This window comes from Oncorhynchus gorbuscha, linkage group LG13 (genome assembly GCF_021184085.1).
Source record: "Oncorhynchus gorbuscha isolate QuinsamMale2020 ecotype Even-year linkage group LG13, OgorEven_v1.0, whole genome shotgun sequence".
Lineage (NCBI taxonomy): Eukaryota > Metazoa > Chordata > Actinopteri > Salmoniformes > Salmonidae > Oncorhynchus > Oncorhynchus gorbuscha.
This window is the reverse complement of record NC_060185.1, coordinates 46,445,765-46,515,631: the sequence shown is the minus strand read 5'-3', so window position 1 is coordinate 46,515,631 and position 69,867 is coordinate 46,445,765. Positions and strand designations below refer to the sequence as shown.

The following is a 69,867-nucleotide window of genomic DNA, read 5'->3' as shown; positions in this document are numbered from 1 at the left end:
TGTTTTAAAAATAGAATCAACATTTTCTGTGAGTCTCTTTGATCAGTTTATTCATGCCAGCCAGCAGCTACGTCCTTACCGCAGTAGGCTACAGTACGTGCGTCCAGCAACCAGAATGTCGACGGCAAGATACTTGCATCCATCCCACTCACACACGTAGCCTAAGCATCATCGCTGTAGCCCACTCTTGAGGTGTGCTGCGTTCATGTACTAGTCGGAACTAATGTAGTATCATGTATCATAGTATAACCAGTTAGCAAACCGGAAACTCGGAAAAGTTCGACTAGCTAACTGATGGTAGTTAAACACGTGCTGCGTTTCAACCAGTTAGCAAGTCGGAAATGTCCGAGTTTCCTTGTACCGACTAGCAGTTGAACGCGGCATAAAATCGAGTAGACACAATAGCGACAGGTGACGATGGTTACAATTACAGCTATTGCGTAGACTAGACTAGAATATGATTGTACATTAGCACATTGTACTGCATTAGGATGTATGCATATGCACTAATGACTAATGTGCCATATGGGCTCCAGAGTGGTGCAGTGGTCTAAGGCACTGTATCTCAGTGCAAGATGTGTTACTACAGTCCTTGGTTCACATCCGGCTGTGATTGGGAGTCACATAGGGTGGTGCAAAATTGTCATTGTAAATCAGAATTTGTTCTTAAATGACTTGTCTAGTTAAATAAAGATCAAGTAAAATTATGTTAAGTAGGCCACTGAGTGTACAAAACATTATGAACACCAGCTAATTCCATTAAATAGACAACCAGGTGAATCCAGGTCAAAGCTATGATCCCTTATCGATGTCACTTGTTAAATCCACTCTAATCAGTGTAGCTGAAGGGGAGGAGACAGGTTAAAGAAGGATTTTCAAGCCTTGAGACAATTGAGACATGGATTGTGTATGTGTGCCATTCAGAGGGTGAATGGGCAAGACAAAATATTTCATTGCCTTTGAACCGGTATGGGAGTAGGTGCCAGGATCACTGGTTTGTGGCAAAAACAACACTGCTGTGTTTTTTAATGCTCAACAGTTTCCCTTGTGTATAAAGAATTGTCCACCACCCAAAGGACATCCAGCCAACTTGCCACAACTGTGGGAAGCATTGGAGTCAATGTGGGCCAGAATCCCTGTGGAACACTTTTGACACCTTTTATTTAACCTTTACTTAACTAGGCAAGTCAGTTAAGAACAAATTCTTATTTTCAATGACAGTGGGTTAACTTTCCTGTTCAGGTGCAGAACGACAGATTTGTACCTTGTCAGCTCGGGGTTTGAACTTGCAACCTTGCAGTTACTAGTCCAACACTCTAACCACTAGGCTACCCTGTCGCCCCACCTTAGAGTCCATTCCCTGACAAATTGAAGTTGATCTGAGGGCAAAAGTGGGGGTGCAACTCAATATTAGGAAGGTGTTCTTAATGTTTTATACACTCGGTGTAAGCAGATGAACACGACTCCCTGAGCATCGGTCGTGCATGTTGCCAGCAAAATATTGCTTTTTAAATAAGATATCACTCAAGTTGTATGAGGCTATACTGTAAATCACAACATTTGTATCAACCATAACTGATCAAATGAATTAATGTGGTAAAAATGATCAATTATATATTCGGGTTATACAGTACATGTACCTAGAAGTGAAGTGGTATGGTAAGGGCAACCTGAACCTTCACTAGGTCGGTTAACAGTCTATGGGATTTTCTCATTTGGGCAAAAGACTTTCCTCTATCCTCTCTCCCACGTCCTCAAAACTACGTGACCCGGAAAGCGATAAGTGGCTGAGTGGTCGAGGAGTGTGTCAATCATAGAGATTGAAGGAGGCCTCATCATTGTAACCTTGCCATTATGGCGTTCATGACATATCCATTTTGAAGTAATCGATTTTCATCTTCACTATTGGCTGATCCCTCCTGATGACCCGGTCGGACATAACTCCAACGGGGTCACTAGGAGGGATCAGCCAATAAAGTTGGAAATCTCACCCAGTTGACTACATTAAAATGGTGGAAGCCCTCAATTGCATATGCCCATGCTAATCCAGTAACATTGGGAAGTATTCAGACCCCTTGACTTTTTCCACATTTTGTTAGGTTACAGTCTTATTCTTAAAATCTATTCAATTGTTTTTTTCCCTCATCAATCTACACACAATACCCCATAATGTATAAAATAAAATAAACTACAATATCACGTTTACATAAGTATTCGGTCCCTTTACTCAGTACTTTGTTGAAGCACCTTTGGCAGCGATTACAGCCTTGAGTCTTCTTGGGTATGACTCTACAAGCTGGGCACACCTGTATTTGGGGAGTTTCTCCCATTCTTCATTGCAGATCCTCTCAAACTCTGTCAGATTGGATGGGGAGCATTGCTATTTTCAGGTCTCTCCAGAAATGTATGATAGGGTTTCCGGGCTCTGGCTGAGCCACTCAAGGACATTCAGAGACTTGATCCTGAAGCCACTCCTGCGTTGTCTTGGCTGTGTGCTTAGGGTTGTTGGAAGTTGAACCTTCACCCCAGTCTGAGGTCCTGAGCACTATGGAGCAGGTTTTTATTAAGGATCTCTCTGTACATTGCTCCATTCATCTTTCCATTAATCTTTGCCTCAATCATGACTAGTCTCCTTGTCCCTGCTGCTGAAAAACAACATCCCCACAGTATGATGCTGACACCACCATGCTTCACCTTAGGGATGGTGCCAGATTTCCTCCAGACGTGACGCTTGGCATTCAGGCCAAAGAGTTCAATCTTGGTTTCATCAGACCAGAGAATCTTGTTTCTCATGGTCTGCGAGTCTTTAGGTGCCTTTTAGCAAAACTCCAAGTGGGCTGTCATGTGCCCTTTACTAAGGAGTGGCTTCTGTCTGGCCACTCTACCATAAAGGCCTAATTGGTGGAGTACTGCATAGATGGTTTTCCTTTTGGAAGGTTCTTCCATCTCCACAGAGGGACTCTAGAGCTCTGTCAGAGTGACCATTGGGTTCTTGGTCACCTCCCCCGGTTGCTCAGTTTGGCAGGGCGGCCAGCTTTAGGAAGAGTCTTGGTGGTTCTAAACTTATTCCATTTAAGAATGATAGAGGCCACTCTGTTCTTGGGACCTTCAATGCTGCAGAAATGTTTGGTACCCTTTCCCAGATCTGTGCCTGGTCACAATCCTGTCTCTGAACTCCACGGACAATTCCTTCAACCTCGTGGCTTGGTTTTTGCTCTGACATGCGCTGTCAACTGTGGGACCTTATATAGACAGGTGTGTGCCTTTCCAAATCCTGTCGAATCAATTGAATTTACCACAGGTGGACTCCAATGAAGTTGTAGAAACGGCTCAATGATGATCAATGGAAACAGTATGCAGCTAAGCTCAATTTTGAGACTCATAGCAAAGGGTCTGAATACTCTAAGTAAATAAGGTATTTCTGGTTTTTGTTTTTAATATACTTGCACACATTCTAAAAACCTATTTTAGCTTTGTCATTATGGGGTATTGTGTGTAGATTACTGAGGAAATGTTTTATTTAATACATTTTAGAATAAGGCTGTAACGTAACAAAATGTGAAAAAAGTCAATGGGTTTGAATACTTTCCGAAGGCACCATACGGCCTTTGGGCCACCAGAGGCCTTTATAATTCTCTATGGTGTCAATTTGTTAGTAGGCAAGTGGAATTGTCCTCCCCTCATCAATAGCCACATTTCATCAGGATACTCAGGTGTATCCTACCATGGAAGCATTTTGAAGTCTGCCACACCCCATTTGAATCAGCTTTTGTTTTGTTGAGAGGAGAAAAATATACACAAGTTTAAAACCAATATGCTACTTATTGTTTTATCAATAAAATGTATTGCACAACAATTTGCCTAATGACACTCTTGTGGAGACAACCTGGACTCACGGGTAGACATAACATCGTAAATGTAAATCCGGGACACTCAAATGAGTATGATATGTTACATTTCATATGGTATGTATTCATTTGTAGATAATATGTTACGAATTGCAATTTGTAAAATATGTTACCAATTGCAGTTCGTACGATATGTTATTAATTTGAAAAGTCAAAGTATGTCAAAGTATGTGGACACCTGCTCATTGAACATCTCATTCGAAAATCGTGGGGATTAATATGGAGTTGGTCTTCCGTTGAAGCAATAACAGCCTCCACTCTTCTGGGAAGGCTTTCCACTAGATGTTGGAACATTGCTGCGGAGACTTGCTTCCATTCAGTCACATGAGCATTACTGCGGTCGGGCACTGACGTTGGGCGATTAGGCCTGGCTTGTAGTCGTCGTTCCAATTTATCACAAAGGTGTTCAATGCAGTTGAGATCAGGGCTTTGTGCAGGCCAGTCAAGTTCTTCCACACTGATCTCGACAAACCATTTCTGTATGGACCTCACTTTGTGCACAGGGGCATTGTCGTGCTGAAACAGGAAAATGCCTTCCCCAAACTGTTGCCACAAAGTTGGAACCACGGAATCATCTAGAATGTCATTGTATGCTGTAGCATCAAGATTCATACGTCGGACTGCCAGATGGTGAAGCGTGATTCATCACTCCAAAGAACACGTTTCCACTGCTCCAGAGTCCAATGGCGGCGAGCTTTACACCACTCCAGTCAATGCTTGGAATTGCGCATGGTTATCTTAGGCTTGTGTGTTGCTGCTCGGCCATGGAAACCCATTTCACAAAGCACCCAACGAACAGTTATTGCTCTGATGTTGCTTTCAGAGGCAGGTTGGAACTCGGTAGTGAGTTTTGCAACCGAGGACAGGCGATTTTTACACGCTTACGCGCTTCAGCACTCGGTGGTCCTGTTCTGTGACCTTGTGTGGCCTATCACTTTGCGGAGTATGCCAATGTTGCTCCTAGATATTTCAACTTCACAATAACAGCACTTACATTTGGAAAGTTGGCATCCTATGACTGCCACATTGAAAGTCACTGAACTCTTCAGTATGGGTCATTCTCCTGACAATGTTTCTATGGAGATTGCATGGTTGTGTTCCCTATTTTATACACCTGTCAGCATCGGGTGTGGCTGAAATAGCCAAATCAACTAATTTGAAGGGATGTCCACATACTTTTCGCCATGTAGTGTATCTTACAAATTACAATTTGTTGTGGCTAATGTAAGCTAAGTGGCTAAGGGTTAGCGGTTAAGGTTAGGGTTAAGGTTCTTCAAGTAAGTTTAGACATGGACCTCATCAAGCTAGTGTTATCAGTGACAGCACCAGTGGAGACTAGGACTGGAGAAAGCACCATTCACCTTGACCCAGACGCAACTCCTGTGGAATACCCACCGGGAAAGATTCCCCTTGCTCTCCACACCCGTCTGAAGAAAGAGTTGGAGAGCATGGAGCATTCTGACATCATCACCAAGGTTACAGAACTGGCAGATTTGATGGTGGAGAAACCATGCACAGGCAAGCTCAGAGTATGTCTCCACCCAGAGACTTGAACAAGGACATCAAACGCCCCCACTACCCCTTACCGACGCTACATGACATCACACACAAGCTAGCGGGAGCACACTACTTTAGTGTCATGGCTGCCAGATCAGGCTACTGGGCTATCAAACTCACAGAAGACTCATCCAAGCTCACAACGTTCAACACACCATTAAGCGAAAGATTGACGAAAACATATGAAGGCCTTGATGGAGTCGTGGCGATTGTTAATGAAATCCTCATCTATGGTTGAACCAAAGAGGGACACGACAGAAATCTCCACGCAATGCTGCAAAGGTCCCGCGAGAGGGGAGCATAGCTCAACCCTGTGAAGATTACTGTCGGCACCACCGAGGTCAGCTACTTCGGACATCGTCTCACAGTGGATGGGATCAAACCAGATCCACAGAAGATCTCAGCCGTGAAGGAGATTGAGCTACCAAAGAACCGCGCCGTGCTGGAAACAGTGCTTGGCATGGTCAGCTACTTGCCCCTAGCCTCTCAGACGCCAACGCACAGCTCCGTCAGCTGCTGAAGCACTCCAGTGAGTTACTCTGGGACAAGCAACATGACATTGATTTCCAGAAAGTGAAAGACTTGATCACGAGAGAACCAGGACCAATCCTTGCCTACTACGACCCCAACAAAGTGCTCAGACTCCAAGTGGACGCGTCAAAGTATGGACCAAGTGCATTTCTACTGCAAGAAGGAAAGCCCAATGGCTATGCTTCCAAATCTCTCACAGACTATGAAATTAACTACGCTCGAATGTAAAAGGAGCTGCACTCTATTCTGTTCGGATTTAAGTAAGCTTGGGCGATATCTAGATTGTCATACCTTCATACTGACCTTGTGCCATACCAAGATATTTGGTCATACTGGCACTGAACACAAGGGGCGCTACTATCTAACCCCACTGAGTCTCTGTAATCCGAATGTGAGCAATGCTAACAAGTACCTGCAAAATCCCATAGAGAATGCTAACGAGTGCATTGCAAACCTTTTATACAGTTGCTGAACCTTAAGTATTTGCCAGACAGACAACCCAGCTCATAATGTTTTACCAGTAACTAAAGAATGCTACTCACAGTTTGCTGCACGCACAAACAAATATTAGACAGCAAGGCTCTTGGTCCTGTGGCAGCAGGTAGCCTAGTGGTTAGAGCGATGGGCCAGTACTGAAAGGTTGCTAGATCGAATCCCTGAGCTGACAAGGTAGAAATCTGTCATTCTATTCTGTCTCTGAACAAGGCAGTTAATCCACTATTCCTAGGCCATCATTGTAAATAAGAATTTGTTCTTAACTGACTCGCCTAGTTAAATAAATAAATCTAGGAGGGGATTCTCTGCTATTACCCAGCAAAGCTTGATTTTGGAAAAAGCTAACCACTTAGCTAGATAGCTAACTAGCTACTAAATTAGCAAACCAAATGCCCAATTGCAGGGCATTTAGCACATTTGAATCAGTTATCAGTTACCTTGCAAACATTTAGTTGTGAATTCCATACAGTAACTAGATCACCATGTACTGCACAACAGTGAGTGACTCACAAGGCTCCAGTCGCTCATTGTTGTGTGCTTGTTAACAAACACCACTTGACTGGGGACTGCAGGAAAGCTTCATAATGAAAAATTGTGACAGGTGAAGAGATTTTCTTTATCTCCTAACGTATTGCAGAAGTTGACTGCAGATATTTACCTGACAGGTTTAAACGGTATTGACGGTATTGAAAAAACATTTCCAAATACCCCGGTATACCACCCAACCCTAGACGTAAGTGTTTCCATTAGTATGTCTATGGATGTCAAGCCATTGTGGAATCCGACCACAAATCCGACCACAAACCCCAAACCCTCAATCACGAGGAAACTGCTAGCAGCAGCCCCACCAAGGCTACAGAGAATGATCCTTTAAGTACGACTTCAGTCCAGGCAAAGACATGCCTGTAGCATGCTTGTAGAAGTCTCTTACCTACAAGGACAGCAGCCCCAGTGAAGGCGTGGACATGTAGATGCACACTATGTACAGGAACTTACCTGTTAGTGACACAAAACTGAGGGAGATCCGAGCAGAAACAGAAAAGGACATACAATTCACACAGCTGAGGAAAGTCATACAGGATGGATGGCCTGAGAGGAGAAAATTCCCTCAGAGCATCTTACAGTTCTGGAACTGTCAGATCAATGGAATTGTTTTCAAGGGAGAGAAAATCATCATTCCTGCCACTCTCAGAGAAGAGATGTTGGTAAAGATCCATGCTGGACACATGGGCATGGAAAAGTGCAAACAAAGATTACGGGATATTTTGTTTTAGCCTGGAATGTGCAAACAAATAGAGGACATTGTTGGAAAATGCCCAACCTGTCTTCAATGACGTCCCTCAAACACCAAAGAGCCCATGATACCTCACCGTATCCCAGACAGACCCTGGCAGGTCGTGGCAACTGTCCTGTTTACCTGGAACAATGAGTACTTTGAACTCAACAATCTTCACAGCACCACATCCACAGCTGTGATCCACAAGCTGAAAGCAGCCTTTGCCAGGCATGGCATCGTAGAGACTTTAATATTTGACAATGATCCCTGTTACAAATTCACAGGAGTTTGAATCCTTCTCAAACGCATGGGAATTCATACACATCACCACAAGCCCACATTACCCTCAAAGCCTTGCTGAAAAATCTGATTAGATTGCTAAGTCACTCATGGACAAAGCCATAGCAGACAAGAGAGACCCCTACCTCAGTCTTCTTGAGTACCGCAACACTCCAGTTGACAAATTCACGTCACCAGCCCAGCGTTGATGAGCAGCAGACTTTGCTCAATCCTTCCCAAGACCAACCAGCAGCTACAGCCCGAGGTTGTCAGCACAGGAGGTTGGTGACACCTTAATTGGGGAGGACGGGCTCATGGTAATGGCTGGAGCAGAACGAGTGGAATGATGTCAAATATATCAAACATGGTTTCCGTGTGTTTGATGCCGTTTCATTCGTTCCGTTCCAGACATTATTATGAGCCGTCCTCCCTTCAGCAGCCTCCACTGGGCGTCAGCTACAGTACAAGGAAGTGCATGCAAAATGTGCACAGAGGCTGCAACAGAAAAGGGGTACTATGACAGGTCAGCAAGACCACTGCCACCACTGCACGATGGTGAGTCAATCAGAATCCAGGAGCATGGCTACTGGAAACCAGCAGTCGTCATCCAGCCTGCTGACACTGAACGGTCGGTCGTATCACGTCCGCACCGCAGAAGGAGATACGTCTTATAAAGATCCTGTCATCCTGCATTTATTATTTTTATACAAAGTGTGCAAAACAAGACAGTTAGGGTTAGGTTTAGGGGAATGGTTAGGGGAAGGGTTCACTAACATACTAAGTAGTTGCAAAGTAGCTACAAAGTGGTAAGTAGTTGCAAAGTTGCTAAAATCCAAAAGTTGTTTTTCGGTTGCTAGACGTTCATGTTTTTGAGTTAAGTAACCTTCCGTATTATTTAACCATACCAAATGTAACATATCATATTAATTTAAGTGTCCCGGATTTACGTTTACTATGTTACGTCTAGTCTATGAAACCAGGCTGGTGGAGAAGGACCATCTCATTTCAAGCACATTTCTATTCATGCTGACTCTCCTCAATTAAATTTGACGTTTTTCAAAAGGAGGCAATAGAGGACTGAGGAGGTGAGCAAATCTAATTGATAAAAGGCCCGTGACTATGGTGTGACAAGGCGTTGAAGTACGTTCAAATTGTCTGCTGTATTTGACAGGAGAGGGCGCTGTTCGCCTAGAAAGACAATCAAATGGAAGACAATACAACTTTTTTTTTCTTAGGAATATTAAGGTTTATTAATAATATGATCTCTTAACAACATTATTTATAATTCCACTTGATAACACGTTGCTTTGAAAACTGCATATCATATTGTGAAGCCATATGCACTGAAAACATGCTAATCACAAAGGTATTTGTAAAAATGTCTCTATACATATAAATATTGTGTTATCTGGTCATGTTCTCTCCTTGTCACGTACCATTCTATATGGTTATTTCTATATGGTTATTTGCTCCAACAGATGTTAAATCTGGTTAATGAAAACTTGTAAACTTGTTTGACAGAGGATTGCTGAGACTCGTCCAATGCAGTTTAGCACACACAAATTTCTACTTTCTAATTCACCAAAAAAGAAAAGGAACAATAAACTGTCTCAATGGAGACATTGAGACATTGTTTTGTCTGAGAGGTTTTGCATTCATTTTGAAATATTTCAATTAAAGAGAGTACATGTTCGGTTTCTTTAAACATTAACCTTAATATCAGATGATAGTTTCCTATTATTTTATCTTGATTCTCATAGAGAGTGTTGAAATGTATTGCACTGTAGAAGCCTTTAATATTACATTTCAATGTATGGTATAATTACAAAAATCTTAATATATCAGAAAGAAAAAACAAGCTTAAGAAAGTAAATAATTAAACCACAAATCTCACACCATCCTCAAGCCTCAGATACATTAACACAAATCACTAATGTCCTTGTTACTATTCCTATCATCGGTAATATGAAAATAATGACATGTTTTTGTATTTACATACAAATTGCTTTTGATAAATTGGTGTGTGTTCTTTGTCAGTCTAATACTACAATCATGCCCAGGTAAATGTCGGTAAATCAAATGGGAAAGGCATTGAAAAAAGACATTTCCTTTTGGAAATTAAAATGTGTGGTATTTTTGCCCCCCCAAAATATATGAACAACAATACATAATTAATTGATATTCAGATTTAAACCAGTAAAACCATCAAATATGATAAAGACTAAAATAGAAGGGGAAAAAACGTGGCGGAAAAAAATCACAAAAACAGTCGTCACAACAGGAAAGAGGAAAAATATATTACTCTCACATCTCTTCGGACTTTAGTCATTACAATGGGATAGCGATGTGTGGGTTTGACCAGTTCTGGACTCTGTTACCGTATGTTTTGTTGTCTTTGTCACCACGGTTACTGTTCCCTTCTTTGTTGTAGTAACATTCTCCTCAGACACCTCGTGGGTGGAGAACCGCATGCTTGGCATCTGGAGCCGGTAGGTACCAGCAGTTTCATCTAAACCCTGGCACTGGAGCGAGGATCTGCTACCCTGGGGAGAACCTTCTGGTGTAATGTGGAGGATTCCTGTCGAGTGGGGTTTCAGGTTGAATTTGGGGGCCTTGAACCAGGTTGACTGCTCTCCTTCTTCCAACTCCTTTTTGCTGCTCTCAGCCTCTGCCTGCCCCCTAGACTTCCCTGATACAAAACCAATGGAGACCATGGGCGTTTGGGATTCTGAACTATCCCGATTTAGCATTTCTGTCCTGGCCGATGAGGACACCACATTGTCTTGAGTTTCCTCCTCTCCTTTTGCTGTCTTCTTCTTAAATCCCGGGAAGGACATTTTGCCTAATTTCACTTTCGTCCCCTTGGTTTCTCTGTCAGTTCCTGGGGACTCATTGACAAGCTTAGCACTCATTTCAAGGTCCTCTTCTCCACTGCCTATTATTGAATATGGCGAGGAGAACTCTATCTTTGGAAGCTTGAGCTTCCCTAACTTAACTTTATCCTCCTTGGATTCATTCTGGAATGTTGGATCTTTCTCACCATTGAGGCTGGAACTAGACCCCTCACCTTTTAGGGTTACATCAAATGAACCTGTTTTGCCCGGAGAGAAGGTGACTTTGGGCATTTTTAGCTTTGCTCCCTTTGACTTGTCATCTCCATCCACATCTCCTTCAATGCTCAAAGCAGCACTGTTTTCCTTGGATCCTGACTTTCCAAACGATGGCTTCATTTTGATCTTTGGCATTTTGATTTTTGCCTCTCCAGACTCTACACTGGTGGACATAGTGGAGTGGTCTGTTTGGGGATTCACCAAAACAAATACAGCTTTTTTAACTTTGGGCATTTTAGGGCCTTCACACTCAACATCTGGGTCCTTCAAATGTACTCTGGCTCCAGGTGAAGAAATAGCAGGTAAAGCCACCCCGAACTTGGGTATTTTCATTTTTTGTCTCGTACTTGTATCTGCCCCATGGTCCCCAGTTTGAGATGCTCCAATATCAAAGTCTGTATCTGGTATTTTGGGGGATTTGATTCCAAGATGAGGTAATGTGAATCCATTCTTGGTGCTGGCATCTGTGCCAGTGGACTCGGCAGGGCCTTGTTTACTCTTCAGCCCCACAGGCATTTGAAACTTGATACCACCTTTGTCTTCTTGTTGTCTGCTGTTGATCTGTGCTCCTCCTTGGCCTGCTACTGAAGGACCTAAGATCTCCACATTAGGGAGTTTGAATTTTGGCAATTTGGCACTAATCTCTGGACCATGAGGTTCACCCTCTTGGCTGGCTCCTTTGGATACTGAGAAGCCCACATCTGGGAGGAAGATGTTTGGCAACACAGAACCACCTGCCCCCACACCTGCCTCCACATCTGCCTCCACATCTGCACCTTTGCCAAGCTTTGTCCTCTTAATCATAGATCTACCACTGACCCCTTCATTCTCTTTCTCAGTCTTCTTTGTGGCTGCATCTAATGCTTGATCTCCAGTGTTCTTCATTTTTGGCATTCCAATTTTGAATTTGGTGCCTTTGACTTTTGGCCCCTTAACTTTGGTACCAGAAGTTTTAAGGTCTAAGTCAGGCAACTCTATTATTTTTCTGTCTTTCTTTCCTTCAACTTTGTGGAAGCCTATATCGAGCTCCAGATCTCCTTTTGGGCACTCTATGTCTATTGTTGGCATTTTGATTTTCATCTTATGGTCTCCCTTTGAATGGAAACCAGTTTTGTCTGAACTATTCTCATGAACCTCAGCTCCATGGTTGGGTTTTTCAACATGCATGTCCAAATCAAGGTCGGGAGTTGTAAACTTTGGTAAGCCAATCGAAGGCATTTGAATCGCTGCTGCCTCAGCGTTGGGCTTTTTGATTTCAGCATCAATGTCAGCAGATTTTCCCTTTGGCAATGTAATATCTATATTTGGCAGTTTGATTTCTGGCATCTTATATCTTCCCCCCTCACCTTCAATTTCCAATTCAGGTGCATTAACATCTACAATTTTTCCTTTTGGAAGTGATATGTCTACCTTTGGCATTTTCACATGTGGCATCTCAAATTTTCCTCCTTCGACTTCCATTTCTGGTGCTCTAATTTCTCCAAACGTTCCTTTCGGAAGGGATATATCTACCTTTGGCATTTTGAATGTTCCTCCCTCTGCCTGAATTTCCATCTCTGGTGCTTTAATCTCTCCAGTTTTTACTTTGGGAAGTGATATATCAATGTTTGGCATTTTCATATATGGTATCTTGAATTTTCCACCTCCTTCCATTTCCATTTCTGGTGCACTGATTTCCCCAGATTTTCCTTTTGGAAGTGATATATCAACATTTGGCATTTTCGTATGTGGCATCTTAAATTTTCCACCTCCTTCCATTTCCATTTCTGGTGCACTGATTTCTCCAGACTTTCCCTTCGTAAGTGATAAGTCTACCTTTGGCATTTTCATATGTGGCATCTTGAATTTTCCTCCATTTCCCTCAATTTCCAAATTAGGTTCATGAACAACACCCGTTTTTCCTTTTGGAAGTGATATACCAATATTTGGCATTTTAATATGTGGCATTGTGAATTTTCCTCCCTCTCCATGAATTTCCATTTCTGGTCCTTCAATTTCTCCACCTTGTCCTTTAGGAAGTGATATATCAATGTTGGGCATTTTCATATGTGGCATCTTGAATTTTCCTCCATCTCCCTCAATTTCCAAATCAGGTTCATGAACGACACCAGTTTTTCCTTTTGGAAGTGATATACCAATATTTGGCATTTTCATATGTGGCATCTTGAATTTTCGTCCTTCCATTTCCATTTCTGGTGCACTGATGTCTCCAGACTTTCCATTCAGAAGTGATAAGTCTACCTTTGGCATTTGAATTTGTGGCATCGTGAATTTTCCTCCCTCTCCATGAATTTCCATTTCTGGTCCTTCAAAGTCTCCAGTTTTTCCTTTTGGAAGTGATATACCAATATTTGGTGTTGGCATATGTGGCATCTTGAATTTTCCTCCCTCTCCACGAATTTCCATTTCTGGTCCTTCTACATCTCCACCTTTTCCTTTGGGAAGTGATATATCAATGTTTGGCATTTTCATATGTGGCATCTTGAATTTCCCACCCTCTCCTTCAATGTCCATCTCTGGTCCTTCAATTTCTCCACCTTTTCCTTTGGGAAGTGATATATCAATGTTTGGCATTTTCATATGTGGCATCTTGAATTTTCCTCCATTTCCCTCAATTTCCAAATTAGGTTCATGAACAACACCCGTTTTTCCTTTTGGAATTGATATACCAATATTTGGCATTTTAATATGTGGCATTGTGAATTTTCCTCCCTCTCCATGAATTTCCATTTCTGATCCTTCAATGTCTCCAGTTTTTCCTTTTGGAAGTGATATACCAATATTTGGTGTTGTCATATGTGGCATTTTGAATTTCCCACCCTCTCCTTCAATGTCCATCTCTGGTCCTTCAATTTTTCCACCTTTTCCTTTGGGAAGTGATATATCAATGTTTGGCATTTTCATATGTGGTATCTTGAATTTTCCTCCTCCTTCCATTTCCATTTCTGGTGCACTAATTTCCCCAGATTTTCCTTTTGGAAGTGATATATCAACATTTGGCAATTTCATATCTGGCATCTTAAATTTTCCACCTCCTTCCATTTCCATTTCTGGTGCACTGATTTCTCCAGACTTTCCCTTCGTAAGTGATAAGTCTACCTTTGGCGTTTTCATATGTGGCATCTTGAATTTTCCTCCATTTCCCTCAATTTCCAAATTAGGTTCATGAACAACACCCGTTTTTCCTTTTGGAAGTGATATACCAATATTTGGCATTTTAATATGTGGCATTGTGAATTTTCCTCCCTCTCTATGAATTTCCATTTCTGATCCTTCAATGTCTCCAGTTTTTCCTTTTGGAAGTGATATACCAATATTTGGTGTTGTCATATGTGGCATTTTGAATTTCCCACCCTCTCCTTCAATGTCCATCTCTGGTCCTTCAATTTCTCCACCTTTTCCTTTGGGAAGTGATATATCAATGTTTGGCATTTTCATATGTGGTATCTTGAATTTTCCTCCTCCTTCCATTTCCATTTCTGGTGCACTAATTTCCCCAGATTTTCCTTTTGGAAGTGATATACCAATATTTGGCATTTTAATATGTGGCATTGTGAATTTTCCTCCCTCTCCATGAATTTCCATTTCTGATCCTTCAATGTCTCCAGTTTTTCCTTTTGGAAGTGATATACCAATATTTGGTGTTGTCATATGTGGCATTTTGAATTTCCCACCCTCTCCTTCGATGTCCATCTCTGGTCCTTCAATTTCTCCACCTTTTCCTTTGGGAAGTGGTATATCAATGTTTGGCATTTTCATATGTGGCATCTTAAATCTTCCACCCCCTCCTTCAATTTCCATCCCTGGTCCTTCAATTTCTACACTTTTTCCTTTGGGAAGTGATATATCAACATTTGGCATTTTCATATGTGGCATCTTGAATTTTCGTCCTTCCATTTCCATTTCTGGTGCACTGATGTCTCCAGACTTTCCATTCAGAAGTGATAAGTCTACCTTTGGCATTTGAACTTGTGGCATCTTGAATTTTCTTCCCTCTCCATGAATTTCCATTTCTGGTCCTTCAATGTCTCCAGTTTTTCCTTTTGGAAGTGATATATCAACCTTTGGCATTTTCATATGTGGCATCTTGAATTTTCGTCCTTCCATTTCCATTTCTGGTCCTTCAATGTCTCCAGTTTTTCCTTTTGGAAGTGATATATCAATATTTGGCATTTTCATCTTGAATGTTCCTCCTTCTCCTTCCATTTCAATTTCTGGTGCACTGATGTCTCCAGACTTTTCCTTTGGAATTGATAAATCTACCTTTGGTATTTTCATATGTGGCATCTTCAATTTTCCTCCCCCTCCCGGAATTTCCATGTCTGGTCCTTCAATCCCTCCACTTCTTCCTTTGGGAAGTGATATAGCAATATTTGGCATTTTCATATGTGGCATCTTGAATTTTCCACCTTCTCCTTCAATGTCCAATACAGGTGCATTAACATCTCCACTTTTTCCTTTTGGAAGTGATATGTCAACCTTTGGCACTTTCATATGTGGCATCTTGAATTTTCCACCTTCTCCTTCAATGTCCAATACAGGTGCATTAACATCTCCACTTTTTCCTTTTGGAAGTGATATGTCAACCTTTGGCATTTTCATATGTGGCATCTTGAATTTTCTACCTTCTCCTTCAATGTCCAATACAGGTGCATTAACATCTCCACTTTTTCCTTTTGGAAGTGATATGTCTACATTTGGCATTTTCATATGTGGTATCTTACATTTCCCATCCCCTCCTTCAATTTTCATTTGTGGTCCTTCAATGTCTCCGATTTTTCCTTTCGGAAGTGATATATCAATATTTGGCATTTTCATATATGGCATCTTGAATTTTCCACCTTCTCCTTCCATTTCTGGTGCACTGATGTCTCCATGGTTTCCCTTCGGAAGTGAGAAGTCTACCTTTGGCATTTTCATATGTGGCATTTTGAAATTTCCGCCCCCTCCTTCAATTTCCATCTTTGGCCCTTCAATCCCTCCACTTTTTCCTTTGGGAAGTGATATATCAAAATTTGGCATTTCCATATGTGGCTTCTTGAATTTTCCACATTCTCCTTCAATTTCCACCGTGGATACTTCAATTTCTCCATGTTTTACTTTTGGAAGTGATATGTCTACCTTTGGCATTTTAATGCCAGGCATCTTGAATTTTCCACCCCCTCCCTCAAGTTTCACTTTGGATGCATCAATGTCACCAGTTTTTCCTATAGGATGTGATACATCTATATCAGGCATTTTGATGTTTGCCATTTTAAATTTGCCTCCCTCCCCGTCAATGTTTGTTTCATGGTTGACTTTAGGCAGAGTTACATCTAGATCAATATGGGGGGCTGATACATCAATAGTTGGCATTTTAGGGATTTTCAGGTTTCCTTCATAACCACTGATGTCAGCCTCAGATACATCTGGGATTAACATTTCTTGCTCAGATGTCTTGGCAGCTGGCAAGGATATCTCCACTGATGGCATTTTGACCTTTCCTTTAGCTTCTAGTTCAGCACTTTTCCCACTCCTGTCAAAGTCTGTCTCCTTTGAGCCAAACCCTGGCATGGAGAACTTGGGCATTTTGATTGTAACATCAGGTGCATGAAAGCCAGCTTTCCCTTCCATTCCACTATCCAATGAGGCATCTATCTCTCCCTCTGGTAGTTTACCTTTAGGAGATGACTTCTTAAACTTTGGGAATTTTAGTCTATATTTTCTATTTGTTTTGTCTGCTGGATTTTCTACACTGATCCCTGGCGTTGGAATGTCAACTTTCCCCTTGTCTGTCTTGATTTCCACATCAGGGCTGGCTATTGATACATCTTTCTTAGATATTCCAAAAGTTGGCATTTTCATTTTGGGCTTCCTTAGTTTACCTTTTATTTTTCCATCTCCGCCTATTTCCACTGATGCTGGTCTGCCCTCACCATCCACTCGTGGGGGGCTAATATCAATATCGTCCTCTGTGCCATATCCTTCTAGGTTTACATTTCCACTAGACTTTCTACCAAATTTAGGGAGAGAAAATCTTGGCATTTTGAGAGAGACATCTGGCATGTCAAAACTTGACCCAGAGGATGGCCTACCACCCTCTGCTTTTAGTAGCTCCATCTCTTCCCTATCATCTCCTTTAGCTTTTGACAGCCCAAAGTCTAAGTCAACCTTCGGTGCAGATATGTCTACCGTTGGCAGTTTAACAGTTGGTAACTTGACTCCACTCCTACCCTCTGCTTCAATTTTGGGCATTTCAAACTTCCCACCTTTGACTTCAAGGCCTTCTTTGACATCACCTTCTGGGTGCTTCATCTTTGGTAGTGAAACATCAAACTTGGGCATTTTAAACTTTCCTCCTTTACCAGAATGTCCTTCTATGTCAGTTTCTCCCTCTGCTTTTCCTTTTGGGAGTGAAATATCAATCTTTGGCATTTCAAACTTTCCACCTTTGGCTTCAAGGCCTTCCAACTTATCTTCACCCTCAGGTAACTTCATTCTTGGAAGAGAAATGTCAAGTGAGGGCATGTGAAATTTTCTCCCTTTACCACCATGCCCCTCTACCTCAATATCACTTTCCGCCTTCACCTTTGGAAGAGATATGTCTATATTAGGCATATGTATTTTACTGCCTGTCACTTCTGGACCCTCTAATTTAATTTCACCATCTTTTGACTTCATTTTTGGTAAGGACATGTCAATTGTGGGCATGTGAAACTTTCCTTTTTTCTCAGAATGTCCTTCAGTGTCTATTTCCCCTTCTGTTTTTCCTTTTGGAAGTGAAATATCAATCTTTGGCATTTCAATCTTTCCCCCTTTGGCTTTTGGACCTTCTACTTTGACTTCACCTTCAGGCAACTTCATTTTTGGAAGGGAAATGTCAATTGAGGGCATGTGAAACTTCCCCCCTTTGCCACCATGCCCCTCAATCTGAATATCTCTTTCAGTTTTCCCTTCAGGAAGAGAAATATCAATGTTAGGCATATGTATTTTACTGCCTTTGCCTTCCGGTCCTTCTAGTTTGATGTCCCACTCTGGGAGCTTCATCTTTGGTAGCGATACATCAAACTTGGGCGTATGAAACTTTCCTCCTTTTCCAGAATATCCTTCTATGTCAGTTTCTCCCACTGCTTTTACTTTTGGAAGTGAAATATAATTTTTGGGAATTTCAAACTTTCCACCTTTGGCTTCAGGGAATTCTACTTTGACTTCACCCTCAGGTAACTTCATTTTTGGAAGAGAAATGTCAAGTGAGGGCATGTGAAACTTTCTCCCTTTACCACCATGTCCCTCTACCTCAATATCACTTTCCGCCTTCACCTTTGGAAGAGAAATGTCTATATTAGGCATATGTATTTTACTGCCTGTCACTTCTGGACCCTCTAATTTAATTTCACCATCTTTTGATTTCATTTTTGGTAAGGACATGTCAATTGTGGGCATGTGAAACTTTCCTTTTTTCTCAGAATGTCCTTCAGTGTCTATTTCCCCTTCTGTTTTTCCTTTTGGAAGTGAAATATCAATCTTTGGCATTTCAATCTTTCCCCCTTTGGCTTTTGGACCTTCTACTTTGACTTCACCTTCAGGCAACTTCATTTTTGGAAGGGAAATGTCAAGTGAGGGCATGTGAAACTTTCTCCCTTTACCACCATGTCCCTCTACCTCAATATCACTTTCCGCCTTCACCTTTGGAAGAGAAATGTCTATATTAGGCATATGTATTTTACTGCCTGTCACTTCTGGACCCTCTAATTTAATTTTACCATCTTTTGATTTCATTTTTGGTAAGGACATGTCAATTGTGGGCATGTGAAACTTTCCTTTTTTCTCAGAATGTCCTTCAGTGTCTATTTCCCCTTCTGTTTTTCCTTTTGGAAGTGAAATATCAATCTTTGGCATTTCAATCTTTCCCCCTTTGGCTTTTGGACCTTCTACTTTGACTTCACCTTCAGGCAACTTCATTTTTGGAAGGGAAATGTCAATTGAGGGCATGTGAAACTTCCCCCCTTTGCCACCATGCCCCTCAACCTGAATATCTCTTTCAGTTTTCCCTTCAGGAAGAGAAATATCAATGTTAGGCATATGTATTTTACTGCCTTTGCCTTCTGGTCCTTCTAGTTTGATGTCCCACTCTGGGAGCTTCATTTTTGGTAGCGATACATCAAACTCGGGCGTATGAAACTTTCCTCCTTTTCCAGAATGTCCTTCAGTTTCAATCTCACCCTTTCCCTTGGGAAGGGTATAGTCCATTGTGGGCATATGAAACTTCCCTCCTTTGACACTCGGTCCTTCTAAACTGACATATTCTTCTAGTGACTTCCTTTTTGGAAGGGAAACGTTAAATGTAGGCATATGAAATCGTCCTCCTTTTCCAGAATGTTCTTCAATGTCAATTTCTCCCTCCATTTTTCCTTTGGGAAGTGAGATATCAGTCGATGGCATTTCAATCTTTCCCCCTTTGGCTTCGGGGCCTTCTACTTTGACTTCACCTTCAGGCAACTTCATTTTTGGAAGGGAAATGTCAACTGTGGGCATGTGAAACTTGTCCCCTTTGATTGCATGTTCCTTAGCTTCTCCTTCCATTTTTCCTTTTGGAAGAGAAATGTTCATCGTTGGCATATCAATGTTCCCCCCTTTGACTTCAGGGCCTTCTAGGCTGACTTCACCATCTGGTGTCTTCATTTTTGGAAGTGATATATCAAATGCTGGCATTTGGAACTTGCCTCCTTTTCCAGAATGTTCTTCAGTGTCAATTTCTCCCTTTCCTTTTGGAAGGGAAAGGTCAATTGTTGGCACATGAAACTTTCCTCCTTTGAGGTCTGGTCCTTCTAAAAGGATATCTGCTTCTCGCGACTTCATTTTTGGAAGGGAAATGTCAGAATCTCCTTCAACTTTGATGTCACCTTCCGTTTTTACTTTTGGTAGTGAAATGTCAATTTTAGGCTTGTGAAACTTCCCTCCTTTGACTTCAGGTCCCTCTGGCGACTTAAATTTTGGGAAAGAAATGCCAAATTTGGGCATCTTAAACTTTCCCCCTTTACTGACATGGCCTTCAACGTTAACTTCTCCCGCTGTTTTGCCTTTTGGAAGGGACACATCGATATTTGTTATCTCGACCTTTCCCCCTTTGATTTCAGGGCCTTTTACTTTCGCTTTACCCTCTGGGAACTTCACCGTCGGAGGAGAAATATCAAGCGAAGGCATGTGAAACTTTCCGCCTTTCGATGCTTCTCCTTCAACGTTGATGTCAACTTCTGTTTTTCCTGTTGGAAGTGAACAATCTATAGTGGGCATATGAAATGTGATGCCTTTCACATCAGATCCTTCTATTTTCATGTCACCCTCTGCTGACTTTATTTTTGGAAGTGAGACATCAAATGAGGACATTTGAATCTTCCCTCCTTTTTCAGACTTTCCCTCAATGTCAATTTCGCTTTTTCCTTTGGGAAGTGAAATGTCTACTTGTGGCATGTGGAACTTTCCTCCTTTTACATCGACTTCTGTTCCTGACGACCTCATTTTTGGAGGAGGGATGTCAATTGTGGGGGTTTTGAGCATTCCTTCTTTTCCTACATTTGAATCAATATTGACTTCACCCTCTGCTTTTCCTCTAGCAAGGGAAATATCAAGTGTGGGCATTTCTAACTTTCCCCCTTTCAATTCAGGTCCCTCGAAACTAGCATTTCCCAACATTTTAGAAAGAGAAACGTCACACGAGGGCATTTTGAACTTGCCTCCTTTTCCAGAATGTCCCTCAATGTTCATTTTCCCCTCTGTTTTTCCTTTAGGGAGAGATATGTCAGCATAGGGCATTTGAATTTTGCCACCCTTCACTTCAGGTCCTTCTACATTAATTTCTCTGTCTGATGACTTCATTTTTGGTTGAGAATTGTCAAATGTGGGCATCTGAAATGTACCTCCTTTTCCTAAATATCCTTCAATGTCCACCTCACCTCCCGCTTTACCTTTCGGGCGTAAAAGGTCAACTTTTGGCATGTTGAACTCTCCTTTGACTTCAGGCCCCTCTATATTCATGTCCTCCTCTGAAGACTTGAATTTTGGAAGAGAAACATCGAAAGTTGGCATTTTGAACTTGCCTCCCTTTCCAATGTGTCCTTCCACATCAACATTTGCTTTTCCTGATGTCATCTTTGGCAGTGAAATGTCAACAGCTGGTAGGCTCATTTTTCCACCCTTTTCTGGACCTTCAATATCCATATCAGATGATCCAATCTTTGGTAGTGTGATGTCAGTTTTTGGCATGGATATATTTGGCCCTTTCAAAAAGGGTCCCTCTATCTTGTCTGGCACTCTACTCCGGGTGTCCAGCTGCAGATCGATGTTGGGTGCAGAGATGTCAATAGCTGGCATTTTAATGCTAGGCAGGCCTGTTGACCCTTCAACTCCTTCAGCTAAACCTTTTTCTTTTATCTCACCATCAATTTCATCAGAGGGTCGGGCTGAGGGGAGTCCTTGTGAAAGCTCTACCTCTCGGTGCATAAACTTTGACCCCTCCTTGACTTTCACTTCTGGTTTCTGTAGGTTGACTTCTTTGTTCCCAGATGGCGAACTGAATTCCACTGAGGGTGGTGTGAATTTGACATCTGGAGGTTTCAGCTCCAGAGACCCTTCAGACAAGGCAGTGTCCGATGTTGTCTTTTTTGTTTTAGGGAAATGAATTCCGAACCTGTGGCCCTTTCCTTTGACTTTGACCTTAGCTCCAGGCACGTCTGGCCGGGAGACGTCAGCCTGTCCCTCTGGTTGCGTCATGTCAACTTCTCCTGTAGCCACCTCAGCACCCTTTGCGTTCATCCTGGGACACTTTATCATCCTCTTCTTCCTGCCAGTGGCGACCACTCCTCCATGCTGCTCAGTTCCCTCTGCCTTCCCATCCTTCCTCAGCTTGAACTTGGGGAAGGTAAACTCCACGTCGACGGGGTTGAGCTCCACTTTGGAAGGCGATCCCTCCAACTCTGCTCCAGTGCTCCCTTTCTTGTTTTCCTTCAGCCTTTTCAATCCAAAACGTCCTCCCCTCTTTTTCTTCGCTTTGAAAGGTTTGATGCTCTTGACACTCTGCAACAGACATGCAAGTATGAGTTAGGTGGACATGAACCTGATGAATCTGGAATGACCAGTTCTATATCTCAATGCCAAATTGGCAATTACAAATACGATCATAGCCGTACCATTTTCTGCATCTTGGTTTTGGGTCCTTTCAGTTCCATGCTGGTGGTGCCAGGGTGCATGGTGACATCAGCGCCGGCGATGGTCCTCTTCAGGAAAAAGGAGACTTTATAAGGCTCTGCACACTGCAAGATCTTCAGGGCATCCTCATACTTCACATTGTCAAAGTAGACTCTTGCACTGAGCAACTGATCTCCTGCAAGGAAACCAATCATCAGCCAGACAAAGGTTAATGTGCACACAGCACAAATGAGATTAAGAGAACAGGGGGGAACATGGAAGTCTTATAGTTGTGGTTTGCTTTTGACAATCAAAGGAAGGGTGTGAAAGGGCATGGCATTTTGATGTTTACATTTTATACGCACAAGATAATGTACCGTTTGCACGTCAGAACAGGTGACTGATCAATGACTTTACTTGCAATAAATTACACACTACACTTAATGGAAGTTACACAGGGAAGGGATACAGATGGGGAAAAACAAGATGATTTCAACATTTTCAGCATTTTCTTCAGTTATTTCTAAGTATGGAATGAATTTATGTTTGAATAGTTTACGGCTTAACATTCTCATTTCTATCTATTAAACTAGTCCATAACTAATTTACCTCAGCTGTGTCTCATAGCTTTATATTCATGCGACTCTAATCTCCCCGTCCAGTTACCTTGCTGGAGGCTAAGATGCTTTGCTGCAGTGGAGTCTTTAAGGACGTCCTTAATGAAGAGGCCTCGCTCCCCTCCACCTGTGACACTGTAGCCACTGGCTCCAGCCTCAGCCTCTGTCTCTACCACAACCTCCACCTCCTCAGATGCAGTCTCCTCCTGTACAGACACACCAGAGGAGAGCGTTTCCTCACAAAGTTCATTGTCATGTTGTGTTGCTACCATGCTGTTTTCATGTGTTGCTGCCATGCTTTGTTGTCTCGGGTCTCTCTTTATGTAGTGTTGTGGTATCGCTCTTGTCGTGATGTGTGTTTTGTCCTATTTTTTAATTTAATTTTTAATTTTTAATGCCATTCCCCGTCCCCACAGGAGGCCTTTTGCCTCCCGGTTGGGCGTCATTGTAAATAAGACTTTTTAACTGACTAAGAGTTTTTAACTGACTTGCCTCGTTAAATAAAGGTTCAATTAAAATAAATAATAATAAATACAATGAAGGTCTCGTCTTCAGATGTGAACAGTAGAATGGCATGCGATTCTGAGTGTTTTCTAGGCCTGTGTGAATGTTCCTGTTTCATGAGTATTAGTGGTTTCTTGGCTATTTACCACTGCTTGGGCGTCTGTTGAAGAATCCATCTCTGCTTGGGCCAAACGAGACGACTCTTTCAGGTGACTTCTCTTCAGACTCAGCACCTGTTTCAGCTCTGCATGCAGTTTCTCTTTCTGAACCTAAAAAGAAGGAAGCATTGTGTCTGTGTTGATGGCTCAGTTGATTGGACCATGGTAGTAACAATAATAGTTACTTTATATGTTCAAATCCTGCATGGGCCACATACAATATAGGTTTTTGTGTGTTAACTGTAAGATACAAGTATTTGGCAGGTAAATGACTTTGTAAGCATAGGGGATTGAAACCCAATGAGCTTGGTGTGTGTGTATATGTGTGTGCTTGCGCTAACTGAATTAGCCAATGAACGCTTTGGGATATGGAGAGAAAATACCTATTAGGGATTGACAAAATACCTTCATTATTACCACACTCTTGAGATTAGAGACATTATTTCTCCCATCACATGGGCTTTGACATACTCCATAAGCTCTGTGTTAGCTGCAGCCCTGACCTCAACCTCACTGACTGAAGTACAATGACACAATCAAAACCTGCTGAGGTCATTCCATTCCCCCGGCCGCTTCTGTCAACATAAACAACCATTCATTTAGCCAAGCTCAGCAGAGATACCACATCTTCATACAGCAGGTGGCAGGGCACAGTGGCAACAACAATTGACCTGTTGCGTTAGCACACCTCAAAAATATGCTGGGGGACTAGAGGATATGCCTGAAATGGTTCAAAAATGTTTTAATAGGATATACGAGTGACGTGAAAATATTACACAACAGTAAGTGCATGTCCATAAACACACAATATATTGTTTTGCTTTCCTTATTTATATTTAGACCCCTCCCATCTACCTAATACCGAATATCAGCTCCTCCTCTCAGACGCTATAGGATCCCTACATGTAAGCTGAACAGGTCTAAGCACTCCTTCATTCCCATGTCTATCTTAAAATGAGCTGGGTTAGTATGCCACGGACAGAATGTGAGGGTAATGTGCAATATGTATTATGTATGTGAAGTGTACAGCGTGCACGACAGGGGTAACATGCAATGTATGCATTATGCTGAGTGTGTAATGCACCGTGTCTATTTTGTATGTGTGTCGAAGACCATTTTCTTGGCTCTTTTTCTTTCCCATCCCATCCTTCCAGGACTTGAGTGTGTTAGGATATCCAAACAGTCTCCACTTACCACTCTCTCCGGGCTCTCCTGGTCCTCTGGGGAGGCACTGTGGTGAGGGTTGGCGTGGGGGGAGGTGGGAGGCCTGTCCGAAGGGGGAGACCGCCTTTTGTCTTTTACCTGGCTCAGTAGAGGAGATACCAAGTTCAACAGGTCAGTAAACAGCACTGCAGTACACCACCTCAGGTATGGCAAATAGCGTGTCTGGAACAAGTGAAAGCCAGATAGTGGCTACTCACGGCTGGTTCTCTGGCCTGGGTAGATACATGGCTTTCTTCCAATTCTCTGTCAGAGTCTGCAAACAGGAGGAGATTATGTCAATGTTGGCGTGTGACGCACTGACAAGAGGGCAGAGGTCAACAAGACTATATCACTTGACCCCACTGACACATTGGCATGATATAAGGTCATGGATACAGCACATGGACACACACATGCATATACTGTAAGATTATACCTTCTCTATTTATTTATTTATTTTCACTTGACGCAGGTATTGTGGCATGCCTATGGATTTCCAACCATTTGGTTTAGTGACCGGCCTCTCAGACTGCGGTGCATTGCTATGGCACTCTTGGAATTATTTCCATGGTTTTGCATATCCCTGCACCACCCACCCTAGCCCCTCAATAGCCCTCTACTTATAGGCAGGAGGCACTTGACTTTTCCGCTGGTCCCCAGCAATGTCATGCGTGTCCTACCCTTTTGGTTTCATGTGATGGCTTTTTGATCAGTCTTGGCATGTGTGTTTATGCGTGTGTGTGTGTGTGTGTGTGTGTGTGTGTGTATGTCAAGTGGGGGGATCCAGTACTCAGTATCAGCGTATTTCTCATGCCTCTATCGGGGGTGTCAGAGTGTCGGGTATCTCAGACGGTCACGAGAACAAATTACAGACATTCAGAGTGCTCCTGCCCAGGATGGCTAAACGTTGTGAAAGCAGGGACACCCGCCTTGGATAGTATGCTTCATGAGTACTGGACATTGCAATAATAAGGCTGTTACGCATCTGATCCATTATGATCTGTACAATGTTAATACCGGTATCAAGAAATAACTAAATGGCTCTAACTTCTCGACATAGCTAAATTAAACAAACTTTTTTGAGCTGATTTAAAAACATGAAATACTTAAGAGCTTGTATCCATGATATCCAGGTAAAGCAGAGTTCAAATTATACCATGACATTTGGGGAAGTCTCTATTCTTTTCATGCGACCTCCTACTGTATGCGTGCATGAGCTTGACATTTTTCGATGGGCCGAATCGTAAAGACGTCACTTAGCGGAAAAAAATGGTATTACCTTTTAACGTGGCATGAACACGTGAACACAACCAGTCAGCATGTTTTCAGCTGATTGTCAAACAAATCACTTCAAAAGTAGACTACCTGCGCATGTTTGTCCACTCTAAAATGATTCCAGCATCCAAACAGTGCACTGTTCACATGATACTTTTTAAAACCATGACACAGAGGTGGGGGGTGTTTGTTTCATTTGGAATAAGCTTTTACTTGAATATTTAACACTGTAGCAGTAGGCTACAAATGGCATTTTAAACAAATAGGCAAATGGTTAAAATGGAATTATTTAGAGACCCCCTGCCCACCCTGCCCCCCCCCTTCTCCCACCATAATATGTGTATGAGTGAAAGAAGCAGCTGACCAAGAGTGCTCCCTGCTCTGCACAGTGAGTGCTCCACATAGGTCAGATCACTGTCTTTACATAGAGCCAGCTCTCTCTGACCCACATCTGCATGCTTACTACTGACTGATCTATACGGCCTGGATCCCTTCCATTCAGCTTAGAGGGAGCTGCAGACTACAGTCCAACACAGCAAAACAACCTAACCTCCAATCTGGCAACCCATCTGTTTCCTTTCGCATTATGGGATCGACGTTCTGTGGTAAACGAAAAGGTTACGAGTTAACGTTGGAGAAGGACATGGTACTGTCTGCGTGCGTCTGTTCTCGTGATATGTTCAGCTGGTCAGATTTGGTGTCCTCAATGTTCTCAATGTCTTTTTAAATGCATTGGTCCTATACATTGAGACATTGCACCTAATTCGTCAAAAAAGGTTCACGGGATTAGGTTTCCCTCTATTAGATTTGATAATGAAGTAACAGACCTTGACTTGGTGGTCAGCTATTTGCTACTAGGATATGGGAAAGGACAGGACAGTTCACTACCATTCTCCCAGCATCAAACAGCCTGATCCCAGTCTCCGCAGGGTATCAGCCAGGACCCTAGTTAGAAACGGGATAAGAATGGGATCTTGTGACGTGTGGCTTTGTTTTTGGCGGATTGTGCAACAGCGACAACAATGCCAGAGTAACGATAGTGATATGAGCTATCTAATCTCCAATGAAGCAATATCTTATTCAATTCTAATTGGAATATGTTTCTATTTGTCTACACTGTGGAGAGGTAATGAAGTCAGGTTCCTGCACAACGGAACACATAGACCTACCCTTTTCTATCATAGTGTTTGATACTGGAATTGTCTTCTGGAACAAGAATATTGTTCAAGGCAAAGAACGACAAGCAAAGAGAACAAACAACAAAATCTAGAGAGGTCTCAGGGACATGCTTTCAGCAGTGGAGACCAGGCTGTTTCACTCACAGCGTGCCAACAAATACACAGTGTGGGTATAGTATGTAGTAGGAATTTGGGCCTAATATATTCACCTTATGAATATTTAAATGTCCCCACATACAGTAAACATAGCTTTGATACGAAGCGCTGTGTGTCTTGTTTGCTCTGTATATATTTTGCAGCAGTTGAATCCTAGGAGCTTCCAGGTCAGTCACTTTAGACACTGATTTGGCTAGTCATCTAGACACCATGTCCAAATACTAATGGAATTCTGCAGAGGATCAACTGTGTTTGTTTTTCTCCATCATTTGCACAGTTACAGTAATTGGGTTAGCAACTAGGCAACTAAAAGAGCGTCATCTGAAGTTGGAAAAAAATACATTTCCCTTGGACTGAGAACGTTGGAGACTCATCTACTGTAACCATCACATTGACAGTCTACCAGAAGTTATCCCATATGTACAGCCATAGTATGTAGTATTAGAACACACACTTAGCAGCTACAGACCTGCTGTGTGGAGAAAGCTAACCTGATTGGTGCTAATTCAATGAGGGTCATGAGACCCAGGACGAAGAGAAAGGACCCTTTGTGTACAAGGACCCTTTGTTAATCAATACTATTCCGGTAATAAGTTGACATGCAAATATATCTACCAAATAGCTTCAAGATATACAGAGAAAAAGTGGTAAGTTTGTGTACAACTCAGGGATAGTTAGTCTAAAGCTATTGGATTTGGAAAACAGTTTATTCAACAGTTCAATGCCGAGGCACATTATGAATCATGAAGAGACCTCCTAAAACTGCTAAATATAGATTTTAGTGTTACCAAATTCCCCCATTTGTTTTCGTCAGTTATTGATCTCTACTTTCCCATGAAGATGAACTACTTCTACTAGAGGGGACCCATGCCAGCTTGAGTTGTGGTGACAAAATCCTAAAAGTATTCCCCCAACTGTGTCCAAAACAGACCCACGTTAGACTCCACAATCTTCACTGCTTGTTGTTGTCAATGCCCTATTTAACAGGCCAATGAGGGGAAAGTCCTACTCGGCATAGCTGGCATTCCCAGAAATGTCACAGACTTTAAACCATAAAGATTATTTTTGGTTAGAAAAACCCACTCCAGGACACTTTTGAATGTCTAAAACGAAACGGAGAGTATGTAGAAATTATAATGGAACTATACGTTTTCAAATAACTGCGCTTTTTATCTGGCCCGCAAATGGCTTTTGACGAACAAATCGGTCCAGAGAAAAATCTGCGCTGCCCTCCGCTGAGTTTTGAAAGGTGACCCTAGAGCCAAAACTATTGCCCACTCCTGCTTTAACCTGATCATTTGGACCCAACTGTGCTACTGTTATACCATAAGGTACACAGATATACCTCAGATACAATATCCTATTTAAAAACCGTACATTATGAAACAAGAGACTATCTATAACTAATTGCGGTATATTCTATTCTTCACTAACAGTTGCCTTGGACTGTTAATAGGTCAGCATGTGAACAGAATCAGGTTTCAGTGTCTGTGTGACTTGTGAATAACTCAAATCAAATTTTATTGGTCACATACACATGGTTAGCAGATGTTAATGCGAGTATAGCGAAATGCTTGTGCTTCTAGTTCTGACAGTGCAGTAATATCTAACAAGTAATCTAACAATTCCCCAACAACTAACTAATACACACAAACCTAAAGGGGTGAATGAGAATATGTACATACAAGTATGTGGATGAGCGATGGCCAAGCGGCATAGGCAAGGTGCAATAGATGGTATAAAATACATGTGGCAATACATGTGATATAAGAAATGTAAGATATGTAAACATAATTAAAGTGGCATTATTTAAAGTGGCATTGTTTAAAGTGACTAGTGATCCATTTATTAAAGTGTCCAGTGATTGGGTCTCAATGTAGGCAGCAGCCTCTCTGAGTTAGTGATGGCTGTTTAGCAGTCTGATGGCCTTGAGACAGCTGCTTTTCAATCTCTTGGTCCCAGCTTTGACGCACCTGTACTGACCTCACCTTCTGGATGATAGCGGTGTGAACAGGCTGTGGCTCAGGTGGTTGTTGTCTTTGATGATCTTTTTGGCCTTCTTGTGACATTGGGTGCTGTAGGTGTCGTGGAGGGCATGTAGTTTGCCCCAGTGATGCGTTGTGCAGACCACACCACCCTCTGGAGAGCCTTGCGGTTGAGGGCGGTGCAGTTGCCATACCAGGCGGTGATACAGCCCGACAGGATGCTCTCGATTGTGCATCTGTAAAAGTTTGTGACAAACCAAATTTCTTCAGCCTCCTGAGGTTGAAGAGGCACTGTTGCGCCTTCTTCACCACACTGTCTGTGAACACCAACAACAACGAGACAGCCAACAGGGAGGAGGTGAGGGCACTTGGAGTGTGGTGTCAGGAAAACAACCTTTCAGTCAATGTAAACAAAACAAAGGAGATGATCGTAGACTTCAGCAAACAGCAGAGGGAGCACTCCCCTATCCATATCGAAGAGACAGCAGTGTAGAGGGTGGAAAGTTTTAAGTTCCTGGGCGTACACATCACAGACAAACTGAAATGGTCCACCCAGGAACTTAACATTTTCCACCTTCTCCACACACCCTTGTGAGGCCCCAGTATTGAGGGTCAGCAAAATGGAGATGTTGTTTCCTACCTTCATCACCTGGGGGTGTCCCATCAGAAAGTCCACAACCCAATTGCACAGGGCGGGGTTGAGACCCAGAGACTTCAGCTTTTTAATCCTTTATTTAACTAGGCAAGTCAGTTAAGAACAAATTCTTAATTTCAATGACAGCCTAGGAACAGTGGGTTAACTGCCTTGTTCAGGGGCAGAACAACAGCTTTTTACCTTGTCAGTTTGGGGATTCGATCTTACATCCTTTCGGTTACTAGTCCAACACTCTAAACACTAGGCTACCTGCCACCCCGAGGAGCTTGTAGGGTACTATGGTGTTGAATGCTGAGCTGTAGTCAATTAACTGCATTCTTACATAGGTATTATTTTTGTCAAGATGGGATAGGGCAATGTGCAGTGTGATGGTGATTGCGTCATCTGTGGACCTGTTGATGCGGTATGCAAACTGAAATGGGTCTAGGGTGGCCGGTTAGGTGGCAGTGATATGATCCTTGACGAGCCTCTCAAAGCACTCAATGATGACAGAAGTGTGGACTACGGGGTGGTCATTTAGTTCAGTTATCTTTGCCTTCTTGGGTACAGAAACAATGGTAGCCATCTTGAAGCATGTGGGGACAACAGACTGGGATAGGGAGCGATTCAATATGTCCGTAAACACACCAGCCAGTTGGTCTGCGCATGCTCTGAGGACGCGGCTAGGGATCCTGTCTGGGCCAGCAGTCTTGTGAGAGTTAACACATTTAAATGTTTTACTCATGTCAGCCACGGAGAAGGAGAGGGGGAGGGTGCAGTCTTTGTTTGTGAGCCGCGATGGTGGCACTGTATTATCCTTGTCAGGATTTGGCCAGGGTTGTTCCGGTTTTTGGTCACTAGATGCCCCCATTGTGCTTTTTGACCTTTTGTTTTCCCTTGATCCCCATTATTATTTGCACCTGTGCCTCGTTTCCCCTGATTGTATTTAAACCCTTAGTTTTCCTCAGTTATTTGCTCTGTGTTTGTATGTTAGCACCCAGCCCTAGTTTTCTGTGTACTCTTGTTGATCCCGGTGGACTCTCTTGTGGAATTCTGTTTTTTGTTCTTGTTTATTTATTTTTGAGTATCTTTTGAGGCTTTTTATGCTATACCTACCACCTTGTGGATTTACCTTTTTGTCTTGGAGGATTACCTTTGTTCTTGTGGAATTCCTTTTGAGGTTGTGGAGTTACATGTTTTCCTGAAGGACTTCACTTTTTTACTTCATTAAATACACTGTCTCAAGTACTGCTGTGTCTGCCTCATCTTCTGGGTTCTGCCGACTATTCGTGGCTCAGTTGGTTAAGTGACTGTTTCTCACTCCGGAGACCCGGGTACGTATCCGGGTCCTGACAGAAACACAGAGCCAATAACAAAAACAAACAAATAAAACAAAAGGTCAAAAAGCACAATGGGGGCATCTAGTGACCAAAAACCGAAACAACCCTGGCCAAATCCTGACAATCCTCAAAGCTGGCGAAGAAGGAGTTTAGTTTGTGACGTCGGTGTCCGTGACGTGGCTGTTTTTGTGGTCCGTGATTTCCTGTAGACCCCGCCACATACGTCTCGTATCTGAGCCGTTGAGTTGTGACTCCACCATGTCCCTGTACCAGCATTTTGCTTGTTTGATTGCCTTGTGGAGGGAATAACTACACTGTTTATATTCAGCCATAAATCCAGACCTCTTTCCATGGTTAAATGTGGTGGATCGCACTTTCAGTTTTGCGCGAATGCCGCCATCCAGCCACGGTTTCTGGTTAGGGTAGGTTTTAATCGTCACATTGGGTACAACATCTCCAATACACTTCTTTATAAACGCACTCACCGAGTCAGGGTATTGGTCAATGTTATTCACTGAGGCTGACCAGAACATATTCCAGTCCGCGTGATCAAAACAATCTTGAAGGGTGGCTTCCGATTGGTCAGACCAGCGTTGAATGGTTCTCATCACTGGAACGTCCTGTTTGAGTTTCTGCTTATAATACGGTATGAGCAAGATGGCGTCGTGGTCGGATTTGTCGAAGGGAGGGCGGGAGAGGGCTTTGTATGCATCACGGAAGTTAGAGTAGCAGTGTTCGAGAGTATTAGCCCTGCGTGTCGTGCAATCAATGTGCTAATAGAATTTAGTTAGCCTTGTTCTGAAATTTGCTTTGTTAAAATCCCCAGCTACAATAAATGTAGCCTCCGGATATATAGTTTACAGTTTACATAGAGTCCAGTGAAGTTCCTTGAGGGCTGTCTTGGTGTCTGCTTGAGGGGGAATGTACACAGCTGTGACTATAACTGATGAGAATTCTCTTGGTAGGTCGGGTGAGCAGAAGGACCTGAGTTCCTGTATGTTGTTATGATTACACCATGAGTCGTTAATCATAAATCATACACCCCCGCCCTTCTTCTTCCCAGAGAGGTGTTTATCTCTGTCGGTGCGATGCATGGAGAAGCCGGGTGGCTGAATCGATTCCGACAACATATCCCGAGAGAGCCATGTTTCTGTGAAACAGAGAATGTTACAATCTCTGATGTCTCTCTGGAAGGGAACCCTTGCTCGAATTTCGTCTACCTTGTTGTCAAGAAAACTGTGATGTGCACATCTACGGAGCCTGACCAGGAGGCTGATCCGTCTGCCCCTTCTGCGGTGCTGTTATTTTGGGTTGGCTACTGGGATTAGATCCATTGTCCTGGGTGGTGGTCCGAATAGAGGATCCGCTTCGGGAAAGTCGTATTCCTAGTCGTAATGTTGGGAAATTGACGTTGCTCTTATATCCAATAGCTCTTCCTGGCTGTATGTAATAAGACTTAAGATATCCTGGGGTAACAATGTAAGAAATAATACATTAAAAAAACTAAATACTGCATAGTTTCCTAAGAACTCGAAGCTGGTCTAAGCATGGAGTTAATCAGCCCCATGACTCAGGTGAGAGACATAGCATGGTAGTACCCAACCTGGATTCCTAAAGCATCATGTGCTCCCTGAACATGGATCAGACACTAGAGTCTTTGCAGAGTCTGTAGTCTCCTCAAAATTGTAAGGTGGGATCATGTAATGCACAACGTGAATACACAAAACTGAATATGGGATTGAACTGAATATGGGATTATATGTGATTGTTTTAGCCAGTCACACTTATAAAGGCCCCTCATCCATAATATGTATTTGAAGAGGACTATGGGAACTGAAGATTAGAGATAGGGAGGGCCTTCTTGTCCTTTGAAAGCTCAGATGGAAAAATCAGCCACATCCTGAGGCGGACAGGAAATGCCTCTTTATAAACCGGAAACCGAGATATTTTGTGAGGTAAATACTCAACAAGGAGGGCAAGACACAAACAACCCTCCTTCTCCCTCCTTCTATTTTCCACCATCATTTGCAAATAAATTCATTAAAAATCCTACAATGTGATTTTCTGGATTTCTTTTCTAATTTTGTCTGCCATAGTTGAAGTGTACCTATGATGAAAATTACAGGCCTCTCTCATCTTTTTAAGTGGGAGAACTTGCACATTTGGTGGCTGACTAAATACCTTTTTTTTGCCCCACTGTATCTATAACCCTCTGGCTTGTCTGTAAGGGGTCAGATACAGTCTCCCTATTTCAGACTGGATTTGGGGAGGGTTAGCTGCATGCATTACACTCTGCTACGCAGTGGCATAAACATCTATCTATAGTTTATCAACAACATTCAAAACAGGTCCCTGCAGAGACGATAACTCCAGAGCAGACTGTCCCCCCCCCTCCCACCCCCGTGGATGGTGCTGGTGTCCCATTAACACGTTTGACCCCTCAGTCCTCAGAGGAATGGCAGGGGGATCACACACACAGACATTCAACACATGCCATCAAAGGGAGGAGAGGGCTATGGGAACACACACAGTTCAAAACAGATAGGAGTTGTTACCGAACATCCTAACAAGCAGCCATGTAAGTTGCTACATTCATTGGCTGAGATAGATTCAAAAAATAAACGTAACCGTAACATTTTTAAGGTTTTTAAACCTTAAGATGCTTTTTAAATAGCTACACAAAAAGACTCCCAACGCATACATTAACATCTCTAAAATGACCAACACATTCACATTTTTCCTAGGCAAACGGTCGCTAGTGGCCTGAGAACCAGAGGGAGGAAAGATAACTTGAAAATATCTTTTAGATTATACTTTTACGTAATACTTATATGCCTGTTACTGTTATTCAAACCTAGCCTTAACTCTGGGTGGGTCTTGCCCTCTATACCGAGTTTACCATTCTACCCAACTTGCCATGGCATACCAAGCTATTGGGCTGGGGTGCAACACTCAGATCCTGTGACCGGCAGGTTGCAGAAGTTGCCCGTGTGTAAAATGAAGATGGAGTGTTTGAAACAATTGCGTGCTGCTACTACCTCGTCAATAATCTTTGCAAGCAGGAACAGCAGCAGACAGCAGCAATCCACAACGACCACGTTGAGCATATTGTATGGTAACATAGCCCTATGCTATCAACAATACCAGTGCCGTTTGTCCTTCTATACGGCCTGTGTACTTATCCAACAAATAATAGCTAGGTTATCAATACCTCGCAATGTGCAGTGTCTCCAGACTTCAGTCTATGCTGCACAACACAGTTAGACAAATGTTTTTAATAAAATAATGGGGGTGAAAGAACATTCTCAAACAACGATGCAGACAACTAGATGAACAGATATGACATGAACAAGACTGAAATATATTATCACCAGTGGACTTGATTCCATACTGCACTATGTACACACAGTTGAACAGCCATAACACCGAGGTTAAAAAAGTCCCGCCGCTCTCCTCACCTGAGATACATGCACCACCGCACCTACCCACCGCAACAATCTCACTCTTCCACATGTACTGTCCACAAACTCTCAGATCTAAGAAGTCACAATGAGTCCGATCTAAGACATTTCCACTGTAGTGAGATGGAGACTAATCCTACCTGGTTGATACCGCTGGCACAGTGTGCTACCTCCCTGGGTGAGAGATTCACCTGGTGGAAGATCTGAAATCACACACTGCTCTCTGTCAAACTCTCACTCACTCACTCTCTCCTGATCACCCTGTTTACCAGCCAGCCTGTCCCTTCACTGAAACCTCAGTTGGGAAATCTGGACAAGCCCCATGGCATCTCTAGGTGGGACGTAACGAGAGTAATGATTGGACGAGGGCAAGGGGATTCCCCCATATTAGGAAGGTGAGGGGAAGGACTGTCAAGATAGGGGGGAGGAGGAAGGGGCCAAAAACTTTGACCGGATTCAGTCAGATTGTCATGAGCTTTCTTCTGCTGCATATTTGAGAAAAAGACTGGAGACCACTCTTCTTTAGCGACATGTAAACTACCGACCTGGCTGGCTGCTGGTGACATTGTTTAAATTCCCTGAGGAGTCAAACAAAGTGGAGGAATAACAAAAGGAATTATCTTCAGATCTGGGATAGCGGAGCTAATGTTGTGTGGCTATTTTTATCCCTCGAGATCACAATAAGAACAGGCCTGGGGTCTTAATTTAGAGAAAGTGTGACTCTTCTGGGGAGAGCATCTGTTGTTGTGAGCTTAACACTGAGTGTACTGTGTGTATCGATGGCCTGTTATTAACGTCCCTGCTTGCAGAGCTGAGGTAGTCAAAGTGAGTTCTGTGGTGGTTCATAACCACCATGCCTGCATAGACATGGAGTAATACCATCCCCATTCTGCCAGCTGGACCCCCATGTGAGCCACACAGGTGGTCCCATCGAGCCCTGGCCAGGGACACAAGCCTGCCACTGAAGGCTGCCAGGGAGATCAAGCCGCTTGCATTGTGTTAACGCTGTCATTGTTGCATTCCGCCGCTGACACAAAACTAGGATTTAGACAGGGAGGCTCGGAACATTGGGGGGTGAGGTGAGGTGGGCAGTTGGCTTGGCACGGGACAGAGTGTCCCAGTGGCCCAGCAATCCCCTCATGTCAGCGGTTCGCTGTGCCAGGGCCAGAAAACTGGAGCAGGCTGGCTGCGGGGGTCTACAGGGGAAAACATCCCCAATGGGATCTGGGATGGGCTGTGCTCTGGGGACAGCTGCAGCCCATAGTATTGACTGACTGCTGTTGTGACTCCAGAGGTTGTGGTCACATGATGGCTGTCTGGTCTTTAACAGTGTGTGTGTGTGTGTGTGTGTGTGTGTGTGTGTGTGTGTGTGTGTGTGTGTGTGTGTGTGTGTGTGTGTGTGTGTGTGTGTGTGTGTGTGTGTGTGTGTGTGTGTGTGTGTGTGTGTGTGTGTGTGTGTGTGTGTGTGTGTGTGTGTGTGTGTGTGTGTGTGTGTGTTTGCGTGTGCGCGTGTAAGTTTGTGTGTGCATACTGAAAAGAAACATAGGCCGAGCAGAGAAAAGCCCAGCATCTGTAGATGATGGGATGAAAAGCATTTCTTCAAGTTAGCCAATATGGATGCACTTTGTGAGGGCAGAAACCCAGACCGTTTAAATGAAATGTAGAAACATGACAACCAGAAAACATAAATCTACTGAGCATCCCTTCCAACTGTGGATCCCTGTCTCAGGTCAGGACAACAACATCCAAGTGTTCAGGAAGACACAAAGAGGAGACAGGTCTCAGTAGATAAGCCAGCACAGACATCATATAACACCAGGAATGTCTGCCAGATAAGGTTACACTAACTTTAACACAACTGTCAGCTAAACAATGCTCATATCCTCTTCTCATTTTGCCTTGAGCTGGCCCTCCGTCTAGGTGTATTTATAGTCAAGGGACTTGGTCGGGAACCCCTCTTTAGCATAAATAACAAGAGCGAGAGATGGAATTTGTCTGTGACATGTTTCAGCAGGGAGGTCAACTGGAGTGGGAGGGGTTGCTAGTGCTACCACGTAGCATGGCATCGAAGCAAGTCTACGGTTTAAACTAAGAACTGATTTGAGCTGCATCTCTTCCTAAGAAAAAACTGTTCCTGTGAAATAAAAGACACTTTGGAACACACATTTCCCCCAATAAAATTGGATTGGATTTGCCAATAGATCTGATTCAAGACAGAAACAGTCAATGATGTTGTTACTCATCAATATTGTGTCTCCAGAATCTATTGAATGCAGCTCGACAAAGCAATGTCTATCACTAGGGACCACAATAAGGCTAATGAACAGCAGATCCCCCATCACTCGTCCCCCATCCCTACTGACCTGCATTGGAAGAGGGTGTCCAGGTGACTCTGAATATCCCACGCAGACACTCACACATGGTCCAAAGAGACGCAAAACCACAGAGCACATGCACACAAACACACTTTGACACTGAAAAAAAGGGAAAAAAAGAGAGATGGGTGCAACTGGATGGACAGATAATTATCTGAAGGTTAGCACTCTGTCTGTCAGTAGGCTGGTGGAAGACCTAGCTGTTTCTGGGCTAGCGTGTAGAAAGAGGGTCCCAGGCTGGGAAAGAGAGAGAGAGAGAGAGAGAGAGAGAGAGAGAGAGAGAGAGAGAGAGAGAGAGAGAGAGAGAGAGAGAGAGAGAGAGAGAGAGAGAGAGAGAGAGAGAGAGAGAGAGAGAGAGGGAGGGAGGGAGGGAGGGAGGGAGGGAGGGAGGGAGGGAGGGAGGGAGGGAGGGAGGGAGGGAGGGAGGGAGGCCGACAGGACCGAGACGGAACAGAATGGGACCGCATTAGATCAAGTTGACAGTCAGCAGTTTGCGTGTCCCCCTGGTAAAGCCCTGCTCTTTTGTTCGGTGGCGGGACGGCTTTAGCCCCGGCCCAACACGGCCTTGTGAGCAGGCTTAGTGTTAACTGGTCAATGGACACCATGTCAGTCAGAGCTCAAAACAAGCCACAATATAATCAAAAGAAAAACACATTCCCCCTGCCTGGCTTGTGGTAAACAGGCCAACGGGTATCGTAGTAAGATGATCGTACTGTACAGTCAGTCACACACTACTACCACTACTAACAGAGCTTTGAGGCTGAGGGACAACTTGAGAACTTGGGGAAAGAGCTCAACAATCTTTTCATGCTTGATTCCAAACAGTGTAATAACTTCAGTGGAAGCGAGAGTATTTATCAATGCAATGAAGTACTACCAGAGCACATTGTTGATCATGTAAGTCATCTGAAGCATACCCACTGGGCACAGACGTCAGTTCAACTTCTTTTTTAAATGTATATTTGGTTGAGTTGTCAACTTATGTGAATTCAATGTAAAAATCAACAACAACAAATGCACAACGTCATTGAATTTAGGTTACATTTTGGTGAAAAGAAGACTCAATTCCCTTAGGTTGATGACTTTTTTCAAATCCAATCCATTTTCCCACATTGATTCTATGTCATCACAACATTCACTGTTTGAGTTATTCTACTTTGGTGTAGACCAAGGATCATCAACTAGATTCACCCGTGGGCAGATTTCTACATGAGCGGATGGTCAGGGGGCCCGAAAATAATCACAAACAATTTGTAGACTGCAAATTGACCGCAAGAAGTCCAAACAGATATAATATTGGACTAAAACATAATCATTTCAAACCTTGCTTACTTTTGTATATGGTCCCAAATATCTCTCTATTTTGCGTGGGAATACTTTGGAACAGATTTCCAAAACTAAAATCACTTCGAGCTGATTTGCTGGCGTGTTTTGCTGGCGATATAGTATCCTTCAAAAGTTTGGGGCCACTTAGAAATTGTCACGCCCTGTCCTTAGAGATCCTTTTCATGTCTCTATTTTGGTTTGGTCAGGGCGTGAGTTGGGGTGGGCATTCTATGTTTTGTGTTCTACGTTTTCTATTTCTGTTCACCTACTCTGCATCTCACAAAGACACAGCAGTTGGAACAAACATGTCAAATTTGGACTCATCAGACCAAAGGACAGATATTTCCACTGGTGCAATGTCCATTGCTCTTGTTTCTTGGCCCAAGCAAGTCTATTCTTCTTATTGGTGTCCTTTAGTAATGGTTTCTTTACAGCAATTTGACCATGAAGGCCTGATAAACGTAGTCTCCTCTGAACAGTTGATGTTGAAATTTGTCTATTACTTGAACTCTGTAAAGCATTTATTTGGGCTGCAATTTCTGAGGCTGGTAAACTAATGAACTTATCCTCTGCAGCAGAGCTAAATCTGGGTCTTCCTTTCCTGTGGCGGTCCTCATGAGAGCCAATTTCGTCATAGCGCTTGATGGTTTTTGCGACTGCACATGAAGAAACTTTCAAAGTTCTTGAAAAGTTTGGCATTGACTGACCTTCATTACAGTAATGATGGACTGTCGTTTGTCTTTGCTTATTTGAGCTGTTTTTGCCATAATATGGACCAGAGCTCTCTTCTGTATACCACCCCTTCTTTGTCACAACACAATGGATAGGCTCAAATGCATTAAGAAGGAACTTTTAACAAGGCACACCTGTTAATTGAAATGCATTCCAGGTGACTACCTCATGAAGCTGGTTGTGAGAATGCCAAGAGTCTGCAAAGCTGTCATCAAGGCAAAGGATGGCTACTTTGAAGAATCTCAAATATAAAATATGTTTAGATTTGTTTTACACTTCTTTGGTTACCACATGATTCCATATTTGTATATTTCCTAGTTTTGATGTCTTCACTATTATTCTACAATGTAGGAAGTAGTCAATATAACAAAACACACTGGAAAGAGTAGGTGTTTCCAAAATTTTGACTGGTACTGTAAGTACTCAGACCCTTTACTCAGTACCTTGTTGAAGCACCTGTGGCAGCGATTACAGTCTCAAGTCTTCTTGGGTATGACGCTACAAGCTTGGCGCACCTGTATTTGGGGAGTTTCTCACATTCTTCTCTGCAGATCCTCTCAAGTTCTGTCATGTTGGATGGGGAGCGTTGCTGCACAACTATTTTCAACATCTCTCCAGAGATGTTCGATCGGTTTCAAGTCTGGGCTCTGTCTGAGCCACTCAAGGACATTCAGAGACACGTCCCAAAGTCACTCTTGTGTTGTTTTGGCTGTGTGCTTAGCGTCGTTGTCCGGGTTGGAAGTTTTTCTTCTTCTCTGAAGTAGGTTTTCATCAAGAATCTATCTGTACTTTGTTCAGTTCATCTTTCCCTCGATCCTGACTGGTCTCCCAGTCCCTGACGCTGAAAAACATTCCCACAGCATGATGCTGCCACCACCATGCTTCATCGTAGGAATTAATAAATTCAGGTAGCGTTCTCCTGGCATCCGCCAAACCCAGATTCACCAGATGGTGAAGCATGATTCATCACTCCATAGAACACATTTCCACTGCTCCAGAGTCCAATGATCTTAAGGCTTGTTTGTGGTTGCTTGGCCATGTCATGAAGCTCTCGACGGACAGTTCTTGTGCTGACAAGAAGCAGTTTGGAACTCGGTAGTGAGTGTTGAGCTTGTGTGGCCTACCACTTAGCCTACCACTTCACGGCTGAGCCGTTGTTGCTCCTAGATGTTTTCACTTCACATTATACTTACAGTTGACCGGGGGCAGCTCTAGCAGGGAAGAAATTTGACGAACTGACTTTTGGAAAGGTGGCATCCTATGGCGCTGCCACGTTGAAAGTCCCTGAGCTCTTCAGTACTGGGAATTACACTGCCAATATTTGTCTATGGAAATTGCATGACTGTGTGCTCGATTTTATACACCTGTCAGAAACGAGTGTGGCTGAAATAGCTGAATCCACTAGTTGTGTATATTACCATTTGTAAAAAACATTCCAATATTCTGTAATAACATTTATTTTACACCCTAAAATGAATCCATTTGAAGTAATACAAGGCTATTGCAGATTGCTTTTAAATCCACACTTGATCAGCTCTGAAACGTTCAGCTGGTGGTATCAAAATTCGAAGTGAGTTCGAGTCCATTCCACCGCTTACCTGATTTACTGTCATGAGACTATCCCCTTAATTAATGTGATCAAATCTGAGTGTTGCCGCTGACCATTCATCACTGCCAACAGACAATCCAATAACACTTGAAGTGGTGAAAAGGAAGTATCCTAATTGGATGATATCATTCAAAAGCAGGAGGAGACAAGGAACAGAAGTTCAGGGTCAAAACAGTACTTTATTTCCCACATCAGTGTATTATAAACCTGGCAGCAAATCCAAGGGTCATACATAGTCCTGATAGCGCTCACCTTTTGGCACTTCCATAATCATGACTAATATTGTACGTGTCAGAACGGATCAAAAACAATCTGTTTATGGCAACTAGTGTAAACATTTTCACTGCTATGAACTGGATTAATTGTTAATAGTGTTTTGACTTTTAATAGCTGAGCTACTCATCTCAATAATGGATTGAGCTGGTCATCGTGTTAGGAAAGATTGGTCAATAGACCAGGGCTTTGGTGTCGGGTCCTCTGCAGTGCCATGCCATCTCTCGCTTTGATGGTGTTTCCATCTGCCATCACTTGCTTGCAGATCCTCCAGCCACTGGTCCTACAGTTATGAGATAACCGGCATTGGATAGTCACAAAGCAGAATACACAACTAAGGAAAACATGAAAATGAGCAGGGAACATCAGCAAGCAGCAAACCATGACCATACAGTAGTTCATCAAATAATGAAAGAAACCATTGTGGCTACAACCCAAATCAACTGGGGCCAAATGTTGCCACCATGTCTAAGGTTGTGGATTGGAAACTGTGTAACTGGAACTAAGTGACATACCTGGAAGAGAGATGCGGTTCCTGGCCTGTAGGTTGGGACAGAGGGAAGCCAAATTGCGGTGGAAGAGGAACCCACCTTCAAGCCATCTGCTGCCCACGGAAGAGCCAGACACCACCGATGAAGTCATCACAGACTGCGGCACTAGCACGGCAAAGGCATGCCCCTCGTCTGCATCTGGTCCAGCCTAAAGAATCTGGATAGGGAGAGGATCGGAGCGGATCAGAGGGGTAGAAAATGAGAGCTAAAATATTAGACAGCGATGGGGTGAAAAACTACAGTCCAGTAACTCCTCAGTACACTTTCCAGAGAGAGGGACACACAATCATTCATTGATGTCAAGAGGAGAGATCAGGCTTGGTTTCTTAATGCTATGTTACTGTATATGGCTAGATATAAATTAAGATAGAGTTCTCATTCCAGGCCATTTGGAAAGAGTACGCCCAAAACCACCCCTTGCCTATACTCCCCTGGGTAAATAGAACCACCCAGATGGGTGGACACCCTGGGTTGTGAGGGAGTTCCAAAAGGCCCTGGGTCTGGCATGGAGAGAGCCAGGCAGGGAGGAGGGTGACGCCCATGAGTACTGTACGCACCCTTGTCACCACACCTGCCCACTGGCACGACAGGATGATAATTAAAGTGCATTTGTTCTTTTGGTAGGAACATTTCTGTCAAAAGAAAACACATATAGGCTACTGTTCCTACACACAAACCAAGATCCTTCCTCCTTACTGGTATGTAAAGGCCACCTTTGTGGTCTTTATTTTCCATTAAGGAGTCCAGTAACACCAGCACCTGTGTGGGAAAAGCCATATGACATCTATATCATCCAGACCAGTGGTTAGGTATTCAGCCCTACAGAATCAATATCACATTGGATGGGAAAGTTGGAGAGTGCAGAGTTGTCTCCCTCAAAGGGACAGGGAGCAGGCGAGTAGGGGGTAGGCTGTGATTAGGGGTGAGGAGGGTGGGCTGGCTGGGGGCGTGTCCAGGGTGGTGCTCGGAGCAGCAGCTCCTCTGCCATCACAGGACGTTCAGAGAGAGGCATCCTGTCCTGATAGAGAACAGCGCCACCAAACGCCCACCATGGCTGTAGGCAGTAGGCAAGTACCTCTCCACTCTCCCTCCTCTTCCCCACTGGGTGGAGGCACTGGCACAGGGAAACCAAAATAAACTCTGGGCTGTGCTTTGCATACTTCTGCACCTGACGACATGGCATTACAGAAATTGTTCTGCGATCTGATCGTGATAGAGAGTGACGCACACGTGTGTTCACGACAAAGTCCAGTGCATACCGTACCTTATCATGGGCATAGTCCAGTGCATACCTTATTCTGACTGATAGGGCTCTGAGATTAGTATCCTAGAGCGATTGATGAGAATGTGAAGCAACACTGCACGCCATGTGACCTCACTGCGGCTATGGAAACTGCCTTAATGCTGCCCACCAGTGCTTAAACGCTGCTACTGCAATACACTCTACTAATAGGACTAAACTAATGTTTAACGTTCAAATGTATCTCAATCTCTAAATACTGAATGGCCAATTAGGTAATTGATCAAACTATCAAAGGAAAAAATATACAGATTTTCTTTCTGGGGGTCTAAAATGGCCGGCACACAATAGCTGCCCATAATTTGCAATCGCAATGCTCTACTCTTGGCACTGGGAGCAGTCATCCAAGGCAGTAAACTGAATGATGAAATGGTTCAAATGAACCTAAATAAACTTGTAAAGAAAGTATGACTTCTTGTGAAAGTGATAAACGCAGAGAGAGAAAAAGACAACCTCATAGCTTTAATTCTGGGAGTATTTAGTATGTATTAAGAACCCCATTAGCTGCTCCAGAGATATATGAGGACTAATCGTGGTGTTAAAACTGGACCTGCAAGGAAATCATTTCCAGAGATTAAAAGGGATTAGCCATGATTGATCAGCATTTTTTATAAAATAAGAAGTGACAAGAACGGTGAGTTTACACCAGGAGGAGGCATCGCGCGGTGAAACATCGGAAGCCATTCACTTTCAATGTGGAAGGAAGCAAGAGAAGCCGAGTGGGCGGGGGACCATTGAGCGATGAGAGCATTGGGTGATGGAGCTGAACTGGGCGGGACTAAAATTGGGGAAAGCTGAACAATATTTAAACATTGTGCTCTGTTATTCAGGAACGTGTCAAGACCTGACTCTCAGAGCCTACCTTCTATTGACCCTGTTGACTCAGGGAAAGATTAGTAGGAAAGATTTGTTTATCTTTTGGTCCATTCAACAACAGAGCGATACGAACCTTGTTTCGGCAGGATGTTGTATCTATACCTTATGTCATGCCTTATTGGAATGGATTTATTGATAATATCTGTTGGAAAAAGTTTGGTTGTTGCCACACACATACTACGTGTTAATGTAACAGTAGCATCGTTACCCATCGCTCCACAAAAGCCGCGACCCTTCTTATTAACAAAAATATTTACTTGTTAACAAAATCTACCCTACCCTTAAGAAAAACATTGGTACATGGCAACAAAGCTATTAAGTACTGATAACACTACCTACTGCAAAATGTTGTTAAATTACTACATGTACTTCACTATTACCCAACACTGGTTCTGCGCATGTTTAGTCCACCAATGTTAGGCTACCCCAAAGTCACCTTGGCAGGTCATTGATGAGTCTACAATGAAGTCAAAGCAAACCACATACATTTATAATTTGCCTACGACTATGTCTTAGACTCAGTCCTGTAGTAGCTTATATATTTCAATCGAAAATGATTTTATAAATTAAAATTAGTGTCACATCTCGAATTATTTAATACATTCATATGAAAGCCTATAATCGCGTAATAACGTGGTTTGCATGGGCGCCGGAGATGACCATCGAGAGGGTGGAGGGAGGATCTGAGCCAGTATGAACAATGTGTGTGTGTGTGTGTGTGTGTGTGTGTGTGTGTGTGTGTGTGTCGTGCGTGCGTGCGTGCGTGCGTGCGTGTGTGTGTGTGTGTGTGTGTGTGTGTGTGTGTGTGTGTGTGTGTGTGTGTGTGTGTGTGTGTGTGTGTGTGTGTGTGTGTGTGTGTGTGATCAAAAAGGTTAGTGAAAAACTTAGTCTACCAAATCACCAATAAGATAAAAGTTAACATCAATATTTGTACTCTTACCTCGTCTTTATGGTGGATGACTTGGCGTTGATCTAGAAGTTCGAAATTCAATCTATAAAAACTTTAGAAACCTCACCCAAGGGCTCCACAGTTCGTGCGCCCGGAATCATTAGATAACGGGACGATTGTCGTGGATAGAGCATAAGCTGTACAATTATATAGCCTACCAACCGCTCCTAAAAAGAAAAAGAATAAACGACTGCGATATTTTCCTACAAACTGTAGGGCAAAAGTAACTGTTTTTGATATAGGCCTATATACCGTAATTTTCGCCCGGTCCCAAAGTAACTGTTGACATAATAGATGCTCCTCCTTCTTCTGATGATGTGGAAAAGGTTGGATAGGTGGAGGCCATTGACATCAGAATTCAATTGTGGTCTCAAGGATTTTGCATAGAGACGGGCATAGGCTACTGTGTATATGCATTCGCTAGGCCAAGTCGTTTTTTTCAGGAACAAAAACAGTGAACAAATGTATTTCTTTATTTAGCCTATGTATTATTGTCGTAATAATAATACATTTAATACTAATAATACTGTAATACGTATTTGTTCATCATGTATCATCATAAAGGCATATTGTTATCATTTTTAGTCTTATCAGTATTAGCCAACTAATATAATCGATGATGGTTGAGGATGATGATGATAATGATGATGGTGATTTTCTCAAAATCTCGGTAATTTAACAAGTGAAGGTATTGCAACTTCTGCAAATAGTTTAGTTCTGAGGAAACTTTCGAAATAGAATGCTTAGAATTGTTAGATCGCCCAGGGAACGTTCCATGGATTTAGAACTATTGACAATATGTTTATAATTGAAATTAAAATCACCACAAAGACCAGGAAGCAAGCTGAGAATGAGAGATATCTATTCTGAAACTGAAGTCTACCACACTTTGGATGTAGTGGGAAAGGGTACCTTCGGAAAAGTGTCAAAATGCTGGAGAGGGAGTGACGGAGAATTAGTGGCGGTAAAAATGATGAAAATGGATGTTCACAGAAATCGAGTGATAAAAAATGAATTAAAACTTATAAGTGCTCTTTCCCGGAATAATTTGAAGACAAGCCACATAGTTCAATTTCACGAGGCCTTCCGTGACCAAACGAATCATTACCTGGTTTTTGAACTATTGGAGAAGAACCTGTATCAGCTCCAGAAAGAGAATGGTTTCAAGCCGATGGCGGTCCGCAACATCAGGACCATCACGTGTCAGATGATAAAAGCACTAGCCAAACTGAAGGAACTCGCCATCATTCATGCTGATCTGAAACCGGAAAATATAATGATCGTGGATCATTGTCGCCATCCTTTCAGCGTAAAGTTGATTGATTTTGGTTCTGCAAGTATTTTCAGTGAAGTGCATTTTGTTAAGGAGCCATACATCCAATCCAGGTAGAGAGCATATGTTGCACCACATGCTTTGTGATGTCTTGTATTTGTGATTGTGATCATTAAAACAAATTCAGGGTATCTGTGTGAACCCAAAATGATCACTTCACAAAAAAAACCATTTGGGAAAGAAAATAACTACTTAAATTTGCTCTTACCCTGTTTTTCAAATAACTCACAGGTTCTATAGGTCTCCTGAAATCCTCCTGGGCCTTCCATTCTGTGAGAAAGTGGACATGTGGTCTCTGGGTTGTGTGATGTCAGAGTTGTTCCTTGGATGGCCTCTGTATCCCGGCGATTCAGAGTTCGATCAAGTGAGGTACATCTGCGAGACGCAAGGACTACCGCAAGCCCATCTGCTCAACATGGCCAGCAAGGTTCACAATTTCTTCAAGCTCACCACCAACAGTCGAGGAGAGAATAAATGGCAGCTCAAGCCCAACAAGAGGCGTCCTCCCTCAGGCACAGAAGGCCGTACCCAGGGGAAGCAGCTGGGATCGACAGATCGGAGGAAGTACATCCTCTCCTCCCTGGACCAGCTGGAGACCATGGAGTTCACGGAGCACGACCCAGAGCTCCGCAATGAAGACGTGGCAGCAGAAGTTGAGGACCGCCGGAGTATGGTGCAGCTCCTCAAGCGGATGTTAACCTTGGACTCCCACCAGAGGATCCTACCCAATGCAGCCTTACACCATCCTTTCATCAACATGCACCACTTACGCATGTACCCAGACTACAACCGCTACTATGAGCAGTCCGCTCAGGCTCTCCGTGAAGCCCTGATTCAGGATACAGCTCCAGAGGGAGACAGCTGTCGGTCTCACCATCTAAATGCAGAGAGGGGCCAGCGGTTCCTGTACCCCAGGGAGAAGGAGGCCCACCAGTCATGTCCACGGGTTCAAAATCACCATGACCACCGGGAGGGCTATCTGCCATCCTCAGAGGGTTTACAAGGTAACAATGGGGTTCTCTCCCAGCAGACCCCAGTCCCCAGTGTGCCTCAGTCCCCCACAGCACTGATTGAAGACCTGATGGAGAGCTTGTGCATTGTGGATGAGGCTAGCCTGGAGACCACCATGGGGGTATGGGCGGACAAGGATGTCCAGTGTGCCTTCCATCCGTCCAGTTCTGTGATACCTTCAGATCTCCGAGCTGGCCTCCAACCAAGTGAAAGCATTGCCTTCCAGGAGACTGAGCTAGACTGTCCTCACTTAGGCTCCAACAGCAGAGAGGAACCAGAGAGCAGCTCCATGCTGTCCCATTTCACCAGGCTGTGTGAGAGCCAGCGCCTGAGGCAGCCAGTGGCCAGGTCCTCGCGGTCCGATCCTACCCACAGGTTGAGCTACACCTCTGTGCCCCAGGTGGACAAAGCAGGTGAGCCCATAGGCTTCAATTTCTTTTCTAGGGACCCCACCACCCAACAGGATCTTGCAGGGCCCAGGGAGCAGGCAGGGGCAAAGGAGGCAGCCCGTGATTATGGTTTGGAGGTAAGAGTATGTCATTTTGGAGATACAATATCATTGTCAGTAGAGATTCGTAGCATAATACTGTATAAATGGTGTAGGGTTTACAATTCTGGAACATTTTTGTCATTTTCCATTTTGCTGTCCCACTCTCCCACAGGATATCCAGTTTCTCAATTTTGAACCTGAAGGCTACACCTGTCATTGTGGCCAATGGTGGCCGGCGTGGACAACGGACCCAGAGGTGTCCTCCTACCTGGGCTACGGCCCCCCAGCCTGCTGTAGCCATACACAGCAGCAATGCCTCCACTACTGAGTCTCCTGGTGGGAGGGGGTCAACGTGATCTCCTCAATACAGCAAACAGACACTCTGCCAATGCAAAGCAGGCCTGAATAGACAAGTAGACCCGCATTTTAAAACAGCCCTCTGAAAATGTTGTCGTTTTGAGTTTCATATTGACTGCACAGTGGATAAATAAATGTATAATTTGCAAGACTGCATGCATCATTCATGGTAATGAAATAAGACAGTGAGGGAGGATAGACTTACTTATTCTAAACACTTGTGTATACAACTGCTAAAAATGAAATGACAGACAACTGTTTAAATTCAATTTATTAGGGACATTACTACAAAGGAAGAAGTGTGTACAAAATGTGATCAATATTGTACAGTAACAGAGCGCGCCAAATAATACACAGTGCAGTGCTTTTAAACACTAAGGAACTATGACAGTTGCTGTAACATTCTCCACTGTACTACTCATATTAGACACTCCTCGCAGTGCAAATTCCAGAAAAATCAATTCTGGACTTAATTGCACACATGAAATTCAGAATGATTGAATTTTAAAAAAACCTAGAGTCTATGCTGCATAGAAAAACGTGGCACAACACACCAAACATACATTATAAAGAATAAAAGGATCAAACCAGCATGCCAAGAAACATCAGTCCAAACATTCAACACGTAATATAGCGACCCTCCCTGAGATTCACTGGGATTTATTACTGAGGAGTTGAAGCTGATAATGCCTTATTGTTAACACACAGGCTTGCCTTTTGATCATTGATGTGCTAGACCCATTGACGCTGCAGAGGGCAGCATCGTTTTTACCCACCTTCTGCTACAGTACATATCTCCTGCTACTCCTGCAATTATTTTTAAAAAGTGCTGCAATTTAAGAAATCATCCCAGAAACACCTGCTGATTAGAATCCATTCCTCCCCATGCTGACTTGGAGGACACAGGCCCTGTAACATTCTAGAGTGGAGGTTCCAAACTCCAGGCTTTGAGTATCTCAAACAGTAGACTTTTGTATTGTAGCCCCAGACAAGCACACCAGATTAAACTTGTCAACTAATCATCAGGCCCTCAAGGAGTTGAATCCCCCCCAAATTTGCCAGAGGCCACAGCAAAAATATGTGCTGTTGGTGGGGTACTCCAGGACTGGAGTTGGGAACCCTTGGACTAGAGTGTAGTATTGTATCTAACACACCATTTTGAGGTCGGTGTGCTGGTGGATTGGGGTGCTGTAGCCGGAGTCCCAGTCCCTTTCGAACACGGCCTGTAGTTGTGCTTGGACCGTAGGCTCCACTGACTGGGCAGCCGTTTGGTTCACCACCAGAGCCGATCCAGCAGTGTTCACAAAATAGTCTCCAGACCAGTTAGAGGTACCTGGTGATCAATGGGAAACACAATAACGTTGCATTTTATAGTGCATGGGATCTGTAGGTTGTGCATAACGTCTGAGAAGTTGATCAGCAATTGTTGATTGGCATTATACAGTAGCATGACTGGTGCACGTGTTATCTAGGAGAGAGCGGAATCACCTATGTAGGCGACCTTGTCCGTCACCATGTACTTGTTATGGTTGACCCTGGCAAAGGGGATTTCTTTCTGCCTGGGATTGGCTGGCACAACAAAGAGTTTCTGTGAAACAGTGAAGAAGAGTTTAATATTTAGCAATTGCTCTTGTGGAGGACCTTACCATATCAATGATGGTAAGTAAAGTGCATGAGTAGCGAGAGGTCCTACTCACCACCTGGACATCCAGCTTGGCCTTGGGTTTCTGCATTGAATCCAAGGCTTTCAGGAAGGGGATCATGACAGGCGAAGTGCTGGCCCAACAGCTGATGAGCAGACGCACCTTCACCCGCTTCTCGTATGCCACACGTCTGATCTGAGTGTCAATTTCTGCCCAGTACCTGCAGAGGGCGCCACACAGAGGGTTAGGCCAGAGTCATATGGGCAAATTATTATTTTTGTAGAAAATTGTTATCTTTATTTAACTAGGCAAGTCAGTTAAGAACAAATTATTATTTACAATGATGGCCTACCCCAGCCAAACCCATCCGACGCTGGGCCAATTGTGCGCCTCCCTATGGGACTCCCAATCACGGCCGGATGTGATACAGCCTGGATTCAAACTAGGGACTGTAGTAACGCCTCTGGCACTGAGATGCAGTGCCTTAGACCGCTGCGCCACTCGGGAGCTCTAAGCCTTGCGTGCTTTATTAATTATAAACTGAATACATATCGTAAACTTTGGTGATGTTAATACATTAAAATAGAAGGCTGACCGTTTGGGTCGCGAGAACTCCATGGTGGGCAGGTAGTTCATGACAGCGATGTAGATAAACTCCTGTGCGTCCTCCATCACACTGAGAATAGACTGCAGGTCTCCGGTCCTCCCAGCAGCACAGAAAGATGGTGGAGAACTCTGAAGGTACAGCACAGTCAAATTAAGTATAGTAATATGTCTAACATAGGACCAGAGAAAAATAAGATGGGGAATTCCATAACGAGACTTCACAAACCGGTACAATTTGTATTATATGATTAAATTATTGGATTATTGAACATGTGCACGTTTAGTCAACTCTTACCGTCAGATACACGTGGGAGGCTGTGCCGTTGAGTGGTAACTGCAGGGGAGAGTCCTTATTGTAAAGAGTGTTGAAACTGCTGGGCCAAGGGGACGGGATGGGTGTGTCTTTTTGCCCAAGGTACCAGTAGGCCTCGAAGATCTTCCCCAGGTCTGCAGCCAAGCAGCTGCAGTTGTACACCACAGCCCCCAGCTCCTTCACCTAAACAGGACAACAGAGGACGGACTGAACCAAAGCTACTTTCCCAACACTTGATCTGTACATTTTAGACAATACCCTGACACTCCAAACTTGCGATATAATGTTTACACTTTAAAAGAACAAGGAAATAGGATTACATCCTCCAAAAAAAACACAATAATAACTTTTAGAATAGTTTAAGGAACTCGTATAGTTACATTTTCATTTTTGAACAACAGATTGTTTTATTGTTAACTTAAAAATAAATAATAATAATATGGGGGTGAGGCTGAGTGTGAGGGCACAGAGGAGACTCACCTGGGTAAGGGACCTCCAGTCCATGTTGGCACTGCCAATGTAGATGTGCTTCTTGTCCACCACCCAGAACTTGGTGTGAAGTACTCCAGTGGTCAAATCCCGCATGTTCACGGCTCTTACATCAGCACCTAAAAAAATGAGCTACCATTATCACCACACAAAGCAAACAAAGTAATACTTCCTTATCTGTAGTTAGCAGCTTGATTGCGGTCAAATTAACTCGTGGAAATTCAATGGAATTGAAAACATAAATGCACGGTCAGAGAACCCCTTACCAGAACTTTGTAATAGATTGAGGTCTTCGTGATGTTGGGACTCTGTTGGTGTATTTACAGCGATGCGGACAGAGAGCTTCCCAGACACCTGAGCTAGCCTATTCAGGACATCCTCGCCCTATAGACGAAACAACTGTTTAGACTAAAATAAGCCACAACTGCCCACAGGTTAGAACTGCATCGCATTGCCTGCCAATCACTGAAAACACTCACCTTATCCGCCGTTGGCTCATGAGAGCCTGTGTCTTTGTTGGTGAGCGTCCAATAGAAAGACGCAATGTCCACGCTACTGCGAGCCTCACTAATCAGGTTTAGCCAAGCCTGGTAGATGGATGGGTTGGTGACACTAGAATTGAACTCTAACCCCTCTGGGATGCTCTCCAATAGAACGATTCTGGAAGAGAAAAAGGAAGTGTCATTGTTTTACTAAACCCTTGAACAGTTAAGGATAGCACCTGTTCTGCAAAACATGACAATGGTGGTCAACCACGTAACCACAAAGGAGTTAAAGCTGCAGAATGATAGAGAATGAATGAGCAGAATAAGATGTTTACAGTGAGCACCCAAACAGTGGGGAATTAGACATTGTACAGACGCCCACTCACTTGCAGGGGTCGGTGCAGGTATCAGTGAGAGGAAGTGGGAGCTGGAAGCCAGGCTTGTTTGGTGAGGAGTTAACCACAGGAAGCAGCAGGGTCTGGAGGAACACGGCAGCCAATAGCAGACTGACCACCCCAGTGAGACCCAGCAGACACCTATAATACTACACACAGAGATGGCATGAGCATAGTCATGTAGAGGTGACCCTGACCAGACCATCCTGACCAAAGAGGAATGAGATAACGGTTATGGAACTGAGGTTGAATAGAATCAAATCAAATTGTATTTGTCACATGCACCGAATACAACAGGTGTAGTAGACCTTACAGTGAAATGCTTACTTACAAGCCCCTAACCAACAATGCAGTTAAGCAAAATACGCATTAAGACAGTACTTACTAAAATAAAATGAAGTAAAACATAAATAAATATATATACACATTGAAAAAATAATAAAGTTGAAAATATATATATATATATATTAAAGAGCAACAATAAAAGGACAGTAGTGAGGCTATATACAGGGGGGGGTACAGGTACAGAGTCACCGTGGGCACAGGTTCGTGGAGGTAATTGAGGTAATATGTACATGTAGGTAACGTTACTATGCATAGATAATAAAGAGAGAGTAGCAACAGTGTAAAAATGGGAGGGGGGGGGGGGTCAATGAAAATAGTCCAGGTAGCCATTTGATTAGCTTATCAGAAGTCTTATGGCTTGGGGCGAGAAGCTGTCATGAAGCCTTTTGGACATAGACTTCACGCTCCGGTACCACTTGCTGTGTGGTATCAAAGAGCAACAGTCTATGACTAGGGTGGCTGGAGTCTTTGGCAATTTTTAGGGCCTTCCTCTGACACCACCTGGTATAGAGATCCTGGATGGCAGGAAGCTTGGCCCCAGTGATGTACTGGGCCGTACGCACTACCCTATGTAGTGCCTTGCGGTCAGAGGCCGATACCAGGAGGTCATGCAACCAGTTAGGATGCTCTCGATGGTGCAGCTGTAGAACCTTTTGAGGATCTGAGGACGCATGCCAAATCTTTTCAGTCTCCTGAGGGGGAATAGGCATTGTCGTGCCCTCTTCACGACTGTCTTGGTGTGTTTGGAGCATGATCGTTTGTTGGTGATGTGGATACCAAGGAACTTTAAGCTCTAAACCTGCTCCACTACAGCCCAGTCGATGAGAATGGGGGCGTGCTCGGCCCTCCTTTTCCTGTAGTCCACGATCATCTCCTTTGTCTTCCATCACATTGTGGGAGAGGTTGTTATCCTGGCACCACACTGCCAGGTCTCTGACCTCCTTCCTATAGGCTGTCTCATCATTGTCGGTGATCAGGCCTACCACTGTTGTGTCATCGGAAAACTTAATGATGCTGTTGGAGTCATGTTTGGCCATGCATTCATGGGTGAATAGGGAGTACAGGAGGGGACTGAGAACGCACCTCTGAGGGGTCCTCCCCATGTTGATGATCAGCATGGCAGATGTGTTGTTACCTACCCTTACCACCTGGGGGCAGCCTGTCAGGAAGTCCAGGATCCAGTTGCAGAGTAAGGTCTTTAGTCCCAAGGTCCTTAGCTTATTGATGAGCATTGAGGGTACTCTGGTGTTGAACTCTGAGCTGTAGTCAAGGAATAGCATTCTCACGTAGGTGTTCCTTTTGTCCATGTGGGAAAGAGCAGTGTGGAGTGCAAAAGAGATTGCGTCATCTGTGGATCTGTTGGGGCAGTATGCAAATTGGAGTGGGTCTTGGGTTTCTGGGATAATGGTGTTGATGTGAGCCATGACCAGCCTTTCAAAGCACTTCATGGCTACAGACATTAGTGCTACGGGTTGGTAGTCATTTAGGCAGGTTACCTTGGTGTTCTTGGGCACAGAGACTTTGTTCGTCTGCTTGAAACATGTTGTTATTATAAACTCGGTCAGGCACAGGTTGAAAATGTCAGTGAAGACACTTGCCAGTTGGTCAGCGCATGCTGGGAGTACACATCCTGGTAATCCGTCTGGCCCTGCGGCCTTGTGTATGTTGACCTGTTTAAAGGTCTTACTCACATCGGCTACGGAACATCTGGAACATCTGGAAAACGCTCTTGGTAAATAGTGTGGTCTACAGCTTATCATGAGATACTCTACCTCAGGCGAGCAAAACCTTGAGATTTTCTTCATATTAGATTTTTTGCACCAGCTGTTATTTACAAATAGACACAGACTGCCACCCCTTGTCTTACAGGAGGCAGCTGTTCTATCTTGCCGATGCATGGAAAACCCAGCCAGCTGTATGTTATCCATGTCGTCTTTTAGCCATGACTCTGTGAAACATAAGATATTACAGTTTTTAATGTCTCGTTGGTAGGTTAGTCTTGATAGGACCTCATACATTTTATTATCCAATGATTACACATTGGCTAATAGGACTGATGGTAGAGGCGGATTACCCACTCGTCATCAGATCCTTACAAGGCACCCCGACCTATGTCCCCGATATCTCAGTCTCTTCTTCATGCGAATGACAGGGATTGGGCCTTGTCCTGTGTCCGAAGTAAATCCTTTATTTCCGACTCTTTAAATAAATAAAAAACTCTTTGTCCAGTACGAGGTGAGTAATCGCTGCCCTTATTTCCAGAAGTTATTTTCAGTCATAAGAGACAGTGGCAGAAGCATTATGTACAAAATAAGTTACAAATACTGTAAAATAAAACACACGCAATAGCACAATTGGTTAGGAGCCCGTAAAACGGCAGCCATCTCCTCCAGCGCCATTAGTGATCGAAATCACCATGAGTCCCATGAGAGTTTGTCTGTTTAAAGGACTATTTTGCCCATGTAATTCAGTGGATGTTATTTTCAGTGGTCCCTAGTAGACACATTCACACACAAAATTGAGTTTCAAAACTATGCCTGAGTAGATATCTAGCTTTGAATGTCCTGACCAGTCCTGATGTTCCCAATTGCCAGTTTGAGTCAATTCCTACAACTCCCAAGATTCCCCTCTCTCTAACTGGGTGGAATGGACGACGTGTGGGTTGAACTTGGTTCCCACGTGTAGGTGTCAAAAGTGCTTAAACCTCATCAAAAAATAATAATGTTCCTTGAGTTTTGTCGCAGTTTAGAGTGAAGAAAAGCAGCTTAACAGCCATGCTCTGTGTTCGCTCATGTCTCATCATTGAGCAGCCTAAGCAGAGCCATTGCTATGGATACTCAGACACACGCAGAGCCATCATGAGCAGAGCAAGCAGTGCTCAGGGAGCGGGTGACATAGAGAGAGGAGCAGCTAATTTTAATAATTATTTCAGGCAGAAGCAATCTGGCCTGAACGTTGCAGGCATGGGTAAGGCTCAGACAAGGCTCTATTAAACATTGGTCACAGAAGATCATTTGAATTACATGCCCAACGTAAGTTGTGCTGCTTTCTAATAATCACTGGCATAGAAGAGCAGGATAGAAGTGTAAAGTGTTAAATGCAACTTTTTGACACACGGGGTGTTTCGATAGCTATGATGCAACTGTATGCTAAATTATGATATGCATAGTGGAATGACTAGAAATACACATGAAAATTAATTTAGGGTACATTCCCTTTTAACTCACAACCTTGGCCACTGACTAATCATCTTTTCACACCATTTTCATTATGTTGCTTGGTAAATGTCATTAATATTGGATACCATCTGTGCTTTCCCGCAGGACTGTTCTCTCCTCGACTCCACATTACACACCTGCACCAGAAGAAGATATTAAGGAGTTAGAAAAATGAGACACAAAATTCCATCAAAACGTATGACAACAGTACTGACAAAAACCATACCTTCTCGTAGGGAATATCAGAAATCATGGTTAGAGAGTAGTCTCTTTTGACAAAGTTCTTCAGGATTCCGATCAGAAAAGGCTCTAAACAGAACAGAAGAAAATGACATCAAATCATTTAAGACCCAGCTATAGTTTTTAATTCTAGTCCTTTAGCAGACGCTCTTATCCAGAGTGACTTACAGGAGCAATCAGGGATAAGTGCCTTGCTGTTTGTGGTTGAAGTGACAGGAAACGTGTTGAGCTGTATCTCTATAGTGCCTGATGAGTGACCTTACTCACTGAGCCCCTATATCACAATGAATGGTGGAATACAGTACTCTCAGTCAGTAGTGTTATTCCACCGATGACATACCATCGTCTCCACACTACCTCTGCCCCCCCCCCTCACCCCCAATTCTGTCAAGAACTATTCATAATAAAGAAAGTTCAAGGTGTCATTAACACTATAGAAGAATGACTGACTTCAAAGCTACAGGCCAGGAGTGTTTGCAGGCAGGTGTTCAAGATAATGCACAGGCCTATATGGTGCACACTTTACATACAGTGCACACTTTACATACATTGCATGCAGAAAGTATTCGGAGCCCTTGAATTTTCCAAATTAGATTTTTTTTATGTATCTAAACACAATACCCCATAACGACAAAGCAGGTTTTTAAAAATGTCTGCTCATTTATATATGTTTTAAAACAGCAATACCTTATTTACGTAAGTATTCAGATCCTTTGCTATGAGACAAGAAATTGAGCTCAGGTGCATCCTGTTTCCATTAATCATCCTTAATGATTGATTGGACATGATTTGGAAAGGCACAAACCTGTCTATATAAGGTCCCACAGTTGACAGTGCATGTCAGAGCAAAAACCAAGCCATGAGGTTGAAGGAATGGTCCTTAGAGTTCCGAGACAGGATTGTGTCGAAGCACAGATTTGGGGAAGAGTACCAAAACATTTCTGCAGCAATGAAGGTCCCCAAGAACACGGTGGCCTCAACCATTCTTAAATGGAAGAAGTTTAGAACCACCAAGACTCTTCCAAGAATTGGCCGCCCGGCCAAACTGAGCAATCAGGGGAGAAAAGCCTTGGGCAGAGAGGTGACCAAGAACCCAATAGACACTGACAGAGCTCCAGAGTTCCTCAGTGGAGATGCGAGAACTTTGAAGAAGGACAATCATCTCTGCAGCACTCCACCAATCAGGCCTTTATGGTAGCCTGGCCAGACGGAAGACACTCTTCAGTAAAAGGCACATGACAACACGCTTGGAGTTTGTCAAACGGCACCTAAAGGACTCTGACCATGAGAAACAAGATTCTCGGGTCAGATGAAACCAAGATTGAACTTTTTGGCCTGAATGCCAAGCGTCACTTCTGGAGGAAACTAGGCACCGCTCATCACCTGGCCAATACCATCCCTACAGTGAAGCATGGTGGATGCAGCATCATGCTGTGGGGATGTTTTTCAGTGGCAGCAACTGTGCGACTAGTCAGGATCGAGGGAAAGATGAACGGAGCAAAGTACAGAGAGATCCTTGATGAAAAACTGCTCCAGAGTGCTCAGGACCTCAGACTGGGGCGAAGGTTCACCTTCCAACAGGACAACAATGCTAAGCACACAGCCAAGACAATGCAGGAGTGGTTTCAGTACAAGTCTCTGAATTTCCTTGATGGCCCAGCCAGAGCCTTGACTTGAACCCAATCGAACATCTCTGGAGAGACCTGAAAATAGCTGTACAGCGACGCTCCCCATCCAATCTGACAGAGCTTGAGAAGATCTGCAGAGAAGAATGGGAGAAACTCCCCAAATACAGGTGTGCCAAGCTTGTAGCGTAATACCCAAGAAGACTCAAGGCTGTAACCGCTGCCAAAGGTGCTTCAACAAAGTACAGAGTAAAGGGTCTGAATACTTATGAAAATGTGATTTCCATTTATTATTATTTATTTATTTGTACAAATTTGCTAAAATGTCTAAACCTGTTGTTGCTTTGTTATTATGGGGTATTGTGTGTAGATTGATGAAGATTAATTTAATCCATTTTATAATAAGGCCGTAACATAATAAAATGTGGGGGGAAAAAATCAAGGGGCCTGAATACTTTCTGAAGACACTGTATCATTTGGCAAACAGCACGAGATACTCCAGAGCACATCTTGTGGCTTGACATTTAATTTGTGGAACGCATTTCCTATGCTCATGACTCCAATAAGATAATACGCCATTTCTGGACAAAATGTTCCAGAAAAGCAGAAGCATCTTAGATACGCTTAAACATATCAGTTTCTGAGGAGAAGTTAAATGAGCTGTTTCAGAGATGCAAGTCACGAGTGGGAAGCCTCGACTGAGGGCAGGGCTCGAGTGACTATGAATAGGCTATCAAGCTGTACGAACTTAAAAGGCAAGACGTTAACAGAATCATGTTGACCATTGTTTGCTTTGCTAATGACTGGTTCTCAAAGACACAAATAACAAGTGCTTTTAGTCAAACAAATGGCATATTGTTAGTGCTAAATTCAACAAGACAAAACAAAACATTGTCTTGTGGCTGGCCTGGTCTATCTCTTTGTAAGAATAACTACATTTGTAGGGTAAATACGAGGAAGAATGCTTATGAGGCGAGTCAGCGTTAGAGAAAATGCTACTTATTCCAAACTTTACCCTTAAATGGTTATCTTCAATGACCATGTCATTATGGAAGATAAGGTGGCTACATTTGGAGCTTGCCCCATGGTAATTGGCATTGAGTCATAGACAAACACGGTTATGCGTAGGTCCCCATATCCATGGTACAGTGAAATAAAGACTTGATAAAACATATTGTTTCAGATTTTGTGTTTATGTTCCTCTTTCTCCCTTGTCAGTAAATTGAGTGTCGTAACCACCAATTGCCTACGCATATTGAAAGTGTTCTGTGTGGAACACCTAGAGTAGGCCTATGAGTCAATTTCCTGTTTTTATTTGCTGAACTTGTCAATCAATTAGATATCATATTGCATGAGTATTGCAGCGGTTACATTATAGCCATAACATTGTTGCAACCAGTGGAGTTAAATACTTAATTAAAAATACTTTAAAGTACTACTTACATAGTTTTTGGGGGTATATGTACTTTACTGCATACATTTTTGCCAACTTTTACTTTACTACATTCCATAAAGATAATAATGTACTTTTTACTGCATACATTTTCCCTAACACCCAAAAGTACTCATTACATTTTGACAGGAAAATGGTCCAATTCACACACTTATCAAGAGAACATCCCTGGTCATCCCTAATGCCTCTGATCTGGCTGACTCACTACACACAAATGCTTCGTTTGTAAATTATGTCTGAGTGTTGGAGTGTGCCCCTGGCTATCCGTCAAATAATAATAATAATAATTGTGCTGTCTGGTTTGTTTGCTTAATATACTGAATTTGAAATGCTTTATACTTTTACTTTTGATACTTAAGTACATTTTAGAAGTTCCATTTACGTTTGATACTTAAGTACATTTAAAACTAAACACTTTTAGACTTTTACTCAAGTAGTATTTTACTGGGTGACTTTCACTTTTACTTGAGTCATTTTATATTAGAGCATCTTTACTTTTACTCAAGTATGACAATTAGTACTTTTCCCACCACTGGTTGCAACAATGTTTCGATGTTTGGAGCGTGCCTAGATGATCAAAGGCTATATAAGCGAGTAAAACAACAAGACACTCACATCCATACCTGAAATCATGCGGCCAGGCCTTGTGAAATCTGTCAAGGATTAAATTACCGAATGTAAATTATCGTTAATGTTTTTACCGGTTACATTAGGCTATTGTTTTTAACAACTAAATGTAGATCAACAAAATGCAATTGCCAGAATGAAAAAATACCAGAGCATATACTTTACAAATTGGCTACGCCGTCTCGAGCGTGTGGTCATATGACCAAGCCTAAACAACCAATGAGAATCCAACCCAACGTCATATGTGAGGCATCGCATCTAACGCCTGAAAGTAGATGCCTTACAAACTGATCTTGACAAGGATGCAAAAGTGCCGAGTGTGGTTGTCTTCTGCACGGTTTAACCAATCCAGTAAATGTGGAGGAGTTAAGATGGACGTTAACGCCAAAAGCGGATAGTCGCGTCACAGACTCTCTTTCCATTTCCCCTGAAAACCTGTATATCTCGATGTCGGGGACTCGACAGGCTCTGCAGAGGCTACATCCATAAAGATAGATAGAAGACTCATTTTTGTATCTGTACAAGGACGGGCAACGCCATTGAGGCAATATACATTTTGAAGTAGTCAATTTTCTTCTTCATGATTGGCTGACCCCTCCTCGTGACCAAGTTGGACATCACCAAGTTGAAAGTTCCACCTAGTTGACTACATTAATAAAAATGGTGTAAGACCTTCAATGGCGCTGTCCACGCTAAGATAGCCTTTTGGCCACTGGAGGCTTCTATCATACTCTATGGCTACATCAACCCAAAAGCCCCTCATTGTACTCGCCATGTAGTTTGAAAACCAAACGAGGGCGCTGTAAGATCATAGCAAATCCTATTGGGTTTATTAATTTGATCTGATTATACTGATTATGGTAACAATCCACAGATACTGTGACTGATGCCAAAAGCAGGTGATGCCCAGGCCTACAATGAATGGGTAAGTCCCTTTTGTAGTGAAGTCCCACTGTCATGTGCGCAGCTATTTTTTATTTTTGTCACATCCTAGTCACAAACCCGATAGAGGCCCCCAAATAGGTTCAGATTAATGTTGATCATCAACAATATGCATATTTATGCTAATAATAGAAAAAAATAACATTCTACATCATCATCACACACACACTGTTTCCTTTATTTTATCATAAAGTGTTGTGTAATTTGCTGCGTCTTTCAGTGCTGTGAGGCAAGGTGCGGGAAAATGAAGCGGTAATAACGTCCCCAGGGAGGGGACAGCCGTTGAAGGGCGAGGCCCCCGGGAATTGTCGCTCATCCAGGATACGATCAGGTGAATAACTCCTCTGAAACGGTCGCTCATCCAGGATACGATAAATAACTCCTCCAGTCATGCCAAGAAATTCTACTTTCTCTATTAACTATTCTGTAGGTATGGACATGGTCCATATATTCGATTGCGCTTGGACCAATTATAAATGTTTCGATAAAAAAGTAAATATATTTATAAATAAATAAGCATAAGTAAATAATGATCACTTGCATTTGGAGGAAGTGACGTTTGATAATGTAGCCTATTGTTTCTTGCGTTGCGTTATTCCTTGCAGGCTGACTGCAAGGCAAACGTATTAATGAAAATGTTTTTAATCATTGGTTTAGAATATATACATTTTATTGTGTTAAAAGTTAAAAGTCATATATTCAAATATTTGTGATTTTTTTTAATGACAGCCCAGAGACTGGCACCAAAAAACGGGCACCAAAAAAAATGTGCCTACTGTGTTTGACTGTGTCTGTGTGTCAAAACTATAGCCTAGGGCCTAGCCTAACCCATATCGAACACCTGCTATTGTAAAGGGAGATTTACCTGTTTAGCCTACCTGTCCAATTCCTTCCTGATGGAAAAATGTATTTCGTAGGCCTTCAGTACAGTTATTCAGACCCATGGCATTAAAATAACACAACTTGCACAAGTGAAGGCCTATTATGATCAAAAGGATGTTTATTTTCAGATAACAAATTGTAGCTTACAAATCAGAACAATGATATACCAAATTAATCCTGAGGTGTATTGTTTCCAATCAATTTAATATTAATAAATATTTTTATTTGTAAAGTGCATTTCCCATATCCAATGCGCATAAGGAAGAAAACTAAACTCAAACTAAATTGAGCAACTATACATTAAAAAACAAGCACAATACATCAAACCATTACCTACCTACTGATACAAAATCAACTTTGCCATTTACTAGTTGTAAAACTTCTAATAGTTTGCCTAATTTCAGTTTATCTGACAAAACAAGCAAGGCGTAGTGTGGAGAATCATTGTACCATCTAACCGTTGTGAAATATATTTTCAATAACCCAAAATACTTTATTTTCAGCTGTTTGTAGCTGGTGTACCAAACCGAAAGTAAGCAAAAACTAAACTTAAGAATTTAAAGCAAAGAAATATCGCACATAGAGCAGATCTACCGCTTATGTGACTTGCTTTCAAGTAGATCTATATCTTAGATTTCTATGTTAATTTGGTTGAGTCACACCAAAAATTACATATATATTGAAGTTGCCTCCCTTACATGTGTAGGTAGCGCATTCCAGAGCTGAGGAGCCACATGTGAGAAGGCTCTGTCACCCATGCTGCACTGGTTTGTTGCTGGTGTAACCAGGCTGTTTGAGTCTAATGATCATTGTGTGTGTGCTGGGGAATAGTTCACTCATATGTATTTAGGTGCATCACCCTTGAGAAAGGTAGAATGTGTTCATCTTGCTCCGTGCACTCTTAGAGCCAATAAGCACACGCTCTGTTGTGTTGCAATTAAGTTTTAGGAAGTTTAACTGCATCCATCTCTTGATTGCATCTAGAGAGTCTGTCAGTTTAGTTGTTACCGTTACAGTATCCCCTTTTGTCCTCACATATATTTGTGTGTCATCAGCATAAAAATGAAGGTTTAGTCCAAATCCTATGATTAATATACCGAGTGGCAGCATGTATATAGAGAACAGGAATGGACCCAGAACAGAGCCCTGTGGGACCCCTTAATATGACACTAAATATGTTTGTGCTTTCCACAGTAGGCCTACCTACTGTAACCACATGGTGCCAGAAAGTCTGAAAGAGGAGGGATGGAGATGGTGAATTTGCTGAAGATTACTAGTTCCTCTCTGCAAGAGATGGTTATCCAGTTGTTTAGGTAAAGTTGACTTGATGGATGCCTTCTCACAATGTAAAAATATCCGTAATCTAGGCTGAAGACTAAAACTCAACCATTAGGCTCATACTGTCTACCTTCCTCAAGAACAGTGTAGTTAAAAAGAAACACATCCACTGTCAAACTCCCCCCGTAACTGACGCAATATCCTAACAGATGAAAGGACACTTTATTAAACTATTTTTTTACAGGCAAATAAACCCTTCTTTGCAAAGCTGCTTCAAAAGAAATCTCTGACTGACCTCAGGAGAGAAAAAAACCTGTGAAATGTATGCCTTTTGGTGGTTCCACAGTGGCACATGTAACCTGGTTTATGTAGGTGGCCTCTGCAATGTGTACACTATTACAATAGGCTCTTTGCACATGCTAGCTCAATTAGCTTGCTTGTTTGTGGGAGCAGTATGACTGTCCAGCCCAAATGAAAAGCATGAAAAGCATACTAAGTACACTCTGGAGACAATGTTGACTTTGTGTGATTAAAAGCCTAGGATTGGTGTCCGGGCAGCTATTATTGCACCTATAAACAGTGAAAAAGTCCTCATCTTTGCCTTTTTTTTGGCTTGACTTTTGCTCTCTATCCAGAGTAGGAGGAGAATGACTGTCAATCTGTGGCCCTTGAGGTGTAGATTCAAGTTCTCATGAATGTTTATTTCCAAACCATTGGGTCAAATGGAGTTTAAGCGTAGAGGGCAGGAGAACCCAGACATCAAATACCGAGAATATCAGAGGTGATGTCACCAGACCAGACAGAGGGATAATTAATGAATGTGAGAGGCACAGGTGAGTGTGGCAAATGGGTGAGGGGAGGGGGGTTACCATGGAGACTGCCATTGTCAAATACTTTTTTTTATGACAGGGTGAGTCAGACCCCACTTGCTGGCATAAGGCTATAAAAGCTGGCGCAATTCCCCTCAGTAGCGGGAAATTTCCCCTGCATGCATGTCCTTTCCCTGTATGTGATGTCACACCTGGCAGAGGGAGCCTATACCTTTTCCCCCTCTCTCCCCATTTTCTTGTTTAACTTATTATGTTTTGATCTGTGCCTAACACACCTGGATCTGTTGGGAACTGCCCAGCCAGCCTGTGAAACAGCAGATCATGTCAGACTCGCAGTGACCACCTGACCAGAGACTCATTGTAGTACTCATACCTTTGGTTAGTGTTCCTGTTTTGGTTAATGAGTACAGACAGTGCCAGAAGTTGTAGTTGATGTAATTTAGGACATTTTTCTTGAGGCATCAAGTCAAACGTACCTGTAATTGTTTGCCTCAATACATTCGTGATAGCAAATATTTTCTACAGGACAATGTAGGGGAGACTTTAGAAACTGACTGACTCATTTGTTGTTTTTCATCAACCTGTTATATTTTCTTATCATCATTTGGATCTCTCTCTCTCTCTCTCTCTCTCTCTCTCTCTCTCTCTCTCTCTCTCTCTCTCTCTCTCTCTCTCTCTCTCTCTCTCTCTCTCTCTCTCTCTCTCTCTCTCTCTCTCTCTCTCTCTCTCTCTCTCTCTCTCTCTCGCTCGCTCGCTTTCTCTCTTTAAAAAAACATGTTTTATTTATTTAACCTTTAATTCATTATTATCTCTCTCGCTCTATTTATATTATCTCTCTCTCTCTCTCTCTCTCTCTCTCTCTCTCTGTCTCTCTCTCTCTCTCGCTCTCTCTCAAACACACACACACACACCCTCTCTCTCTACCATGGTAACGTGTGCTGTTAAAAATACCTTTTTGGCCTCCGTTCAAACTCAATATTAGTATTTTCTATTTATATGCATCCCAATTAGCTGCTGCCAAAAAATTAAGTTACAAAACAAATTATAGACAATTAAAAACATTACATTACATTTCACAAGATTTTTCACAATACATTAAGTGTGTGCCCTCAGGCCACTACTCTACTACCACATATCTACAACACAAAATACATGTATACGTGTGTGTATAGTGCATATGTTATTATGTGTGTATGCGTGTGTCTCTGCCTGCGTGTGTGTGTGAGTCTCTTCACAGTCTCTGCTGTTCCATAAGGTGTAGTTTTATCTGTTATTTAAATCTGAATTTACTGCTTGCATGAGTTACTTAATGTGGAATGGAGTTCCATGTAGTCATGGCTCTATGTAGTACTGTACAGCTCCCATAGTCTGTTCTGGACTTGGGGACTGTGAAGAGACCTCTGGTGACATGCTTTGTGGGGTATGCATGGGTGTCTGAGTTGTGTGCTAGTAGCTTAAACAGACAGCTCGGTTCATTCAACATGTAAATACTTCTCACAAATACTGTGCAAGTAGTGATGAAGTCAATCGCTCCTCTACTTTGAGCCAGGAGAGATTGACATGCATATTATTCATGTCATAGCTCTCTGTGTACATTTAGATTTCCTTCTGAAGGTGTGCACACATCATTTCTACAGGGCAATGTAAGGGAGACTTTAGAAACAACTCACCTGACTCTCTCTCTCTCTCTCTCTCTCTCTCTCTCTCTCTCTCTCTCTCTCTCTCTCTCTCTCTCTCTCTCTCTCTCTCTCTCTCTCTCTCTCTCTCTCTCTCTCGCTCTCTCGCTCTATCTCTCTCACACACAAACACGCACACACAGTTAATGCTACCCGGATCTTGAGAAAGCCATTTGCATGGTCTAAGGGTTTGGAGAAGAAACGGTGCAGATCTAATCCTGTGGCTTGGTAGCCATTGTGAGCGTGAAACTGGGTGGAGTGCCAGCACCCATTAGCTGGGGTGACGCCTATTCAAACACAAGCTCTGGGCCCACCTAGCCTTATGCTATGGCCATAACAATGCACAATGACACTCAAAATGAAAGCACTTTTCATCCTTTAATTTTGTGTTTAGGTACCAGTTTTTCAAAAAACCCAACACTAATGTTTTATAAATGTCAATTATCCGTTATAGTCAAAGTGACATCCAAAAATCCAGAACGAGGTTCAATTCCTATGCTAGAGAATAGGGTAGAGCAATCAATCTCTCAGAGGACAGTCGTCTTTGGCCATAGAGATAACCAGGTTGGCAGCCTACACTGGATAGGGTTAACTTTCTGTTGGCCCTCTCTTTTTTGGACCTGGTGACCTGGGGACGTGTATAAGGGAGAGGGGAGCGAACAGTTTGTTCGCCCGGGTGAAGGCTGGCAGATAATGGACTAAGGTATGGGGGTGTGGGGGTCAGAGAGGAGGGGAGGAATGGACGGGATGAGTAGAGTGACTGGGAGCTGGTGGGGTGGGTGAGGTAGGGGTGAGTGGGATGGGGCAGAGATCCCAGGTAACTCATTAGCCAGTCTGGTCGAACAAGGACGGTGAGCGGGAAGAGGTGGGGAAAGAGGAGTATCTGAAATATCGATCCAAATGAATCCAAATCCCCAATAGTTGTTGCGCCAAGCTTTCCGGCAGTTATTTTACTGGACAACAGGTGTTTGCGTAAGCGTCTTTATAGTAGATTACAAAGGATACCCCTTTGACTTACAAGGGTTTAGTGTGAAGTGCCTGTTTCTCTTGCATAAGGCTTTCTAATAACACCTACTCTAGCAAAGCTTTTTGAGAGTTTTTGGGATTCTGTGTTTTTCCCACCCGAGAATTGACGGTTGTTCACTTTTTGTTGTTGTGTAAATTCACAGTGATTATATTAGATACTGTACTTTAAAAATGAGGAAATAAGAGGAAGTAGACTGAATTTAGCCAACTGGGTGAGAGTTCAGAGGTCACAGACAGAAAAATCCAGTAGTAATGGCTACCTCACCCAGTCTGGCCCTCATAATACAGTATATCTCAACAGGCAGGGATAACTATTAGCTCTAGATGGAATAAGGAATCACATGGTTGGATGATTATGACATAAACTATACCTTCCAATAGGTGGCTTCCATTGTCACCAACACAAGCCCGTTTGCAGTTGGTCCCCTCCCTCTTCTCCCTGGCCATGTCTGCTGGGCTGGCCTTATCTGTCGCTGTCCTTGGCCCCCACACATGTAGCAGCAGGCCACAGCGCCACGGGTTACTCATTAACTATTAACTTTTATTTTATCCACCACAGACTGACGGCCCCTGGGTCAGCGCCCGGTGAAAATGCCAGGACCGGGGGCGAAACTGAGACACAGGGAATATGGTGTAGAAGTGAGCCTTGTCCTGGGCTGGAACCTCTTTCCAAATGAAATATGAGAAATAGGTTCATCTGAAGAGGGAGGATGGACGCTACATTGGTTAGCAAGGGAAACATGAGAGGGAGGTCTAATAATTAGGTGTGAATTTTACATTTCAAACAAAAACTGTCTGAGTAACTGAGCTAGAGTGTACTGTCCTGTTAAAATATCCTCTTTAGATTTAGGCTATGGCTCCAATGCAGCTTCTCTGATGGGTTGGGGTTGAACTCCTTTTGATGTTAGGTTTGGTTGGATCGTCTGAAAGAACAGAAAGACAGTCTCAGGCATTGCTGTTCATGATTGTTGAGTTCGATTTAAGAAGAAATCTTTGCTCCAGTCATCATATTTTCTGTAGATGTTCGAATATTACCATTTTACAGAGGGGTTCAACTTTTTTCTAATCTGACATGTGTTCTCTGCTAACTGCTGGAGTAGAAGGCGGGCTTGACCAATCATTAATACAGGTGGTATGCGGCGGTCTTATCAGTTGGCACTGAGCCAGCAGCCGGGCCAGTGTGGGGACTGAACAAAAATATAAAGGCCCTTATCAGTTCATGTTGGACACAACACTGCAAATCGGCTAGCAGCCAACCCTAAAAAAAGGTATTAATAACATAGGAAACATTTTAAAAAACAGATTGAAATGTTTGACTCATCCATTTTGATACACAACAAACCGTGTTGATTAGTATTTTGTTAAACTCTCCAAGCAGATTGCAGTTACTTCAATAGGATACTTAAATGATGTGCTTCCTTTGTGATTTCAGTCTTCTATTTAGAACTGAGAATATTGCCAGTACTGTTAAATGTTAGGCTTTGAACTCTTTCATTGTTTTGGTAATATGATTAAAGTCCATAAGACAATGGCAAGTGCCTTGGCCCCAACCGTCAACGGAGAACGGGAGAAACCCAGTATTTCCAAACGTTGGCCTGTCAATAAGGTGCGTGACAAATTGGGAGGAACGCTTGGAATCCCCATCCTTCACCCTCCACCATGTCACCTTGCCAACCGAATGTGTCCTCGTCCAAACTCTCACTCTTAGTTCTCTCGGCCGGGTTTTGGAGGGAATTGCCACCTTGTGTTCATTGGAGAGTTTTCAGCTGTCAAAAGATCACATCCATCAGACAGGTGACTGACCTAGCGCTCAACAATCAACGGCAAACATTCCAGACCATCACTGCTTTCACAGGCACCGTCAATAGTGGAGAGGAAAGGACTTTCCAGCAGCCTGAAGAGGGAGTTGGAAAAGGGCTATAAAGAAAATCGAGAATTTACAGAATGAATGGGTCTGCTGAAACGTTTCCTCTCTCACACACTGTGTAAGAGATTCACATGCAGTAGCACAAAAGCTTTGCAGGAAGAGAAATGTGTGTACGAAAAGAGAAAGGTGTTTCAGAGTGCTGGTCTAGGACCTTGTAACAACGGTTAGTGTAATAACCTACCAGTTAATGTAATAAAATGTTATAAGTTATTACATTAACTGGTAGTTATTACATTAACCGGTAAGTAACAACGTTTTGGATGAATAATGTAATCATTTCAACCGATTGTGTAATAACATACCACAATTAATGTTTTTATCTACTACTTCCCTCAATTTGATGCACATGCCACCACCCACAGCCAATTGTAACACAAACAAAGTCATGCACATCATACAGGAATGCTCATACATACAGACAATCACAAGCAATAGAAAACATCATCAAGGATTCAGTCCGATGGCCCCCTTTTCGGCTATGTAGCATTTAAAGGCAATGTTACGCCTGTTGAGAAGATCGCATTCAAAGTAAACAGCTGCAGATGTCGGCTCAATCCTTTAAATGCAGATCTTTCACAGTCCTGATTTTGGTTCAACTGGAACTTGTATTTTTGCAGTACCTAATAATAATAATATATCCCATTTAGCAGACGCTTTTGTCCAAAGCGACTTACAAGTCGGCTGGGGCCACTACTTTTACATATGGGTGGCCCCAGCAGGAATCGAACCCACGACGCTTGGCGTTGCAAGCGCCATGCTCTACCGACTGAGCCACACAGGACCGCTGACACACCATGCACACAACAGGGAGTGTATCGTGAGGAGTATTCTATGTGGAGTCGCCAAAAAACGCTAACATCCTGTTTTCAGGGATACAGTATTTTCAACCTGACTTCCGTTTCCCCTGAAAAGCAGAAGTGGGAACTCTGCTATGGCGTCTCTCTATACCTGCTACGGTAGGCTACATGACGATTAACCTTGCATGAAACCTTGTGGTAGATCTAGAAACCTGGGTTGGAATCCAGTCTTTGCCCAGATGGGTCTAAAAACTGTAACAGAGGTGGTTTGGTAGTTTGGGGAACCAAACTTGCATGTTCAGTAACCTTGTGTGAGACCTGAAGACTTATGTGGTTGTGCCTTGCTCAAGGGCACAATGGCAGGAGATGGCGTCTAGGATTATATACCAGCAATTATCCGGTTGTTGGCCAGCCCCTCTACCCTCTAGGCTACATGCCGCCCCATAGTTCAGCAAGGTAATAAGGTTTGAACACCAGCAACTGTCTGGCTCACACCAGACAGATTGTTCAGTTACTGTCCTGCCACTTGAACCTCTTTAGGTATCAAAACAAAAAAATCTAAACACACAAGCATGGCTTATAGAACCACCTATGTGACACTCCACCACCCATTTCACCTCCTCACAGATACCTATCCAGGTCACACCACCAATGGGACAAACTGGTTTCTAACCTACAGGTAACTGCCAAAATAAAGGAAACACCAACATACAGTGTGGTAAAAGGGTGTTTGGCTACCACGAGCAGCCAGAACAGCTTCAATGCTCTTTCGTATAGATTCTACAAGTGTCTGGAACTCTATTGGAGGGATGCGACACCATTCTTAAATGAGAAAATTCCATAATTTGGTGTTTGGTTGACGGTGGTGGAAAACGCTGTCTCAGGCTCCGCTTCAGGATCTCCCATAAGTGTTCAATTAGGTTGAGCTCTGGTGACTGAGACGGCCATGGCATGTGGCTTACATCGTTTTTATGCTCATCAAACCATTCAATGACCACTTGTGCCCTGTGGATGTGGGCATTGTCATCTTGGAAGAAACCACTCCTATCAGGATAGAA

The 69,867-nt window shown here is 43.0% G+C and overlaps 4 protein-coding genes, 1 long non-coding RNA gene and 1 other non-coding gene across 12 annotated transcripts in view; 1 reads left to right on the top strand and 5 right to left on the bottom strand.

Annotated features, from left to right (window-relative positions):
- The window catches only part of LOC123993022, a 6,796-nt gene extending 6,567 nt beyond the window's left edge, over positions 1-229 (bottom strand). The window contains exon 1 of one of the 4 annotated variants that reach the window (XR_006831348.1): positions 1-199. This exon is cut by the window's left edge and continues 226 nt beyond it. The gene's annotated coding sequence lies outside the window, so the exon portion shown is untranslated. The other 3 variants (XM_046294756.1, XM_046294754.1, XM_046294753.1) reach the window with 3 other exon arrangements.
- A 22,080-nt stretch (positions 230-22,309) lies between these two features.
- Positions 22,310-24,009, bottom strand: LOC123992321 (periaxin-like). The gene is made up of 4 exons (XM_046293475.1): positions 24,004-24,009; positions 23,587-23,709; positions 22,986-23,142; positions 22,310-22,515 (listed from the first exon to the last, which is right to left on the bottom strand). Exons 1-4 carry the CDS (start codon positions 24,007-24,009, stop codon positions 22,310-22,312), a joined length of 492 nt encoding a protein of 163 aa, XP_046149431.1.
- A 17,022-nt stretch (positions 24,010-41,031) lies between these two features.
- On the bottom strand, positions 41,032-45,158 carry LOC123993984. The gene is made up of 3 exons (XR_006831545.1): positions 44,813-45,158; positions 41,661-41,853; positions 41,032-41,428 (listed from the first exon to the last, which is right to left on the bottom strand). It is a non-coding gene; the product is annotated as an uncharacterized LOC123993984 (long non-coding RNA).
- Positions 45,159-46,387: 1,229 nt separating this feature from the next.
- On the top strand, positions 46,388-48,159 carry LOC123993983 (probable serine/threonine-protein kinase dyrk1). Its single transcript, XM_046296472.1, has 2 exons — positions 46,388-47,691; positions 47,828-48,159. The coding sequence occupies exons 1-2, from the start codon at positions 46,441-46,443 to the stop codon at positions 47,981-47,983; spliced, it is 1,407 nt and encodes a 468-aa protein (XP_046152428.1). The 5' UTR covers positions 46,388-46,440; the 3' UTR covers positions 47,984-48,159.
- Positions 48,160-48,265: 106 nt separating this feature from the next.
- Positions 48,266-59,824, bottom strand: LOC123993019 (5'-3' exonuclease PLD3-like). Of its 4 annotated transcripts, none has more exons than XM_046294750.1 (13): positions 59,736-59,824; positions 59,448-59,477; positions 55,733-55,815; positions 55,593-55,643; positions 51,935-52,092; positions 51,543-51,723; positions 51,330-51,447; positions 51,055-51,182; positions 50,557-50,757; positions 50,251-50,390; positions 49,710-49,875; positions 49,501-49,600; positions 48,266-49,345 (listed from the first exon to the last, which is right to left on the bottom strand). In XM_046294750.1, exons 2-13 carry the CDS (start codon positions 59,455-59,457, stop codon positions 49,158-49,160), a joined length of 1,524 nt encoding a protein of 507 aa, XP_046150706.1. In that variant the 5' UTR covers positions 59,458-59,477; positions 59,736-59,824; the 3' UTR covers positions 48,266-49,157. The 4 variants fall into 4 exon arrangements, with proteins under 4 accessions (XP_046150706.1, XP_046150705.1, XP_046150707.1 ...); XM_046294749.1 differs by lacking the exon at positions 59,736-59,824 and adding an exon at positions 59,600-59,714; XM_046294751.1 differs by lacking the exon at positions 59,736-59,824 and adding an exon at positions 55,915-56,020 and having other exon boundaries at positions 59,448-59,706.
- Positions 59,825-68,719: 8,895 nt separating this feature from the next.
- Positions 68,720-68,795, bottom strand: trnaa-ugc. The gene has a single exon. It is a non-coding gene; the product is annotated as a tRNA-Ala (tRNA).
- Positions 68,796-69,867: the final 1,072 nt, after the last annotated feature.

Excerpts from the sequence above, each read along its gene's own strand:
- LOC123992321 (XM_046293475.1), bottom strand. Across the intron at positions 23,143-23,586 it reads CAACAGACGCCCAAGCAGTG|GAGGAGACTGCATCTGAGGA; the intron begins GTAAATAGCCAA and ends GTGTCTGTACAG. Across the intron at positions 22,516-22,985 it reads GCATCTTAGCCTCCAGCAAG|GAGATCAGTTGCTCAGTGCA; the intron begins GTAACTGGACGG and ends GTTTCCTTGCAG.
- LOC123993983 (XM_046296472.1), top strand. The coding sequence starts at position 46,441 with ATGTGGTCTCTGGGTTGTGTGATGTCAGAGTTGTTCCTTGGATGGCCT. Across the intron at positions 47,692-47,827 it reads CCCGTGATTATGGTTTGGAG|GATATCCAGTTTCTCAATTT; the intron begins GTAAGAGTATGT and ends ACTCTCCCACAG.
- LOC123993019 (XM_046294750.1), bottom strand. Across the intron at positions 51,724-51,934 it reads ACCTGCACCGACCCCTGCAA|AATCGTTCTATTGGAGAGCA; the intron begins GTGAGTGGGCGT and ends TTTCTCTTCCAG. Across the intron at positions 49,876-50,250 it reads GAGTTCTCGCGACCCAAACG|GTACTGGGCAGAAATTGACA; the intron begins GTCAGCCTTCTA and ends CGCCCTCTGCAG.